The 61,272-nt window shown below is 38.0% G+C and overlaps 1 pseudogene; it reads left to right on the plus strand.

Annotated features, from left to right (window-relative positions):
• The first annotated feature begins 54,882 nt into the window (after positions 1-54,882).
• LOC141498391 (adenylate kinase 4, mitochondrial pseudogene) lies at positions 54,883-55,990 on the plus strand (annotated as a pseudogene).
• The last annotated feature ends 5,282 nt before the right edge of the window (positions 55,991-61,272 follow it).

Genomic DNA, 61,272 nt, shown 5'->3' on the forward strand with positions numbered 1-61,272 from the left:
TGGGGGGGGGGTTGTTTCAAGGCAATGGAGTTAAGTGGCTTGCCCAAGGTCACACAGCTAGGTAAGTATTGGGTGTCTGAGGCCACATTTGAACTCAGGTCCTCCTGATTCCAGGACTGGTGCTCTATCTACTGTGCCACAGCTGCCCTTAATGTCTTAAACTAAGTGCAAATATGGGTTTTCACTTTATCTCTTTATGAGAAATAAATAGGGGGTTTTTTTGTATAAATTTATTTTTCCAGCTACATGCAAAGATAATTTTCATTCTTTTGGGGGGTAAGATTTTGAATTCCACATTTTTCTCCCTCCCCCTTTCCCTTGACAGTGAGTAATCTGCTATAACTTATATACATGTATAGCAACATTAAAAATATTTCCATGTTAGTCATGTCATGAAAGAAAAATCAAAATAAAAGTGAAGAACCATAAGATTGGAAAAAATAAAGTATGAAACAAATTTTAAAAACTGAAAATAGTATGTTTTGTTCTGCATTCAAACTCCAAAGTTGTTTCTCTGGATAAGAGTGGTATTTTCCATCATTAGACTTATAGAATTGTCTCTGATCTTTGTACTACTGATGAGAGCTAAGTCTATCATAGTTGATCATCACACTGTTGCTGTTCATGTCTACTAATATGTATAATGTTCTGTTTCTGCACACTTGTCACTATCGGTTCATATAAATCTTTCCAGGCTTTTCTGAAGTTCAGCTGTTAAGAATTTCTTACAGAACAATAGTACTTCAATGCATTCATATATCATAATTTGTTCAGCCATTCCTCATTTGATGCACATCCCCTCATTTCCCAATTCTTTGCCTCTACAAAAAAGAGCAACTATAATTGTTTTTGTACAAATGAGTGTTTAGTGGTATTGCTGGATCAAAGGGTATATTCCAAATTGCTCTCCAGAATAGTTGGATGAGTTCACAACTGATGTGAAGTTGTTCTTGATAGAATTAGATGGCAACTAATGGGTTGCCTTGGGTTAGAAGGATCCTTCAAAATGTAGTAAAACATACTTTCTTAAGTAGCCAGTTTAGACATCTCTGAGGAATATAATCCTTGGCAACAAAAAGGAGGGCCAGTTTGGAGGGGGGGGGGTGATTTTTACAATTTAATAGGATATGACTCTTGACTTTTCCTCTTGGGCCTTTATCAAAGAATGGCCAGACAGAGTTGGAGAGAAGGAAGGGCAAATTTCTTTTTCCTTCCTCATTGCATTAGCCATTAGCCATGCAGAGACCGGCAATCAAAAAGAGAGCTGACTATAGATTTAAGAGCTGGCAATTAGAAATTAAGCTACAGAGAGGAATAGGCCTGGGGCAAAGTTCTCAAACTTGTGGCATATGGCATTTGTATTGTGGCCCAAGTTAGATAAAAATAATTGGGAAATATCTAGCAAAAGAAAATATAGCAAAACATAGATAGGATTGAATTTTAAAACTAACTCACTATGCAGTCTGTACAGATCCTTATATATAGTTTAATGGGTCTCATTTCCATTTGAATTTGCCATTACTGTCCTAGGAAGCCCTGCTGAGCAATCTGCCCAACACTTAGAGACATAAGTTACCTTGGCCATATAGATATGTGTATATGTGTATATAAGATATACATATTCCTTACATGTCTTCCTCTCTACCAGAGCATATTATGCATGTATCCCCTCTTCCCACTAATTCTGGATTTGTGGAATTGGGGGAGGGGAAGTAAATATGTATTATTATCATTCTTACATTGGCTTAGACCCTTTGCCATGAGCTAATTGGCTCTGCTGTTTAACTTAATAAGCTCACCAATAGGGACTTACTACCTTCAGCGTTAAGGGTGTGGCCCAAAAGACCTTGAACCCAGAATAATAGTGGCTCCAATGGGAACCCAAGCTGAAACATTCATTCAAGTGCCAAATTAAAGAGATTACTTGGGCAGGGAGGGGTGCAAGGGATCTTAAATCGTCTGGTAAGAGAGAATAAGTGATAGAAATACTAGGTCTTAGAACTTAAATAACTAATTGTCCAAAACAGCCCCCTAACCTTGTAGTAGTAGCAAGAGGCAATGTAATAGCTTCTCTGTCAATAAAAATTATAGCTAATAAATATTTTATAAACAGCCTAAAAACTGGTTTTTAATATTTCCCCCCCCCCTTTTCTTGGCATTGTTATCATTGCAAAAGCAGTCAGAGGCCACACAGGAATTACTGCCATCTGTTTCACTGATCATCACAACCAAAGAATGTAGTACCCGATAATGATAAGCCTCCATTTTTGGCTTGTCCAGTCCTCAGTACATATAGACACACAGTGATACCGGGCTGCAATGGTTTATATTCAGCATGGTGATTCACAAAACTGCCTCCAAAATTTAATTTTGTTTCATGAATGAGTAAATTGGGAGGGAAAGCATTTATCTAAGCCCTTATTTTGTGTTTTCTATTAACTCTCAAAGAGTTCACATTCTAAATGGAAGAGACATTACTTATAGGAGCATTGCTTGGCAGGTAAAATGAAAAGTACCTTCAGTCTTTAAGTCAGGATGGTCTGAGCTTAATGACAAAGCTGGGGGTCCTATCTTAAAGCATGTGATAAAGCTTAATCACACATCTCTTAAAGAATGATGACTTAAAGGATATGAACAGGCAGTTTTTGGATGAAAAAATCAAAACTATGCAGTTATAAAAAGTGCTCTAAATTGCAATTGAATAGAAAAATGCAAATTAAAATAACTTTGAGATATCATCTTGCAGTTATCAGATTGAGTAAAATGATAGAAGGGGAAAGGGACAAATGTTGGAAGGAATGTGAAAAAAATTGAGATACCACACTGCTGATGGAACTGTGAACTGACCCAACCATTTTTGAGAACAATGTAGAATTATGCCCAAAGGGTTATAAAACTAAACCCTTTGACCTATTAAGATTTGTTTCCCAAGGTGATTAGGGGAAAAGGGAAAGGACTTATATGTTCTAAAAATATTTATAGCAGTTCTCCTTGAAATGAAAAAAGAACTGGAAATTGAGCAGTGCTATTGTGCTATAAGAAATAAGCGTGATGATTTTAGAAAAACATGGAAAGACTTGAATGAAATAATGAAGAGCAAAACATTGCAGAATTGTGATCGCTGTGTACAATTTTGTATAGTATCATTTTAAGAAGTTTTGACCAAGCCATTTTGACTATTATAACCACTCAAATTAACTACAGAGGGAGATTTTATCCACATCCAGAGAAAGAACTAATAAACAGAAGTATATATAGTATGAGTTTACATATTTGTACAAAGTTTTGTCTTAACTGGGGGGTTAGGGAGTGGAGTGGGAAAAAAAGTTACATGATAAATATTTAAAAGGAAAAGCAAGTTATATATATTTGCATTTTCATATGCAGTTCTCTGTTTTACTTTGTTACAAAGTTTTATTTCTTAAGTTCAGAATAAGATAAATAGGAAAAAACTAAAGAAAAAAATGACAAACCTCTTTCTCAAGGAGTCTAGTGTCTTGATATAAATGCTGCTTCCAAGTACAGTTGATAATGCATTCTATGTCAACATGCACAGCAGGAGAGGGAGTGTCAGCAGGTAGGCTTGTGCTTCTGGATCACAGAATGGGGAGACGGGGGGGGGGGGGAAGGAATTAGGGGGAAATAAGGAAGGTTATAAAGCATCAGAAGCCTGTAAAGGTGGGAAGATGCTTGGTTATAAAGGAGAACCAGAGAAGTCTTAAGTGGAAAAATTACACAGACATACAAGGGAATGGGGGGTCTAGCTAGACAGACCCCTCCAAGATGAAGGCCTTTGGATGATATTTTATAGTTTTGATCATCAGAAGGCAGGATCTGAAACATCACCTCCAGCTTGTCCAGTCAAAGGAAGGGTGTGATCCTCTCAACCCAGAATGGGGGCAACTAGAGATGTGGAGGGGAGGAGGGCTAAAGTGGCCAGTTAGGTGGTGCAGTGGATAGGGCACTAGCCTTGGAGTCAGAAGAGCCTGAGTTCAAATTTGTGGCAAGTCTTAGGCAAGTCACTTTACTCCATTACCTTGCCAAAAAAAAGTGCCAAAGATTTAAAGCATGGAGAGAGTTGGAAGGGCTCTCTTCATGAGCCGGAGAAGGCAAATCTTTGTTCTGTTTACAATTGAAGAGGCTTTTTCAAAGCACCCTTTCCAATCCCTAAATTAATCTAATTAGGAAGCCTTCTTTGATCTTCACCCACCAACTTTAAAGACCTAGAAAAATAATTCATTAAAAGGGCAAGTTTCACTGTTGATAACCCTATAAGTCTCTTGGGGAGGGGAGAGGGAAAAATGAAGGGACAAAAATGTGTAACTCAAAATCTTAAAAAAAAAATCGTTGAATACTATCTTTACATGTAATTGGGGAAAAAAAGTTAAAATTTTTTAAAAATTGTGTTGTTAGGGTTGGATATGCTTGCTTCACTATCCTTGGTTGGGAAAGGCATTCATTATGATAATCTCTAGAGAATTTTGAACTTTTTTTTTACATGTTACCTTTCTTCCAGATTTTTAAATGCAATTGGAAAGATCTGGTTTATTTAAACCTGTAACAAGCTTTTTTTTTTTAAGAAAGATTATTTATTTTGAGTTTTACAATTTTTCCCCTATTCTTGCTTTCACTCACACACACACACACACACACACACAGAAGGCAGTCTGTTAGTCTTACATTGTTACCATGGTACACATTGATCTAAGTTGAATGTGATAAGAGAAAAATCATATCCTTAAGGAAGAAAAATAAAGTATAAGAGATAGCAAAATTACATAATAAGATAACGGGTTTTTTTTCCTAAATTAAAGGTAATAGTCTTTGTTCAAATTCCACAGTTCTTTCTCTGGATACAGATGGTATTCTCCATCGGAGATAGCCCAGAATTGTCCCTGATTGTTGCACTGATGGAATGAGTGAGTCCATCAAGGTTGATCATCACCCCCATGTTGCTGTTAAGGGTGTAGTGTTTTTCTGGTTCTGCTCATCTCACTCAGCATCAGTTCATGTACATCCTTCCAGATTTCCCCGAATTTCCATCCCTCCCAGTTTCTAGTAGAACAGTAGTGTTCCATGACATACATATACCACAGTTTGCTAAGCCATTGCCCAACTGAAGGATATTATTCACTTAATTTCTAATTCGCTGCCACCACAAACAGGGCTGCTATGAATATTTTTGTACAAGTGATGTTTTTACCCTTTTTCATAATCTCTTCAGTGTATAGACCCATTAGTGGTATTGCTGGATAAAAAGGGTATGCACATTTTTTGTGGATGCAATTCCAAATTGCTCTCCAGAAAGGTTGGATGAGTTCACAGCTCCACCAACAATGTATTAGTGTCCCAGATTTCCCACCTCCCTTTCAACATTGATCATTGTCCTTTCTGGTCATATTGGCCAATCTGAGAGGTGTGAGGTGATACCTCAGAAATGCTTTAATTTGCATTTCTCTAATCAGTAATGATTTAGAGCAATTTTTCATATGACTATGGATAACTTTGATTTCCTCATCTGTAAATTGCCATTGCATATCCTTTGACCAATTGTCAGTTGGGGAATGGCTTGTTCTTTTGAAAATTTGACTCACTTCTCTGTATATTTTAGAAATGAGTCCTTTGTCAAAAATACTAGTAAAAATTGTTTCCCAATTTACTACATTTCTTTTGATCTTGGTTACAGTGGTTTTGTCTGTGCAAAAACTTTCTTAATTTAATGCAATCAAAATTATCTAGTTTGTTTTTAATGATGTTCTCCATCTCTTCCTTGGTCATAAACTGCTTCCCTTTCCATAGATGTGACAGGTAAACTACTCATTGATCTTCTAGTTTGCTTATAATATTGTTTTTATGTCTAAATCCTATATCCATTTTGATCTTATCTTGGTATAGGGTAACCAAGCTTTTTGTAAGCTTATTCCCCTCAGTTACTTTAGTGCATAAAGACATACCACTTAAAATTTCCTATCCTTTTCCTTAAGATTTTTACAAATAAATTTTATCATAAATGATCATTGTTCTTGGCTACCATATAACTATACTTAACAAAAATAATGAGTGTCTAGTGAAGCAGTTTCTAGTGTGAACTGGACTGACCTGGCTCCTAACCTGTGGATGGCAGGAACTAAAGAGAAGCAGGTTAGAGACCCAAAGAGTCAAGGACTCAAAAACAGAAGTTTAAGGATATATGTGCCAGAACCTTGCCCCTAGTGGGAAGGCTTGAGGCAGTGGGGGAGGGGCAGGGGGAATCTCAATACTTATACCAGTGGCTGGGCAGTGAGCTGTAGCCCCAGCAATGACGGGATGTGACAAGTTTGACTCCATAGCAGGGATTTTGCTTACTGGGCCTTAGTTCTGGAAAACAGTGAATCCTAATAACTTGATAATAGACTTTTTTTTTTGCTTTCTGGTAGCATTCGCTTATTCAGTTAAACTTCCCAAGAAACAGCATGGTCTGGTAATCAAGGGCTTCAATGTCAGGAAAACTTGAAATTAAATCCAACCTCAGACACTAGCTATGTAATCCTGAGCAAATCTACTTGACTTCTGCCTGTCTCAGTTTCCTCATCTGAAAATCAAGGATAATACCTTCTTCTCAGGGTTATTGTGAGGATACAGTGAGATAATATTTGTAAAGGGTTTTACAAGCCTAAAAGTGCTATATAGGGGCAGCTAGGTGGCACAGTGAGAAAGCGCACAGGCCCTGGTGTCAGGAGTACCTGAGTTCAAATCCGAGTTCAAATCCGACCTCAGACACTTAATAAATACCTAGCTGTGTGGCCTTGGGCAAGCCACTTAACCCCATTTGCCTTGTAAAAACCTTTAAAAAAAGCGCTATATAAATTTTAGCTATTATTATCATCATGTTACATTTTTATTTCACATATTGCCATGGCCAAAGAATTCATCAACATTTCATCATCATGAATATCTCTGTGATAAACAGCAGAGCTTTTGGCACATGATAAGCACTTAATCAACTTTTATTGACTAACTTGACATCATACTTAGAAACTCTCCTTCAGGAAACAGTCTGCTTACTCAAAATCTTTAAGAGAATAGGTAAACTTGCCAGGACTAGTGCTCCTTTGGCATAATATTCCAGTCCCCAGGGTCTCTGGTCTCCACTTGGTGATGAGATATGTCAGAGTAGACTGTTATCTATCACAAAGAGATCCATAGATGCTTGCAAAATAATATGGGGCTTTTCTTAACCTGACTTAGAGCTGGAAGCAGATTTTCATCTTCCATTGTGTGATCTGATCATGGAGGTGACCTAAATTGGAAGAGGCTCAGTGCTGGGAAGTTTAACCACCAGATGATGTTTCGTTTTTATTTTTTTTGTTTACTGATTTATTTGTTTCTTTGATCTTAACAGCCCCTGATGACTATCTCCCAAGGAGGACTAGGTTTGAGATCTATATCAGTGAAGGAAATGCTCAGGAGATTGTCATAGAAGAAATTGCCTGAATCCCTATGAGGCATATCCCCTTGAACTTAAATTCTTCTGAAACTTTATGAAACAATATTCCTTTTTAAAGTAAATATTCTTTGAGATATTTTGTTTTTACATCATCTACATTTCCCTCTCCTTTTCCTCTCCCAGAAAACACTCCTTTATAACAAAAATGTTTTTAAAAAAAACAGTTCTGCAAAACTAACCAATACAATAAAAAAAGTATTATCTGTAGTAATCCACTGTAGTCCTTCCCTTCTTAAATTGTCTTCTCATATCTCTTCATTATAATTTCATTTGTTTTCTTTTGATTCTGTACATTGTTTTCTACCTTCTGCTAATTTTACCTTGTATCATTCTGATGCTTCTAGGTATTATATTTGTCATTTCTAAAATACAATAATATTCCATTATATTTTTGTTTCAAGAATTAATAAGTACTACTAATGAGGATATAGCCTCTACTCTTAATGACATTCCAGGACTAAGAGTGTTACGAGTCTTAAGATATTGCTATTGGTTGGTAGGACAAGAGTTTGTCATCTTCAGTTGCTGGGAAATAGACCTGTGTAGAAAGAAAATAAAGAGTAAGGGAAGCCTAGAAAAAGATGCGGTGATTGGGAACATATCTTCTTATTGATGGGAAAGTTAGGAGGAGGAGGAGGATTAAGGTAGGTGAGGAAAGGAAGAGACAGTGAGTTTGCTTGTGAGCAAATTGGTTTTAAGATGTTTACAGGACAACCAGTTCAGAGATATATTATAGGACTGCAAAGAGTTTAAGAACAGACAAGTCGATTTGAGAATTTCTCTGGAGAAAAAAACATTTTTTAATGTTTCTTTTTAATAATTCATTTTCCCCGATTATATGTAAAAACAATTTTTATTATTTATTTTTTGCAAGGCAATGAGGTTAAGTGACTTGCCCAAGGTCACACAGCTAGGTAATTATTAAGTGTCTGAGGCCGGATTTGAACTCAGGTACTCCTGACTCCAGAGCCAGTGCTCTATCCACTGCACCACCTAGCTGCCCCTGTAAAAACAATTTTTAGCATTTATTGTTAAGTTTTAAATTCCTCCTTCCTTCATCTTTCCCCTTCCTGAGATAGTAAACTAATCTGATATAGGTTGTACAAGTATAATTATGAAAAATGTTGATGTTTCTTGAAAAGTCTAACTGGTCAATCAGCAACTCAATTTGTTCCTCTCAATTTGCATTCCACTACCCCCATTATGAGTCCCAGTATAGGAAAAGGGTTTGGAATGCCGTCTTATTAAACACTGCTAAATATGAATAATTGCTGTCAAATTATTTGTTACCTGCTTATCATGAATGTGATGTTTGACATAGCACCACAAATATTTCTCATTTGATTTTAGATTTTAGAGCTGGAAGGAACTCTAGAGATCTCCAGGCCAGGAGTTCTTGACCTGGGGTTCATCATCTTTATTAAAAAATAACATTTCAAGATAATTGATTTCTTTTTTAATCCTATATATTCTATGCATTTAAAAACATTATTCTGAGGAGAGTATAGGCTTCATCAGACTGCTGGAGGGGTCTGCACCACAAAAAAGCTAATTTCCTTCAAAGACAGGATTTGCTCTAGTTAGTCAGAAGCAATGCATTTTCCTGCTATAATAAAGTGATTATACTTTTTTTTTTAGGTTTTTGCAAGGCAGTAGGGTTAAGTGACTTGGCCAAGGCCACACAGCTAGGTAATTATTAAGTGTCTGAGACTGGATTTGAACCGAGGTACTCCGAGGTACTCCGAGGTACTCCTGACTCAAGGGCCGGTGCTTTATCCACTACACCACCTAGCCGCCCCAAACTTTTTTTTTTTTTTAGATTTTTGCAAGGCAAATGGGGTTAAGTGGCTTGCCCAGGGCCACACAGCTAGGTAATTATTAAGTGTCCCAGGTACTCCTGACTCCAGGGCCAGTGCTTTATCCACTACGCCACCTAGCTGCCCCTATAATAAAGTGGTAAATTTATCCCTTATAATTTCAGAATGTAGCCAATCCTCATTGGATCATGCCAGCTGAGACACATCCAGCCCTGACCTAAGTTACAGTGATAGTTACCAAGAAGATAGTAGTTCCCCTTAGAGTCAGCCCCACCAACAGCTGTCTCCAAATCCTGTCCCTCTCAATTCAGTCCCCCCAAGCATTTATTAAATGTTTATTATGTGCAAGGCATTAGGGGTCTAATGATTTTTTTTTAAAGAATTTGACACTCATGTATCTTTTTTTTTTTTGGAGACTATGCAACAGATTTACAATTAAGCATAATATAAAGTCAAGAGTATTAAGAGTCAAAGGGATCAGAAAATTTGAGGAAGGAAATATTTTCAGCTGAGAGGATCAGGGAATACTTCATGGAAGAATAAGCACCAGAACTGAGCCTTGAGGAGGATTTAAAGGAATGGCTAGTAGTCGACTTTGGCTATATACTGTAGGGTTTATGAAGAGGTTAAGGATAAAATGAGACGTTTACAAAGCTCTCTGAAAATCTTTAAAAATGCCAACTATTATTAATGTCATTAAGGTTGACAGAGCACTTTACAAATATCTTCTTGTATCCTCACTACAATCCTGGCAGATAGGTGCTATTATTATATCCATTTTACAGTTGAGAGAACTGAGACAAAGAGAAGGTGAAGTGATTTGCCCAGGGTCACACTGTGTCTAAGGAAACTCATGACTGGATGGCTCCAAATTCAATCCTCTGGACCTATGCTATATAATAGATGCCCTGGCCTGTGATTTTATTAGTTTAAAGGATTTCCTTCATGGACTCTGACCCTTCTGTGCAAGTATCTTGTTGCCTAAGACACTGAGAGATTGAGATACAGGCCTTACTGAAGGGGAGAAGTGTGAAATAAGGCTTCAAAAGGCCTAAAGTATTCCCAGTTTGAATTTTAGTTTGCTTACTTGCAAAATTAATTTGATGGGATAATTTCTTATTTGTTCTTGATCACCCTCTGAACCCTCCTCCCTTTTCAAGACCCTGGGTCTCAGGAATCACAAAGCATTGTATTTGCATTTTTTAAAAGTTCTTAAAATTTGCAGAAGGGTGAGATTTCAGGTGTCAGTAACTGAGAGTTATGGGTAGGGGCTTGCTAATCAAAATAGATTCAGAATGAGACCTCTGCCTCTTTCAACTCTCTTTTAAGACATCTCTTCCCTTTGTAAAACTTTCTCTTACCACCAACAACCACTACCAAGACTGCATTTCTGCCTCAACTTTTTTTCCCTTGAGGCAGTGGGTTTAACTGACTTGCACAGGATTCCACAACTAGTAAGTGGCATGTGTCTGAGGCAGAATTTGAATTCTTCTGACTCCAAGACTATTGTTCTCTCCACAGCACCACCTAGCTGCCCCTCTTCTTCATTTTCCAAGCTTTCAATACGTATCTTTTTAGTTTCCTTTCTTTGGGAAGTAAGGTCAAATTGAACTTTTGTAGCTCCATGATCGTTCCAAAGCTGTCAGATGTCAAGTCAACATTTATTCATCATCTGCTCTGTACTAGGCCTTGTGTTAGAGATACAAAGAGAGGCACAGCTAAGCTCCAGGCCTACAAAGAAAAATAACACAGACCACCATTTAGTGTTTGCTTCTGATATAGAATAATTATATGACCATAGATGAATCTTTTAAGCTCTCTGTGGTACTCTGAGAATGAATGAGTTATCATTCTGTATGAGTGGGAGATGCTTTCACTAATGAATTTTCATGGGGTTGGAGGCAAAAGATTAGAACTACAGCATTTAGGAAAAGGAATAGTTTAGGAGACAAGGATTTATCCAAAATATAGTTAGAACTTATCAGAGCAACATTGTTTTTCTGGCAAATTCTGATGAATCTCTAGGAGTCTGAGTTATGGTTCTTATATTGTATCCATCAAATCTAGATTCTTAAAAGAAAAGCAAAAACAGTCCCTGCCTTTACTGTGCTTACAATCAAATGAAGGAGAAAACATGCAGATACCTATGTATGACTAAAATACATAGTAGTAAACATTTGTTAAACATCAACTTTGTATCAGTCACTGTGCTACAGGCTAGAGGTTCAAAGATAGAAAAAAAAATGGTCCCTAATCTCAAGGAGCTCCCAATCTAACAGGGGAGACAACCTGCAAAAAACAAGCAAAGTTATCTGTCAACAAACATGTGCCTATTGTGTGCCAAGCACAGTTAGGATGCATTGGAGATCATCAACAGAGGAAAAGCACTAGAATGGCGGGGAGGAAGTGGTTGGAATAGGCTTCCTAGAGAGGTGGGGTGAGGAGGAGGAAACATCAGTGTAAAGCCAGAGAAATCAGAGAAATCATTTGGTCTGGCTCTACTCAGCAACCACAAGCCGAACTTGAAATTCAATAAATCTAGGGCCTTTTTAGGGATGAATTAAATGTTTGATGTTATATATAACAGATGATGTTATAAATATCCAAATGACCCTTGGCAGAAAAAATTCCCCATCCTGCTGTAGAAAGTGAGATTTTAACTGGGCCCTGAAGAAATCAAGAAGTGTAGATGAGAAAGAAGAGCATTTCATGTGTGAGTAACAGCCAGCTGAAATTGGAGTATTTTGTTGAAGGAACATCTAAGAGACGATCACTGGATTTCCAGATGTGTGGTGTATGGGGGTGTATGGGGGGTGAGGGCGGGCAGAGGTTTAGGGTATATTAATACTGGGAAGGGTAAGGACTTTGGAAAACAAAAACTATATTTAATTCTGGCAGTGGTAGGGAATAATTAGAGTTATCATGAGAAATGTTACGATAAAAATGTCCAGTCATACCCAATTCCATGTGACTCCATTTGAGGTCTTCTTGGCAGAGATACTGGAATGACTTGCCATTTCCTTCTCCAGCTCATTTTACTAATGAGGAAACTGAGGCAGAGTAAAGTGACTTGTCCAAGGTCATACTGCTAGTAAATGTCTGAGGACCGATTTCAACTCAGGAAGACAAGTCATGGAAGGGAGAGCTGAAGGGTCAGGAAAGGTTATTTGTAGAAGTAGGATTTTAGTTGAGATTTCAAAGAAGCCTGGAAGCAAGAGACCAGAAGGGAGAATTCCGGGCATGGAGAACTGCCAAAGAAAATGCCTGCACTAAGAAGATGTGGTCTCTGGTATGAGGAACAGCCAGGAGTCAAGGTTCTTTTACAAGTTATGTGACCTGGGGCAAGTAAGCCTTTCAGAGCCTCAGTTTGCTCACTTGTAAAATAGGGATTAAAATGCCCATTTACCTCAGTTTTAAATAGCTTATCCCTCCTGCTCCTTTGTCACAACTATAATTTTGAGTAACAACTCACTGAATAACAATTCATGCCAAAGGCACACAATGCAGCCTAGAGGAATGTAATTGAATCAATAATTATTACTCACATTTATGTAGATTTCCCCAGCTTGTTACTCAAAGGAATTTATATTTTTCAGGCTTTACATTTTTCACAGGATTTTTAACAGCTCTTGTATCACTTGAGGTTCAAAGCAGGTCAGAAGGACAAAAATCAACATTTTTCATTTTATCAAATGAGGTTTGCACAGCCAGCTAGTGGAGGAAAGCCAGGACGAGCTCTCCAAATTCCCAGCCCTCAGTGGAAATCTATATGAATATGGCTTATTTTGATGATAATTCTATTCCTCTAAGGGAGCCTTCATGCTCCTAGAATGAAGTGACAAAAGAAGCAAGTGGTTTTGAAAAGGGTCAAGCCAGATCTCCATATAGACAAAGCACTCAAAAACAAAACAACAACAAAAAAAAGAATGATGCAATTTGCTGCAACTCGGTTGTCTTTCTCAGCTCTACTCGCTTGCCTGGGTGTGGGCTTGAGTTTCTTCCAGAGCACAGATGTGTCATTAGTGGAGCATAAGTAAACAACCCAAGAGGTATTTCTGTAGTGTGAGCACTTGGGGCACATTATAGGGAGGGGTTTGCAGTCCAGGAAGCAAACAGCTTGATGTCTGAGATAAGTGTAGGTGGCATCCTAATTGAACATCTTCAGGTATCTTGTTGAGTTAGGAACTCCTACCATAACCCTGAACCTGTCATGGGAAGGAAACTCATTCCTGGGAGACCTTTTCAAGGGCCAAGGATTTGGGTAGTGGGCCTGACTTTTACTGAATAGAGAAGTACAGCATCTCAGTCTTAAACAGTGATTATATTTGTACTTGTATTCAACTTTACATACATACTGTCTAAATTTTAAATTTTCTTTTTTTATTTTGAAAACAAATGTATCAATGTACAAATGTTATGGGTCAGATTATTACTGAAATTGAGGTTCAAATTAATCCCCAAATCATTATACCAGCTGAGACTGGGACTATTACAAACAACTAAATCATGTTACAAACCTGGGGCAATTGGGGTTACAGTCCTCAAGTGGATCAAGTATGGTACTTTGGGTCCTTTACTTAAGAGGAGTATAAAAGGAGTTTTTAGAAGTTTGGCAAAGTCCAACAAGCCTCTTTGATGGCTACTTTCTAATCTTCTTTCTAGTGTTTCTTATTTGCTTTTATCTTCAAGACTACTGTTTAATCATCTTGCAAACGGCTTCTAATTCAGATTTTAGAATAAGAACTTTTTGAATCCTTGGGTTATGAGTGATCCAGTATATTGGGCTAAAGTCAAGTTACCATTTCTTACATCTCATAACTTCAATGTTCATTTAAAAAAAGTCCACTACTTCATGGAATACCTCCTTTGTATTAACTGGGACCTAGCTATAAGCTAACCTACCTCCCACAACAAAAAATAAAAGAACTTTATATGAAACTGTAAACTTATGTATAGTTTGTTTAACAAAATGAATATTAAATTTGTAAATGTAGTAAACAGTCTGGGTGTAGTGACCCAGAAGTATATAACAGTCTGAGATTAGAGATTTTGAGCTCTAGAATTCCGAGCTGCAATGGACTAAAATGATCAGGTGTCAGCATTAAGTTTGGCATTAAAATGGTGATTGGTCAATTAAGAAAATAAGCCCTGGCCTCTCTGATCTTATTTTTTGGGAGAGTGGGAGTGGAGGGGCAGGCTAACTAGGCTGATAGGTCAAAGGAACAACTTAGATTTCTGCAAAGCATTTGATTGACTCAAGGAGAGTCAACTCATCCAGTTAGAAACCCATCAATACTTCAGAGCATCTGAGCTGATTAGAGTGGACCCAGGGTCATCTAGCTCCTAAGGTTTCAGTTATTATCTATATGTAGATAACTCTCAGACTTAATTACTTAGCCCTAACATCTCTCCTATACTCCAATCTCACATTTCTATTAGACATCTCTAATTGGATTTATTAGACATTTCTGTCTCAGGTCTTAAACTCAATGTGTTCAATATTGAATACATTATCTTCTCTTCCCAGTCCTGAATCCTTTAATCTTTCTAACTTCTTCCTTACAGTTTAGGACACCACTATCTTCCTAGTCATAAAGGCTTAGAAAGTGTCATTCTTAACTCTTTCCTCTCTCTGGGGCAATTCCTCACACACACCCATATCCAGTCAGTTGTCAAATCCTGTCATTTCTGCCTTTATAAACTCTCATATATGTCCCCTTCTCAATTCTGACACTACAGCCACTTCATGGCAGGCTATTATCTCCTCACTGTTGCCTCGTCTCCTAATTTTTTAGATTGGGAAACTCTAAGACTCAAAAGTTAAGTGTTTGGGAGGCAGCATTTGAACCCAGGTCCTTTGACTCCAGATACAACTTTCTTTCCGTTGTTTTATGTTATCTCCCAGATTATGTGGTAGTAGTTAAGTATGCTTAAGTGTACTTGCTTAAATTGAATTTTCAGTGTGAGCTCCAACCTTAGAGAGATAGGTAATAAAATACACTGGCAAAGTCAAATACCAAAAGATAACTGGTTCAAGAATGGGGCAAATTTAAAGTATGAAATTTTCTGTGTATAAAAATAAAATCCTTCATTTGGGTTCAAAAAAATTATCTCTATATAAGTAAAGAATGAGGCTAGCAGTTTCTCTGAAAAAAAAAAAAAAACAACATACCTAGTATGTGCTGGATTAATATTAATAGACTTTTATTCTTTGTGGTGGAGAGTAGATTTGAATTCTGTCCTCCTCTTTCCCCCACTTTTGTAGCCATGAGAAATAAGGAGATAGTATTGTTAACAAAATACAGACACATCTATACCTGTCAGACCTTTACTAAGTGTTGAAAGTTCTCATGATTGAATTGGAAGGAGCCTGGCTATTGACTGAGAAAAAATGAACCATATCCTTCATGGACCTTGGAAGACAAACTTGCTAGCTCTGGTATTAAAGTATGCAAGGAGCAGCTTTATGGCTGTGACTCCTGAACCTTTCTCGCATAGTCATCTGTAACTCAACCAAGAAGCGACATTGTACACAGCTAGGAGCAGATCAGAGAAAAGGGCAGCACAATGCAGGTAATAGAGGCACACACTTTCCAAACACATAAAAACAAAACTCAAGGCAGGCTGCAGCTTCAAGGAGTTAGTCCTCTGGCATGACTGACTATGGATTCAAGAATCAGCAGAGTCATCTCAATGTGAAGGTTCCCTAAAAAGTAAAGATCATTTAGATATGAGGTGCTTTGTCTGCATGTTGTCCCTTGTCTTTCACTACCATTTTGCTCTTACTTATGCCACCCTCTTTCTCATGGAAACTATCAGTGGAAAAGAGTACCCACAAGTTTATGGGAGAAAGGTTTTATTGCTAATTGTTCTTATTGTACTATCTTAGTAAATATCTTTGCTTTGAAATGATTGCGTCTAGTTCACTAAAGTGCAAGCTTCCTGGTAAAGTTGGAGTGTGGTTTGGAATATTCTTAGAACCCCAAGGTAGTAGTTGCCCTCTGGGGGAATCCAATCCATCAGCAAAAGTGGGAATTGGGGGGAGGAGTAATCCCCAGAGTGGTGCAACACTGGGAATATATAAAGTGACAACACTGAAAAATACTGTTGGTTAACATCTATAAAGATAGGGATTTTGCATTAAGTATTGTTTTGTAATGCCTAGAAAGGAAATATAACCCATTGAGCAGTGTATGAATACTTTGTCTTTGGATTTTATGTCTTGGTGGTTGGTTAGACATAAAATCAAGATAGGATAGGAACCTTCAAGGTTTTTATTTCCCTCAGGGTAGAGAATAAAAATCTAATCAGAATTTAAAATCAACCAGAAGTTTGTGATAACCTGTTAGGGATGGATTTTCTGAGTAAGCTCATAGGTGGATGAGCTAACCAGAGGGATTGTAAGGAACTGGAATTCACCAGTATCTTTCCAGTGGCAAATGTACCTTTTTCAAAAAACTAATTTTGAATTCATGTATTATCCTAAGTGGACCTGATAAATTCATGTTGTTTATCAATGTGCTATTTAATGTGTGAAATGAATTTTTATGAAGACTATTTTACTGTTCTTAAAAAAAAAATCAGTTTAGAAGAAATAATACAAAAAATCTTGAACAAATTAGAAACCTCAGGAAAGGGGCCAAATAGAAATCTTAAGAGCTGCATGTGGCTTTAAGGGATGATGAGAGTGTGCTTTTGGGATGCCCAAGAAAGCTTGGGATTAAAAAATAAACCCTAAGAATTTATTTAGTTATTGCTGATTTGCATTCAAACAGCACAATTTAGGTCAGGTTAATGACTGACAATGTTCGCTTTGGGAAAATCTGTATACTCTGCCTCTTGTCTCTCTGTGTGTCTGTCTATTTCTATGTTATCTGTCTCTGCCTTTTCTTTCTAATAGCTGTCTCCAGATTATATTCTGTGCATCCAGCAAAAGCTTCTGAACAGCTTCCTCTGCCCCTCTCTCCACCTCTGCTCTCCAGGGTTTCTGGGCCAATTGTTCCAAATCATTGTAGTGTCTTTACTTCAGCGGATATGGACAGTCAGTTGTGCTGCATGAATAATCCAAGAGGGTTTGGTAGGGAGGCTCCCCAGAGGTCCCCCAGAGACTTTGAGTCAGGGCTTCCAGGGGGTCTTCCTGGATATTGTGTGGTTTGGGGCAGGTTTCATTTCCATACTTTCTTTTTCTCTTTCAGGAACCCAGGTAAGAGGAGTCGTAAGGGAGCTGGGAGAGGGAAACAAGTGAAGGATGAAGTAACCTGCTTCTGTGATGAGATAGTTCACTTGAAACCACCCCAGCAGGGAGTCTATGGCTGTATTAGTCATGAGTAACAGGGACCTTTTTATGGTTACCTTGAGACCACTCCCTTTGGGATTTTTTCTATCACTGGAATGCAGACAGAATGCAAGGTCCAGAAGCATCAGTCTACATTTATTGAGCATTCATTATGTTCCCTGGTTAGGTGCATTAAGGCACACTAAAAAGAATAAAACTGAGTTCTTTCCCCTAAGAATTTTGTAGCCTAATTAACAGAAGCTAAGACACAAACACCTAAAGCTAGCATAGGACAGCACACTCTCCTGGCTCACCTTTGTAGATCTGTGCCATGGGTGTCCTTGCAACATACACATGAAATAGTGAGATCTCAGAGCTCAAGAAACATGCTCAGAAATGTTGTCAGACAACTTAACTGAGAAGTGGCAGAAATGGAAGGAGAATCTTAAAGTCTTCTGATTCCTGTGCTTTTTACCAGAAATCACACGGAAAGATTATCAGGCAGAAGGGGTCTTCAGCGGTGGTCATCTTGATTTAGCTTCAGAATACCTGTGGCTACAAATAGGACTCCTACCTGATCCCAGTGACCAGTGGGAAGACTGGTTTGTTGAGATGTCAGTGTAACATGTGACCCTCCTCACCCTGCCTCAGCCGGTCACTAAAGGGCAACAGTTGGTGGACACTTACTCCTTTTCAGGCTTATTACATGTTATTCCCTTTTACTGTCATGTCACTATCTTTGTTGCCCACTGGCTGCCCTCCGTAACTCTGCTTCTTAAAATGCCCAGTTTCTACCAAGAAACTTCAATATGCAACTCAAACCTCCCTTATGAAGGACATCTTTCTTGATTCCACAGCTACTAGTTCTACCCCTATGCATCTATATTTATTCATATATGCCTATATATTTATATATGTGCACATACATATGTGTACATTGTTTATATAAATATGTAATCTATAAAACATTGGTATATTTATATGTATAATATAAATATATATAGCTAGCATTTATATGGTGCTTCAAGGTTTGTAAAACATTTTATATACATACAATGTTTATGCATGTGTGTGTATGTATGCACACACACACACACACAAAACTTCCTCACAATAATCCTATGAAGTAGATATTACTATGATGCCCATTTTATAGATGAAACTGAGAAATTTTAAGCCCAGGGTCATAGGCTTAGTATTTGGGGCAAAATTTGAACTCAAGTCTTTCTGACTTAAATTCCAGCACTCTATTCTGTATTACCTTTCTACCTCTACTCCAGAGAATGTAAATTCCTTCAGGTTTCATTTTTGTTCCAGCACCTAGCCCCATGCCTGACATATATTAGGTGCTAATAAGTGTTTATTGAGTTTAATTGAAAGAGCCATTTCAAAAATCAAGTAAACAGAACTCAGGCTGTGAGGTCACAGATGGTCCATACATGTAGTCCAGTAAGCAAAACTTAGGAGCCTGAGACATCTGAGGCCTTAATTGGGGTCAGCCTTATCCCACAATCAGCAGCTGTGGGGGTGACTTTTACTGAATTTAGGAGGAAGGGCATTTAACAGATCTGTCAACTTTCTAAAAAATATTTTCCTCACTAAAACTTCACCATTAGAGATTATTAATTCCTTTAGATCTTGAAAGCCTTCACTTGGAAAGACTATGAAAATATAAATGCATCTGGAAGAGAAAATCTTTAATGGAAATGATTGACAGTCAGCTGAAAGTGAGATTGCAAGAATGAGATCTGAAGGAGGCAGGGGTAACTTACCACCAAAGGACACAAAAATTGGGGCTCAAATTTCAGCTCTGCAACTTTCTGCCTTTGTGATCTTGAACTTTATACTTGTCCTTTCTTTTCCAGTTTCCTCATCTATAAAATGAGAGGGTTTTATTAGCTTTAGATAGCATATAAGGTCTCTTCTAGAGAAAAATCTTTGATCTTATATTACCAAATAATTTATTAAGATCCCACCCTTTATTCAGTTAGACCTGAAAGATCTTTGAGTGATTCTTTTAAACCCTTCCAAGTGCTTTGAGCAGAGTCATCTTCAAGCAAAATAGTGACCTTGATAAGAATTTGTTAGTCAGCATCCACTGCCTTCACACTTTTCTGGCTGTTTATGGGTCTGTTCTCCCATTAGTCATTGCTGTAGAATGATTTTTCTTCAAAGATGCTGTGGATACCTCTTTCTTAAATCAGAATCCTCTAAATTCAGAAAGAAGATAGTAAGGGGATAGAATAGGGAGAGAGGATAAAGGAGGGGACTCTTAAGAGTTGGACAAGGTTAAGTAATAGAAGGCTAAAGTAGCGGGTAGAAGTAAAGCAGGGTGAGAGGGATAAGGGTAAATAGGATGAGGACAGTGAGAAAAAAATTAGGAAGGAAGAAAATACCCAAGTAATTGTAACTTTGAATGTGAATGGGACAAATTTACTCATGAAATGGAAATAGTAGATCAAACATTTGAATTCAGCAATATGTTGAAACAAAAATGAGAGATACAAAAAGATAAAGGATAGGAGTAGAATTTTGTATGTAAAAAAGGAATAATGATTTCAGACAAAATTCAAGTTAAAATAGATTTAATCAGAAGTGAAAACTAGAGAAACCACACAGTGTCAGCAATATGATTCACTATTACTTTAGACCATTCAAAATACCTAGACATTATAAAATATCTGAGTCTACACCTGCCAAACAGGTACCATATGAACTAAACATAAAACATTTTTATACAAATAAACTTAAATTAAATACTTGAAGTAATATTTATTGTTCAAGGATAGGTAAAGCCAATATGATTTTCAATGACAATTTTACCTAATATATTTATTCAATGTCATCCCAACTAAATTACTAAAAAAAAAATTTTACCAAGTTAGAAAAAATAATAGCAAAGTTAATTGGAAAGGATAAGAGGTCAGAAACTTCAAAGAAACCAGAAAAAAAATGTAAAGAAAGTAGAGTTAGCAGTAGCAGACCTTAAACTATATTATAAGGTGAAATCATTGTTGAAGTATTAAAAGGCTAATTTTCATTATTTTAAATTAAAATTTTCTTGTATAAATAAAACTTATATAGCCAAGAATTAAAGGAATTCATAAAATTGGGGGAGAAACTTCATAAACAATCTCTCAAATGTAATGTGATTGGGGTGGAATATTTCTGTGGTGTAGGAAATGATGATCTGGTTGATTTAAAAAAAATTAGAAAGAGTAGGATTTATGAAGGAAGATGTTGTTCACCATCAGAGAAATCGACAGGAATAAATAATATAGTCTTACATATATACATATATATACACACTACACACACGAGTATATGTATATATGTATATATTCATATATGTATGTGTGTGTATATATATATATATATATATATATATCCATGCTTAATTGTAGCCGCCTTTGGGGGAGGGAGGGGAAAAATAAAGTCAGAAATGCACAGTAGAGAACAAAAAACACTAAGAAAGCAAAGAAAAGCTGAGTTTTTCAAAGCTTTGAAAGCAATGTGTAATATTTATTAAATGGTTTTCTGAAATGAAAATTTGTTTTTTATTGAATCTTCTGTTATGTTCTGTTGTATACATGGCAATTTTTTTCTTTTCTCATTTTGTATTTAAATTTAAAATAAAAAATTACAATAAAAAGAAAATCAGAGTTTTATTAATCTATGCTTAATTTACACTAAGGTAGTATATCTTCTTACAGTTTAATTATTAAATGCCATCTTTGGATATTTTTTCTTTCTTTTCCTTACCTTCCTTTCTTTCTTCCTTCCTTCCTTGCTTCCTTTCTTCTTCCCATTCTTACTGATACTGGATCTTCCTAACTTACCTAGACTGGAAGTCATGGCCAAATTGGCATGGGAGGTTTGACTAGCTTTCTTTTTTCAACATGGGTCAGTTTGCCCTTCTTAAAACAATCTAGTGACCCTCCACTTCTGGGAACTCATCATTTTTGTACAAAATAGCTCATACATATGATAGGCTTTAGTGTACTATAGCTTAGATCTTTTTTTGATAGACCCAACTGCTGTGTTCTCTCCCAGAATCAGGGATTACAGACATGTCACCTCATCTAGTTTTAGATCATTATTGGTTTATTTGGGGACTATTAGAGTTAATCACTCTTAGGGTGATTCCAAGTACAATAGCAGTCTAACATCAAGAGAGGAACAGACATTTTTAAATAATAATCCTTCATTACACTATCAGGACCAGTTAGAGTTTTTATTCACATTCAACCTACTTTGGATTTCTGGTGGTAGTATTCCTTTAACATTAACATACATCCTTCTTCCACTTCCTCTTAAAAGTCCTATTTTAGAGGCTTATAAGAAAATGAACGGCCTTAGAAGATTCGCTCATTCCTAACAATAAAATGCCAGATTTAGCTCTGTGGTGTCTTAGAAAACATTTTTTTTAGGTTTTTTTGCAAGGCAAATGGGGTTAAGTGGCTTGCCCAAGGCCACACAGCTAAGTAATTGTTAAGTGTCTGAGGTCAAATTTGAACTTAGGTACTCCTGACTGCAGGTGCTTTATCCACTGCACCACCTAGCCACACCCCCCCTTTTTTTTAGGTTTTTCTTAGAAAACATTTTAACCAAGATTCCAAATAGGATCCTAAAAACTTGAGAGCAAGAACAAAGATCTGGAAGGGGGAATTTATCCCAGGACAATGAACTGGCTGGACAATGATATACCCAATTCTTTACTCCCACCTCCATTTTTTTCTTACTGGACACTCATACATGCATGTAATAGAATATAGACATAAGGAGTGGCAAATATGAAGACAACAGAGAAACCTGAGTATACATATGAAGTGACATATAGTGAAGAAAGTAGGGCCAAAAGAATATAATATAAGCCATAATTACAATGTAAATAAAATCAATTTGGAAAGGCTGTTATCTAATGGAAAGTAAGTGTCTTGAGGGCAGGAACCTCACAGGTTCACATATCTCCTCCAGACTTCCTTTTACAGACAAAGAAGCTGAGGACCTGAAGGAGTAGGCAATTTGCCTAAGTCACACATCAGAGATCATTTCCCTTCAAAGTCAACATCCTTTACCACTAGTATCACAACAAATCTTTGTTGTGAGTTCCTTGAGGCCAAGGATTTTTTTCTGCCCTTTTTTTTTTGTATCCCTAAACCTTTATCACAGTGTTTGGCACATTATAAATACACTTATAAATGCTTTTTGACTTAACTCAGACCTTACCCTCAAGGAGCTTACAATCTAAGGGGGAGATAATATGCAAACAGTTATATGCAAGATAAACAGGAACTGATTAAAAGAGGGAAGACACTAAAATTAAGTGAGGATGGGAAGGCTTCCTATAGAACATAGGGTTTTAATTGGGATTTAAAGGAAACCAGGGAGGTCATTTCATAAGAGCTGAGGAGAAAGATCACTCCAGGAAAATTCCTAAAGCCAAGAGATGGAGTTGTTCATGAATAGCCAGGAGGTTGAGTCTGTGGATCTAGGAATATATAATGGGAGTCAAGTATAATAAGACTACAAGGATAGAAGCAGGTTAGGTTATGTAGATCTCCAAATGCCAAACAGAACATTTGCTATTTGCTCCAGAAGGCAATAAGGAGCCACTGAAGTTTATTGAGTAGGGACAGACATGATCAAATATGTCTATGAAATATGAGGCAAGGCTCTCAGCTAAAAGAATGGGGGCCAAGTGAGGAAGTATATAAAAGTTTGGAAAGGATAGGCATAGCCAAGATGGTGGCATGAACGCAGCATTTCCCAGGAACTCCTTCCCCCCAAAACTCCAAAACCCAACAAATTATGACTAGCTAAAATTTAGAGGGGCAGAACCCACAGAAAGACTGAATGATACATTTTCCCAGTCCAAGATAACTTAGAAGTTCCGTGGGAAAGGTGTGTTTCACCTGGGGTTGGGAAAAAAAGCCACAGCTGCAGCGCAGCCCAGCCCAGCCCAGAGATCACCAGCAACAGCTTGAAGGGGCAGGGGGAGAACTCTGCTACACCAGAATGAGTGTGGAGTGAGGAGCACTGGCCGCAGAATCTGCAGCAAGAATAAGGAGAAAGCAGCCTGCACCCCCAGTGATGGTAAGAGAAGTCTGCAGAGATTTCTCTGCTCCCCCTCATGGTAGGACTCTACTGCTAGCCTACACTCAGATCCAGGTTGCAGTTTGGGCTTCCATACTAAGTAGCCAAGTTGGATTCCTCCTTATAGCTCCAGGGCAGAGGGAAGTACAGGGGTACATATCAAAGCACAGGCAAGAGCATAAGACCTTGGAGAAATAAAGGTCCCAGTGGGGTGTCCCCCCAAAAAAACCCAAAGCCTTGGAAGTGCTTCCTTGGGCTGAGGAAATGAATAAACAACAGAAAAAGAAGAATCTGACCATAGAGAATTACTTTAATCCCATGGAAGATCAAAACACATACTCAGATGATGACAAAAATCAAAGCTTCTGTATCTAAAACCTCCAAGAGAAATAGAAAATGGGCTTAGACTATGAATGAGCCCCAAAAAGACTTTGAAAAGCAATTAAAGGAAGTAGAGGAAAAATTGGGAAGAAAAAGGAGAGCAATGCAGAAAAATCATGAACCAAAGCAACAGCTTGGTGGAAGAAATACAAAAAAATACTGAAGAAAATAATATGTTAAAAACCAGTTTAGGCCTAATGGAAAAAACAAAACAAAAAGCAAATGAGAAGAATGCCTTAAAAAGCAGAATTGGCCAGCTGGAAAAGGAGATAAAAAAGCTCTCTGAAGAAAATAATTCCTTCGAATGCAGAATGGAACTAAAGGAAGCTGATGACTTTTCAAGAAGTCAGGAAGAAATAAAACTTCCAAAAAAGCCAAAAATTAGAAGAAAATGTGAAATATCTTATTGGAAAAACAACTGATCTCCAAAACAGATCCAGAAGAAATAATTTAAAAATTATTGGGCTATCTGAAGGCCACAATCAGGAGAACAACCTAGACTTAATTTTTCAAGAAATGATACAGCAAAATTGCCCTGAGATCCTAGAAGCAGAGGGTAAAATAGAAATTGAGGGAATTCACTAATCGCCTCCTCAAAGAGATCCCAAAAGAAAAACTTCCAGGAATAGTCAATTTCCAAAACTCCCAAATCAAAGAGAAAATTCTAAAAGCTTCCAGAAACAAACAGTTTAGCTACCAAGGCTCCATAGTCAGGATTACACAGGATCTGGCAGCATCTACATTAAGGGCTCATAGGGATTGGAATATGATATTCCAGAAGGCAAAAGATCTTGGTTTACAACGGAGAATGAAACTACCCAGCAAAACTGAACATCCTCTTTCAGGGAAAAAGATGGACTTTCAATGAAACGGGAATTTCAAACTTTCCTATGAAACAACCAGAGCTGAACAGAAATTTTGATCTCCAAGTACAGGACTCTAGTGAATCATAGAGGGAGTGGATGAGAAGGACTAACTCTGAGGAACTTAAATAATATTGAAGTGGTTGTATTCCTGCATGGCAAGAAGATATTGACAACTCATATGGACTTTCTCATTTATAAAAGCAGTTAGAAGGAGCATATATAGACAGGACATAGGATGGAGTGGAATATAATGATATAGTAAAAAGATGGAGTCGATGGGTGATAAAAGTACTGGGAGGAAGGGAAAGGAGATGAAGAAGAAGCTAAGAAATTTCACATAAGAGTCAAGAAAAAGCTTTTTTAATGGAGTGGAAAGGGGGGAAGGCAAGGGGGAATGAGTGAGCGAGCCTTCATTCTCAGCCAGAAATGGCTCAGAGAAGAAATAACATACAAACTTAATAGGGTGAGGAAATCTCTTAGCCTAGAGAAAAATGAGAAGAAAGGGATGGGATAAGGGGGTAATGGGGGGAGGGAAGGGGGGAATAGGTGATAGAAGAGAGGGAAGATTGAGGGAGAGGGTACTCAGATGCAACACACTTTTGGACAGGGCCAGGATGAAAGGAGAGAGAGAGAATAGAATGAGAGTGGAGGAAAATACAGCTAGTAATAGCAACTGTGGGAAAGATATTGAAGCAACTTCTCTGGTAGACTTATAAAGAAAGCAACCCACCCCAGAGACAGAACCATTGGAATCTGAACACAGACTGAAGTACATTTTTTTTTCTCTGTCTATTCTTGAGGTTTCTCATCTTCTTGGAGGGGGAGGTTTATGTTTACTCATAACACATTCAGTTTACATCAATGTATAGCATGGAAACAATGTAGAGACTATCAGTCTTCTGTGGAGGGGGGAGGGAAGGGGGGAATTGTAAAATTCAAAACCTTACAAAAATGATAGGTAGATACTGCTATTGTATAGAATTGGAGAACAAATAGGATGTTAATAAAATAAAATCCAAGTCAAAAAAAAAGTTTCGAAAGACTGCTATGGAGAGTGAGATAATGAGTTGATAATTGAAGTAGAGTAGGATTGCTTAATGGTAAGTCATAAACCCAAAGAAACCTCAAGATATCTTGTCAGGTTTTCAAGGTAGGTTGGCACTGTAGATAAAATTCTGGGACTGGAGTCAAGAAGACCTGAGTTCATACTGCCTCCCACACTTACAAAGTCTGTGACCCTGGGCAACTCACTTAACCTTTTTTTTGCCCCAGTTTCCTCAATTGAAAAATGGGAATAATAATAGTATCCTTCCTCCTAGGGCTAGTGTGAGGATCAGATAATATTTATAAATTATACAATTAATATACTAAGTGCCTGAATATGTCATGGGAGTTTTATAAATACTTATTCTTCTACTTCCTCCACTGTACCAGTGGTTCTCAGTGTATTTTGTTTTCTTATTATCCATGTGAAAGGTGATTTTCCAATCACTTCTGTTCTTTATTTTATTTTTTATTTATTTAAGGCAATGGGGTTAAGTGACTTGCCCAAGGTCACACAGCTAGGCAATTATTAAGTGTCTGAGGCTGGATTTGAACTCAGGTCCTCCTGACTCTAGAGCTGTTGCTCTGTCCACTGGACCACCTAGCTGCCCCCCACTTCTTTTCTTAAAGGTCCAGCAAAATGAGTCAAATGTGTGTATGTGTGCTTGTGTATATACACAGAAATGTATATTTTTTAAATGGCATATTTCACCATTCACAGTTCTAATTATAATCTCTATAATTATAAACTCTAATTCTATGATAATTATTAATATTTTATGCAGAAAATTCTATATGAAATTAAAAGTAATTCAGAAAGACTTCATGTTCTTATTTTACCTATAAAATTTCATAAAAATATTTACCTATTTTACAAATTTTGTTGAATATAAATAACTTAATGGAATCCATCATAACCTGGAAGATGTTTAACCTAATATGATAATTAGACAAATTTAATGTTGAACTTCTAATTTGAACAAAGGTTTGCAATATTTGGCTCAACACCAAACACAACCTTTGAATTTGATTCGTTATTGAGTTTTTCCACATTTTGATTTAAAACAAGAATAAAGAGAAAATTCTCACTCATCCAAATATGTGGTGGAAAATGATAAATTTAGCTAGCTTTCTTACAAATAAGAATTCAGTTTGCCTTTGAATTTTGAACCTTTATGTTTTGGAAATAATTTGATGACATGTTGAGAAACTATTAAAATACATTGTGGTATACTCAGAAGTAGTCAAAACTTAGTGTTTAAATACAAAGTTTAATGTAAAGATATAGTAACACCAAAATCATGGTTTGCACGTTCAATTCAGTTTTTTTAATTACTATAGAAACAGTGCTTTAAATAATGCACATATTTGTTATCACAGAGGAAAAATATACAAGATAAGTGGGGAATTAGTTACTGCTTAAAGTGTCATTAAAGAATTTATAGCTTGAACTACTGAGAACATCATCCCAAATTCTGTGTGGTGGAAGCAAAAGGACATGGCATCTGGGTATCATGGTTATTGTAAACAACATAACAACTCATTTATACAACTGTTCATGAGAGAACTCAGATAGCCACCTCTGTGACCATAGACCATCTTTTGGTACTCTACCTTCTTTGTTCTGTCCTTATCTAACATCTAACTAGACCTAGATGTGGTACAGAGATCTGCCACTCTCCTCTGACTCCAAGAATGTCTTATAAATAAGCCCCTTAGAATAAAACCTATTTATGATCACACCGTCGAACACCCTCTTTCTTTGGTATCTCAGTACCTTCTCTTTATGAAGGGATAATCCCTCTAGACAGTCTGCCCCTGATAAGCCCCTAAAAAGTTTAAGAACCACTAAATGGGAATCACTAAGCACTACTATGATGCCTTACATAGCAAATGCTTGCTAGTTGTTAAGGAAATCATTTGAAGGATGATTTGAAGAATTTGAGGGAAAAGTAGAATTTCTTATTGTTAGGGGACAGGTAAGTAGAATAGTCTAATAGAATCCATATGCAACTTTGTCAGGGAATAAAAAAGATTTGGGAAAAAAAAAAGAACTAGGTCAGAGAAGAAAGCCAACTTTGAGAAGGTGGCAAGGGTAACAATATGGACCCCTGTACCTCAAGGAATCTAAATGAACTCTGGGTGCTAGCAGACATTGTGATGAATTGTACAGATCTTCAAAAACAAAAAGTTTCTTATTCTGTCTCAGGAATTGAAAGAGTGGGATGGAGGAGAGGTATTCCAGCTTCATCAGATCACACTGCTACATCTTTGAGTAAGGAAGTTATAATAAATTTTAGTTCTCTGTGATAGATCCAATTGAAAGTCTCAAAACTGGAGTTTTAATTAGCCCTAAATCATCATCTCTGAATATGGAAAGACAGATTCATATGCCTATCTGGCCATTACAGAGTTGCTTTACCCTTTTTCTAGGGTGAATCAATAATAAAATATTTTATTTACTCATCAGCTAGAAAGCCTCAGGGAAGATGGGGGAGGATGCAGAGAAAAAGGGCAAAAAGAGATGGCCATGCAGAAATTTTCATGAGAAATGGGTCCTCAGTTATCCAGAGGGCATAACAATCTCGATATTCCAACAACTAGGCCATTATTTTTCCCCTTTGGCTTTTTTCCCCATTCTCCTACAGGAAACTTTTAAATTCAGTATTTGTGATAATTCATATAGTCAATGAATTGAGTTCTATTTTTGGAGAAAGTACTTGCTGAGTAAATAAATAAAGAGCATCTATAACCAGCTTTGCAGAGGGAATGTTAAGGCTACTAATTCAATTTCCATTTTTAGGCTACTAATTCAAGATTTATTAAATGATTGCTGAGCAGAATACAGTTCTAGAGGCTGAACAAGATAAAACTTTTAGGTGAGATAGAGGATCTGTCCACAGGGAACTTGGAGACTAGCAAATAAATATAACACATGTACAGCATGTACAGATAATTATGTAAGGAGGTCAGGTAGTTTTATGCTAGATGGAATGAAGTATAAAAGGATCACTGGTAGATATGTTGTTGTTGTTTGTCCTTTTTTCTTTTCTTTTTTTTTAAAGTTTTTTGCAAGGCAAACGGGGTTAAGTGGCTTACCCAAGGCCACACAGCTAGGTAATTTTAAGTGTCTGAGGCCAGATTTGAACTCAGGTACTCCTGACTCAAGGGCTGGTGCTCTATCCACTGCACCACCTAGCTGCCCTTTGTCCTTTGTTCTTGAAGAGGACCATGCCATGATGTGCAAGTGGATTGGATTTAAGTGAGGGAGTACTATTCAAAGTCATCAGCTTCACTTTCTCCTCCACAGCCTCAGTCAGGCTATTACCTGGGAAAAACCTAGACCAAGATCCCCCACTGAATCCAAGACAATCTCCAGTCCTCCTGACTCATAGCTAGCTATTGAATCCGGAAGGCTCAGGAGGAGAATGTGAGACTGGTGACTGCACAGTCCCCTCTCTCCTCACTTAAGTCCAATTCACTTGTATGTCATGGCATCACCTCTCTAATGTCATGGTCTTCATCCAGAACGAAAGGCAAATAACAACAAACCACAAGATATTTTGCCAGGTTTTGGCAATTAAAATTTACATTCTTTTTGGCAGAGCACACATAAATAAAAGTGTGATACCCTATGTGGACAGAAAGAGAGAGGAGAGCAGATGAGGGGTGAGGGAGAAGAAGGGGGAGGGGAGGGGAGGAGAGGGAGAGTAGAGGAAAGAAGAGGGGAAGAGGGGAGGGGAATTGCCATTAGTAGGGCAACTCTGCTTGCTCCTTTTCACATACAATAAAAGCAGGATGTGAAGCAAAGTGGAAAGTGATACCCAATTGTTCCTCATAGCATTATTTTTTCCCTTGCTCTTAGCTTCATTTGCATGCCAATTAAAAGTGTTCTTAGGAAAAATGAAGTCTCATTCTAGACCTATAAAGGTCTTTTTTGGAAGGTGGGAGGGAGGAAAAACTGGTTCATGAAATGGGTTTTATGGATACAGAGTCACAATCTCATAATTAGGGATTAGCAATTCAAAGGAATTTTCTAAGATCAAATTGCTTAGTTGTCTGAGACCCAGGACATTGATTCTGTGCCAGGAAAAATATAATCACAAGAATAAACTTAAACTTAGTTCTATGTCTAGCTAGGTGTGGTGGCTCATAGCCTTCCATTATGCACTGAGAGAGCTTCATTAAGTCCCTACCAGTCTTTCTAAACATTATATCCTTAGCACATAGTAACAGGAAGCAATAACAGATGATAGCAGATAGCAGACTAGCATCAAGAACAACAGACATAATCAGAAATGAGAGAGTTGGGAGACCATGCTCATCGCTAAAGGTATCAATAGCCCTGCAGTACCACAAGTTATGAGTTGTCCCAGTCAAGTGTACACCTCACATACCCATGTCTCTATGTGGGTACCCTTGCCCCACAGACTCATTGTATTTGTGTCCTCAGGCATATTCCCTGATCATATTCTTTATATGTATGTGTCTTCTGTGTTCCTTTATCATATATGTTATATATGCATTTCTTTAACTGATTATGATCTCTTGTCATTCCCCAATTTCCTATGTTTTATAACCCCTAGCCATATTTTTCATCCTCACCATGACCTCTGATGCCATTCTCTCTCTCCCTAGTTCTTCCCTAGGCCATCACCCTTGTACTAGCTAGACTTACCTCCCTTTCTCAGCTTGATCCTTTGTGACCTAGATCAGTTCTGTACTGTATTCCCCTCTCTAGTTCTGTGTCACTTTATCCTATTGCTGATCACACCCTGCCAAGCCCTAGCCTTAGATTATGCTCACTATCCTATCCATAGGTTACTAAATGAAGATAAAAAAAAGTACAAAACCAAGATGTATGGGTGGGTGCACTGCAAATTTCTGTTATATAATCTCAGTTGGGCTCAAGATGGGCAAGCCTATCTTGTTACATTTCCTTGACTAATTTTTTTCTTCTACTTAACACAGTGTAATTTTAATATACATGTACATGTACATATACATATATTTCTTATTTTTAATTTTTATTTCCAGTTTCAAATTCTCTCTCTCCCTCCTTAGCCCCCTTGCTCCATCCACTGAAAAGGCAAGAAATAATGGACATTTCATCAGTGCAATAATCAGCAATTAGAGTATCTGTGATGGAGAATACAACCTGTATTCAACAGAAGAATTGTGGAGTTTAAACAAAGACCAAAGACCTTTAATTTAAAATTTTTTTTCTTATGTATTATATAGGTTTGCTGTCTCTTATATTTTATTTTTCCCTTAGGGATATGATTTTTCTCTCAACACATCCAATTTTAATCAATGTATAGCATGGAAACAACATAAAGACTATCAGACTGCCTTCTGTGGAGGGGGGTTGGGGAGGGAAGCAAGACAGAGAAAATTGTAAAATTTTAAAAATTTAAAAAGAAAAAAGAAAAGATAAGAAAAACAATTCCCATTTATACAAATGAAGACATACAAAACAAATTTCCACGTTGTGGGAGAAAAACCAAGAAAACTAAAGGGAAAAAATTATGAGTTCATCATTTAACTGGAGGTGGATAACATTTTTTATCATGAGTCCATTGGAATTGTCATGGATCATTGTAATTATCAGAGATGCTAAGTCTTTCACAGTTGATTATCATTGCAATATTGTTATTACTATGTACATTGTTCTGGTTCTGTTCATTACACTTTGCACCAGTTTTTATAAGTTTCCCCAGGTTTTTCTGAAACCATCCTTGTTGTCATTTCTTCTGTCACAATGTTCAGCCATTCCCCAATTAATAAGCATCTGCGAGTTTCTGATTCTTTGCCACTATAAAAAGAACTGCTATTTTTTTACATATGAGTTCCTTTCCTCTTTCTTTGATTTCCTTTACCCTATAGATCTAGTAGTGGTGTTACTGCCTCAAAGGATATACAAAGAACAGACTGAGGCTCCAAGAGGTTGATTTACCAAAAGTGATACTACTGCAATCCTAATCATTGGTATTTATGTGGTAATTTAAACTTCCGAAAGCACTTTGCATACATTAACTTCCCCACAAACCTGTGAAGTAGTTCTCATTATCTCAACTATTAGTTTAAGTAAGCCATTTCCCATTTCACCTATAAAACTAAGGAAAAGGAGGAATTCTCTAGAGCAAGTAATTAAGTGATTTTGAGAAACTCCCCTCTGCATGTCTTCCAAGTGAGGTCTTTCATGATCCTAGCACTAAAAACAGCTAAAATATCTTGAACCTTTAATTACAATGGGCAGTTTTTTCAAATTTTTTCAACAAGCTATTGAATGAATGTCTGGGGCCTTGAAATGCTTTGCAATCCTTTCCATTTCCCTTAATTCAACTCATCTCTATCCTGTGGCAAGAAGGTAAAATTTCCATTTTGAAGATGAAAAAAGTAAGGCCAAGAGCACAGCAATCAGCCAGTGAGTCAGTGGAAGAGCCAGCTATGGAATCCAGATGCCTCTGGATACCAAACCGCCACCTGGGTTCTTCCTGAACTCATTAACATTCTAGTGAATCAACATTTCAGTTCAAAGTCTTTGGTATTTGTCCAGCCAAAACTATCAGGTTCTTTGGCCCAGGGCAAATGATATAATTTTAGGGGGGGTAAATTCTGGTATAGTCGTGGTTCCCATGGTTTTTAACAAAGGGACACATATAGGGGTAGGAAAGAGTTTACCTAGGCTGAAAATGATCAGCATTCCCTGTGCTATCCTTATCCTTTCAATCTTAGTCCTCTTATGAAAGAATTGTGGTTTTTTTTTTCCTCTGAGCACCTTTATAAACTTGATCAGGTTGTCTTTGATATGACTCTATATGCATGGGGCTATTTCACTCATACTTTGTTTTGTCAATAATATCAGAGGTGGGTGGGGGTGGAGTCAAGATGACAGCATGAAGGCAGCATTTCTCTGAAACTCCTTCCCCAAAAAACTGCAAAAGCTGGCAAATTATGACTCTAGCCAAAATTTAGAGGGGCAGAACCCATGGAAAGAGTGAGTGATACATTTTCCCAGTCCAAGATAACTTAGAAGTTCCATGGGAAAGGTGTGTTTCAATGGACCGGGGTTGGGGAAAAAGTCACAGCTGCAGCACAGCATAGTCCAAGGATCACCAGGAACAGCTTGAAGGGACAATGAGAGAACTCTGCTGCACCAGAGTCTGGGAGCACCAGCCACAGAACAGCCATGTGGTAAGAACCTGCAGTGGGAATCAGGGAAGCCAACCTGCACCCCAGAGCACAGGGGTAGGGGAGACTGCAGAAATCTCTCTGCTCTCCCTGGGGCAGGACTCTGCTGTTTGCCCACACTCAGATCCAGGTTGCAGTTTGGGTTTCCATATTAAGATAGCTGAACAGTAATCTTCCTCACAGCTCCAGGGCAGAGGGAATCACCTGTGGTCATCTACATATCAAAGCACAGGCAAGAGAGTATTAGACCTTGGAGGAATAAAGGTCCCAGTGGAGTGTCCCAAAAAAAACCGCAAAGCCTGGGAAATATGGTATAAATTAGTCTTAGGCTGAGGAAATAAACAAACAAAAGAAAAAAGAAGACTATGACCATAGAAAATTACTTTGGAGGGGGGCTGAGCCAACATGGTGGCATGAAGGGAGCATCTCCTGGGAACTCTTTCCCCCCAAAACACCAAAAGTCAACAAATTATTACTCTAGCCAAAATTTAGAAAGGCGGAACCCACAGAAAGAGTGAGTGATACATTTTCCCAGTCCAAGATAACTTAGAAGTTCTGCAGGAAAGGTGGCTTTCACCAAGACCAAGAGTTGGAAAAAGACCCAGTCGCAGCACAGCCCCAGAATGGCTTGAAGGAATGAGGAGAGAATTCTGCTACAACAGAATGAGTGTGGAATGAGGGGAAAATGGCCACAGAATCTGCAGCAAGAACCTGGAGAGGGCAGTCTGCAGCCCCAGAGCACAGCTCACAGATAGTAGGAGGGTCAGGGAAGAGTGCAGAGGTTTTTCTGCTCTCCCTCAGGGTGGGACTCTGCTGTTTGCCCACACTGGGATCCGGGTTGCAGTTTGGGCTTCCATGCTAGGTAGCCAAGAGGGACTCCTCCTTGCAGCTCCAGGGTAGAGGGAAGTGTGGTGGTCATCTACATATCAAAGCACAGGACTCTGTTGTTTGCCCACAGGTCTCAGTGGGATGCCCCCCCCCAAAAAAAAAAAACCAAAGCCTTGGAAATGCTGTTAATTACCCTTGGCCTGAGGAAATTAGTAAACAACAGAAAAAAGAAGAATCTGACCATAGAGAATTGCTTTAGTCCCATGGAAGATAAAAACACATACTCAGATGATGACAGAATCGAAGTTTCTGTATCCAAAACATCCAAGAGAAATAGAAAAATTGGCTCAGACTATGGATGAGTTCAAGAAAGACTTTGAAAAGCAATTAAAAGAGGTGGAGGAAAAATTGGGAGGAGAAATGAGAGCAATGCAGAAAAATCATGAAAACAAAATCAACAGTTTGGTGAAATAAATGCAAAAAAATACTGAAGAAAATAATATGTTAAAAACTAGTTTAGGCCTAATGGAAAAAGCAAAGCAAAGGGCAAATGAGGAGAAGAATACCTTAAAAAGCAGAATTGGCCAGATGGAAAAGGAGATTAAAAAAAAACTCTCTGAAGAAAATAACACCTTCAAATGCAGAATGGAACTAAAGGAAGCTGATGACTTTGCAAGAAATCAGGAAGAAATAAAACTCTTCCAAAAAAGCCAAAAATTAGAAGAAAATGTGAAATATCTTATTGGAAAAACAACTGCCCTCCAAAACGGATCCAATAGAAATAATTTTAAAATTATTTGGCTATCTGAAAGGCATGATCAGGAGAACAGCCTAGACTTCGTTTTTCAAGAAATGATACAACAAAATTGCCCTGAGATCCTAGAAGCAGAGGGTAAAATAGAAATTGAGGGAATTCACTGATCACTTCCTCAAAGAGATCCCAAAAGAAAAACTTCCAGGAATGTTATAGCCAATTTCCAAAACTCCCAAATCAGAAAAAATCCTAAAAGCTGCCAGAAACAAACAGTTCAACTACTGAAGCTCCCTAGTCAGGATCACTCAGGATCTGGCAGCATCTACATTAAGGGCTCATAGGGATTGCAATATGATATTCCAGAAGGCAAAAGATCTTGGTTTACTACCAAGAATCAACTACCTAGCAAAATGAACATCCTCTTTCAGGGGAAAAGATGGACTATCAATGAAATACAGGCCTTTCAAACTTTCCTATTGAAAAAACTAGACCTGAACAGAAATTTTGATCTCCAAGTACAGTACTCTGGTGACCCATAGAGGGGGTGGATGAGAAGGACTAACTATGAGGAACTTAATGATATTGAACTCTTTGTATTCCTGCATGGGAAGAAGATACTGATAATGCCTATGAACTTCTTCATTTATAAGAGCTGTTAGAAAGAATAGATATAGACAGGACACAGGAAGGAGTGGAATGTAATGATATAATATAGTAAAAAGATGGAGTCATGCAAAGTACTGGGAGGAGAGGAAAGGAGATGGAGAAGAAGCTAAGAAATTTCACATAAGAGTCAAGAAAAAGTTTTTTTTCAATAGAGTGGAAAGGGGGAAGGCAAGGGAGAATGAGTGAGCCTTCATTCTCATCAGAAATGGCTCAGAGAGGAAATAACATACACACTTAATAGAGTAAAGAAATTTATCTTACCCTAGAGAAAAATGAGAAGAAATGGATGAGATAAGGGGGAACGGGGGGAGGGAAAGGGGGGAATAGGTGATAGAAGAGAGGGAAGATTGAGGGAGAGGGTACTCAGATTCAACACACTTTTGGACAGGGACAGGATGAAAGGAGAGAGATAATAGAATAAATGAGAGTGGAGAGGAATAGAGTGGAGGTAAAGCTAGTAATAGCAACTGTAGGAAAAATATTGAAGCAACTTCTTTGGTGGACTTATGATAAAGAATGCAACTCACCCCAGAGACAGAGCCATTGGAATTTGAACACAAAATAAAATACATCTCTCTCTCTCTCTCTCTCTCTCTCTCTCTCTCTGAGGTTTTCATCTTCTTGGGGGGAGAAAGGGGGGTTATGTTTACTCTTATAACAAGATTATGTAATAATAGTAATAATAAATTAAAATTGACTTGCAAAAAAATTTTTAAAAGCCATTCCCCAATTGACAAATGGTCAAAGGATATGCAAAGGCAATTTACAGATGAGGAGATCAAAGCAATCCATAGCCATATGAAAAATTGCTCTAAATCATTAATTATTAGAGAAAGGCAAGTTAAAGCTTCTCTGAGGTACCACCTCACACCTCTCAGACTGGCCAATATGACCAGAAAGGATAATGAGCATTGTTGGAAGGGATGTGGGAAATCTGGGGTACTATTACACTGTTGGTGGAGCTGTGAACTCATCCAACATTTCTGGAGGAGAAATTTGGAACTACACCCAAAGGACAACAAAAATGTGCATACCCTTTAATCCAGCAATACCACTACTGGGTCTGTACCCTGAAGAGATGATGAAAAAGGGTAAAAAGATCACTTATACAAAAATATTCATAGCAGTCCTGTTTGTGGTGGCAAAGAATTGGAAATCAATTAACTGTCTTTCAATTGTGGAATAGCTTAGCAAACTGTGGTATATGTATGTCATGGAACACTATTGTTCTATTAGAAACCAAGAGGGATGGGAATTCAGGGAAGCCTGGAGGGATATGCATGAACTGATGCTGAGTGAGATGAGCAAAACCAGAAAAAACATTGTAGGGGATGGAGCCAAGATGGCAAGAGGAGAGGACCATCTCTTAGGTGCTCTTGAACAAAACTTATAAGCTAAAGCCTCTAACTACATTTTCAAGAGACAGAGCCCACAGAGGGATCCAGTGAGGCAGTTCTCCAACCCAAGGTAACCTGGGAAAGAGCGGAAAGGCTTGGCTCCACAGGGTTGGAGGGGTGGCCCACCAGAGCAAGGAACTTCAGCCTCCTGGAGGCAGCCCCAGGGCACTGGGAACCATGGCTCACAGCAGCGAGGGCAGTTTCCTGATCTACACCCCAGGGAGCATCAGGCACAACTTGGGGGACCAGCAGGGGTACTTCTGCCAGAGCTAGCACATGAAGCCCATCCCTCAGGGCACACAGCAAGCAGCATGACCATGGCAGCCCAGATCTAGGAACCAGAAGCAGAAGCCCAGTAAGCAGGAGCCCCCAGGGCATGAGTGCTGAGCCTAGGGAGGGGAGTGGAGAGAGATTACGAAGCTCTGTCCTCTATCCCTGGAAGAGGACTCTGGGGTTCTGACTACATTCAGATCCTGATCACAGTCTAGGCCCCCCCATAGAACAGCAGTGTTCCCCCACCTCAGTCCCATGGCAGAGGGGTGCTCTTGTGGTCATTCACAGACCAGGAGAGAAGACAGAACCTCATACACGGAGATCCTTTTGAGAGGTGTGTCCCAATAATACTCAAAAGCTTAGGAAGCACCCCAAAACCAGGCACAGGCTGGAAAGATGAGTAAGCAGAGAAAAAAGAGGAACACTTTGCCTGTGATCCCAAGAAAGATCAAAACACTCAGTCTGAAGATGAGGAAGTACAAGCTCCTGTATCTAAAGACTCCAAGAAAAACAGAAATTGGGCTCAGGCTATGACAGAGCTCAAAAACGACTTTGAAAAGCAAGTGAGGGAGATAGAAGAAAAATTGGGAAAAGAAATGAGAGAGATGCAGGGAAAACATGAAAATGAAGTCAGCAGCTTAATCAAGGAAACCAAAAAAAATGCTGAAGAAAATAACGTCAAAAATCAGCATAGGTCAAATGGATAAAACAGTTCCAAAAGTTATTGAGGAGAAGAATGCTTTAAAAAGCAGAATTGGCCAGATGGAAAAAGAGATAAGAAAGCTCTCTGAGGAAAACAAATCCTTCAGACAAAGAATAGAACTCAGGCATATTGCTGATTTTATGAGAAATCAGGACTCAATACTTCAAAACCAAAAGAATGAAAAATTAGAAGAAAATGTGAAACATCTCATTGAAAAAACAACAGATATGGAAAACAGATTTAGGAAAGATCATTTAAAAATTATTGGAATACCTGAAAGTCATGACCAGGAAAAGGGCCTTGACATCATTTGCTTTTTTTTTAGGTGTTTTTTTTTTTGCAAGGCAAATGGGGTTAAGTAGCTTGCCGAAGGCCACACAGCCAGGTAATTATTAAGTGTCTGAGGCTGGATTTGAACTCAGGTACTCCTGACTCCAGGGCCAGTGCTCTATCCACTGCGCCACTTAGCTGCCCCTTGACATCATTTTCAAAGAATTATTACAGGAAAATTGCCCTGATATCCTAGAAGCAGAGGGCAAAATAGAAATTGAGAGAATCCACCGATCTCGAGAAAGAGATCCAAACAAAACAATCCCCAGAAATATTATAGCCAAGTTCCAGACCTCCCAAGTCAAAGAGAAAATATTACAAGCAGCCAGAAGGACACAACTCAAATATTGTGGAACTGCAGTCAGGATCGCACAGGACTTAGCAGCAACTACATTAAAAGCTCATAGGGCTTGGAATATAATATTCCAGAAGGCAGAAGAGCTTAGAATGCAACCAAGAATCAACTACCCAGCAAGGCTGAATGTCCTCTTCCAGGGAAAAAGATGGACTTTCAATGAACCAGGGGAATTTCAAATGTTCCTGTTGGAATGGCCAGAGCTGAACAGAAGGTTTGATCTTCAAATACAGGACTCAGGTGAAGCATAGAGAGTGGAGAAGAAGGGGAAAATATGAGGGACTTAATGATGATGAACTACATGTATTCCTGTATTGAAAAATGATACTGAGAATACTCATATGAACCTTCTCATTTAATAGAGCAGGTAGAAGGAGCTTTTATAGATGAAGCACAGGAGAAAACTGAATTTGAAGAAATATTGTGGTGTAAAAATAGAGTCAATAGATAAAAGGGAAATGTGATGGGAGAAAGAAAAAGGAGAGGAGGAATAGGCTAAGATAATTCATATAATAAGATTTTTCTTTATTACAATGAGCTATTGCAATGGTATGGAAGGGGTGAAGGTGAGGGGGAATGAGGGAACCTTTGCTCTCATCAGAGATGGCTAGGAGAGGAAACAGCAAATATACTCAATGGGGTATAGACATCTGGAGTAAGAAGGAGGGGGCAGGGGGAAGGGGTGGAGATGTGAATAAAGGAGGAGAGGATGGACCATGGGGGGAGAGTGGTCAGATATAACACATTTTCTTATTTACTTCTTGCAAGGGGATGGGAATGAATGGCCTGTCTGGGACCATATGGCCAGGTGGATACTGGGCCTAAGGGGTGGTAGGGGGGCTTAGGACCTCTTGGCTCCAGGCCTGGGGATCTGTCTGCTATGCCACTCAGCTACCCTACAGCAGAGACAGAGTGAAAGGAGAGAGAAAATATAGTTCATGGTAGGAGAGAAGTATGAATGGAGGGAAATGCGATCAGCAATGGCAATGGTGGAAAAATATGGAAGTAACCTTTGTGGACTTATCATGGACTTATCATAAAGAATGTGATCCACCCACCACCCGCGACAAAGCTGGTGGTGTTGGAACACAGAATGAAGTACGTTTTTTTTATTTTTATTATTTTTTGGTGGGGGAGGTTGCAGGGCAAATGGGGCTGGGTGGCCTTCCTGGGCCCACACAGCTGGGTGATTGTTGGGTATCTGAGGCTGGATTTGGACCTGGGTTCTCCTGGCTCAAGGGCTAGTGATCTGTCTGCCACCCGGGGCACCCCTACTATTATTATTATTATTATTATTATTATTATTATTACTATTTTATTTTATGTTGGGGGGGTTGTAGGGCAGTGGGGTTGGGGTGGCTTGAACAGTGTCATGCAGCTGGGTGATTGTTGGTTGTCTAGGGCTAGATTTGAGCTTGGATGCTCCTGGCTCCAGGGTCAGTGCTCCATCCACTGCGCCACCTGGCCATACCTACAATTATTATTGTTATTATTATTTTTTATTTTAATTTTAATTGTTTTCTCTCCCCTTTATCACTCATGCAGGTCTATATTTTTGAAGGGGAGGGGGTATTATGTTTACTCTTTAACAAGAATAGTTTAGTAATGTATAAAAAAACATTATTTGTACAAAATAAGAGTAAATAAATAATTTAAAAATAAAGCATCAAAAAAAGGATGAAAATAACTAAAAAATTAAAAATTAAAAAAAAAATTGTACACCCTAACAGCAACCTGGGGGTGATGATCGACCTTGATGGACTTGCTCATTCCATCAGTGCAACAATCAGGGACAATTTTGGATTGTCTGCAATGGAGAATACCATATGTATCCAGAGAAAGAACTGTGAAGTGTGAACAAAGACCAAGGACTATTACCTTTAATTTAGAAAAAAAAACTGATATCTTATTGTCAGATCTTGCTATCTCTTATACTTTATGTTTCTTTCTTAAGGATATGATTTCTTTCTCATCACATTCAATTCAGATCAATGCATATCATGGAAACAATGTAAAGACTGAAAAATTGCCTTCGGGGGGGGTGGGGGGAAGGAAATAAGATTAGGGGAAAAATTATAAAACTCAAAATAAATAAAAGCTTTATAAAAAAAAAGAAAGAAAATTACTTTGGTCCTATGGAAGATTCAAAAGATGACAAATTCGAAGCTTCTATATCCAAAGACTCTAAGAAAAAAAGAAAATGGATAAGTTAAAAAAAAAGACTTTGAAAAGCAATTAAGGGAGGAGGAGTGGGGAGGCTAGATTTCGTGGATAGAGCACTGGCCTGGAGTCGTAATTACCTAGTTGTGTGGCCTTGGGCAAGCCACTTAACCCCATTTGCCTTGCAAAACCCTAAAAAAATAAATAAATAAAAAGGGGAGGTGCCGGAAAAATTGGGAGGAAAAATGAGAGCGATGCAGAAAAATCATGCAAACCAAATCAGTAGCTTGGTGAAAGAAATACAAAAAAAATAGAAAATAATTTGTTAAAAACCAGTTTAGGCCAAATGGAAAAAAGCAAAACAAAAGGAGAATGCTCTAAAAAGCAGAATTGGCCAGATGGACAGGGAGAGAGAAAAAAGCTCTCTGAAGAAAATAACTCCTTTAAATGAAGAATGGAACTAAAGGAAACTGATGACTTTGCAAGAAATCAGGAAGAAATAAAACTCTTCCAAAAAAAGCCAAAAATTAGAAGAAAATGTGAAATATCTCACTGGAAAAACAACCAACCTTGAAAACAGATCCAGAAGAGAAAATTTAAAAATTATTGGGTTATCTGAAAGTGATGACCAGGAAAAGACCCTAGACTTGATTCTTCAAGAAATAATACAGCAAAATTGTCCTGAGATCCTAGAAGCAGAGGGTAAAATAGAAATTGAGGGAATTCACAAGTCACCTGTTCAAAGAGATCCCTAAAGAAAAACTTCCAGGAATATTATAGCCAATTTCCAAAACTCCCAAGTCAAAGAGAAAATAACTGAAAGCTTCCAGAAACAAACAGTTCAACTACCATGGCTCTATAATCAGGATTACACAGGATCTGGCAGCATCTACATTAAGGGCTCATAGGGATGGGAATATGATATTCCAGAAGACAAAAGATCTTGGTTTACAACCAAGAATCAACTACCCAGCAAAACCGAACGTCTTTCAAGGGAAAATATGGACTTTCAATGAAACAGGGGTCTTTCAAACTTTCCTACTGAAACAACCAGAGTTGAACAGAAAGTTTGATCTTCAAATACAGGACTCTGGTGAACCATAGAGGGGGTGGATAAGAAGAGTAAATTATAAGGGATTTAATGATGTTGAACTGTCTGTATTCCTGTGTGGGAATAAGATACTGATAACTCATATGAACTTTCTCATTTATAAGTGCTGTTAGAAGGAGCCTATATAGACAAGGCACAGGAAGGAGTGGAATATAATGGTATAATATAGTAAAAAGATGGAGTGAATAGGTGATAAAGGAAAGTACTGGGAAGGGAAAGGAGAGGAAGAAGGAGCTAAGATATTTCACATAAGAGTCAAGAAAAAGCTTTTTTTCAATGGAGTGGAACAGGGGAAGTCAAGGGGGAATGAGTGAGCCTTCATTTGCATCAGAAATGGCTCAGAGAGGAAATAACATACAAACTTAATTGGGTATAGAAATCTATCTTAATCTAAAGAAGAATGAAAAGAAAGGGATGGGATAAGGGAGAATGGGGGGAGGGGGGATGTGGGAATAGATGATAGAAGAGAGGAAAGATTGAGGGAGAGGTTACTCAGATACAACACATTTTTGGACAGGGACAGGGTGAAAGGAAAAAGAGAATAGAATAAATGAGAGTGGGAAGAGAATAGAATAAATGAAAGTGGAAGGAAATACAGCTAGTAATAGCAACTGTGTGAAAAATATTGAAGCAACATCTCTGGTGGACATGATAAAGCAACTCACCCCAGAAACAGAGCCATTGGAATCTGAACACAGACTTAAGTACATTTTTTTTCTCTCTCTCACTGTTCTTGAGGTTTCTCATCTTCTGGGGGGGGGTAATGTTTACTCTTATAACAAGATTATTGTAGTAACATAAAATAAATAAACCAAAAATAAATAAATAAATAAATGTGGGAGTAAATTAAAAAAAAAGAATATCAGAGGTGGATTTTGCCTGGTCATCTGTCAGAATCTTAAAATCTAAATGTTAGAAAGGGTCTTGGACTATCTAATGTAGTTTGTTTTCTTCCATTCTCCTGGGGAAAAAATCCACTCCCTAGCCTGGAAGGATTTGCATTAACTGATGTTGAGTGACATAAGCAGAACTAGAAGAACAGTACACCCTGACAGCAACATGGGGGTGATGATCAACCTTAATGGACTTGCTCATTCCATCAGTGCAACAATCAGGCACAATTTGGGGGGTATCTGTGATGGACAATGCAATCTGTATCCAGAGAAAGAATTGTGGAGTTTGAGCAAAAACCAAAGACTATTACCTTTAATTTTTTTTTTAGTTTTTTCAAGGCAACAGGGTCAAGTGGCTTGCCCAAGGTCACACACCTAGGTAATTATTAAGTGCCTGAGGCCCGATTTGAACTCAGGTACTCCTGACTCCAGGGCCAGTGCTCTATTCACTGTGCCACCTAGCTGCCCCAAGTACCTTTAATTTTTTTTAAAGTTATCATATATAATTTTGCTATCTCTTATACTTTATTTTTCTGACTTAAGGATATAATTTCTGTCTCATCACATTCAACTTAGATCAATGTATACCATGGAAACAATGCAAAGACTAACACTGCCTTTTGTGAGGAGTGGAGGGAGGGAAAAGAAATTAGAGGAGAAATTGTAAAATTCAAAATAAATAAATAAACAAATAATTTTTTTTTAAAAGTCAGACACACTTGAAATAATTGAACAACAATAACAGGACTGTGGTGATGGTAAATGTTTAACAAGGCTCTTGGTTGGGGGTATGGATGATGCATGTATGCCTACATATTCTTTTAAGTTTTGTCTGCATTATTAGAACTTAAGTATAGAAAATCAATACAACAATAAATTAAGCCACTATTAGCAATGGAAAAAAAAAATCTATTCCCTTTTCCCAATCTGCAGGGGTTAGACTTGGCTCTCCCTGGACACCTCTAATCTGAATTGTCCATTTCACAAATCATATATACATATATATGTATAGATAGATAGAGAGATAGATATAGACAGAGAGGGAGAGATCTTGGGGTATAAAAGTCTCAGCACACAGTTATTTCCACAAATGAGAAAAAATCTGAATAAAAAATGCCTAATCATGTAGAAGACAAAAGCATCTAGAATTTTTTAAAAGATACACAGGAAGGAAACTGGCAATTCTATTATCAAAGTGGCCAGTCTTCACTGGCAGAGGGAGTTTCTTCCCCTGCGAATTTCCTATACCAACGAAATCATAGGCCCAGATATTCCTGGCCTCCTTTAGTCACCTATTTTGTTAGCATTTAATGGCAGGAAATTCCCTCTACCATTCAATCTGAATTTCTTATACTGCATCCTTTTGAGGTCTTCAGCTTTCTAACCAGAAATGACATTAGACATCACAGAATCTAAGAGTTGGAAAGGACCAAAGAGTCTTTTAATCTAGCCTTCCTTATATTTGACTAAAAAGTCCTTCTATGATTTGTTATTGTTGTTTAGTCTTTTTCAGTTATGTCTGACATTTCATGACTCCATTTGGGATTTTCTTGGCAAAGATAAAGATACTGGAGTGGTTTGCCATTTCCTTCTCAGGCTCATTTTACAGATGAGGAAACTGAGGCAGGATTAAGTGACTTGCCCAGAGTCACACAGTAAGTGTCTGTGTCTGGATTTGAACTCAGGAAGATGAGTCTTTCTGATTTGAGTTCCATCATTATCTACTGTATCACCTTCTATAATATTCTTGACAGACAATCTTTATATAAATTCCCTGATAAGGGGAATCTAGCATAGCCTAAGGTGTTCCATTCTAATTTTGAATAACCCAGATTGTGAAAGAGGAAAGTGTGAAATGGATAGAGGACAGGACCTGGAGTTAGGGACAACTGGGTTCAAAACTTAGCTGTGACACACAGGAACTGTTGGCTAAGGATGTGTCACAACCTCTCAATATACCAGACAACTCTCTTAAACAAAGTACAGAGGTGTTACTCTGGGAAAAGCTCCACTGAAATCTCATTACACTCATGAAATCATAGAACTCGATTTTTTAAAATGCTAGAAAAAGTTTATTTAGCTTCAAGTCTAAATCTGTTTCTCTGTAACTCGTATTGCTCCTAGGTCTCCCTATGAGGTAAATGAAAATGAGTTGAATTCTTATTTTGAACTCATTATAGACATGCAAATGTTATTATATTGAGTTCAATTTGCCAGCCTTTCAAATGCTTGAAGATAACTAACAACCCCCTGTCAAGTCTCTTCTTTTCCAAGCCAAGTGACCCTAGCTTCTTCATTGAATAATAATGTAGCTTGTTCTCCAAGTCCCTCACCATCCTGGAAACATTTTTATGGACTTCAACTTTATTCCTAAAGCATGTCACATAGAACAAACCATATCACTCCAATATGTTCTAAGACAAAGTATTCTAGAACTGTTATCTCCACTGGGCCATGGTTCATCTGTAGAGTGTGTGACTTGAATTCAGAATGACTTCAGGAAGACCTATTCTAAATTTGATCCAAGATTCTTACTGATTGTATGAGTCTTGGACCTTGACTTATCTCTGTTTCAGTTTCTTCATTTGAGGAAAGAGAAAGAAGAAAAAAAGGGAGGGAGGGAGGGAGGAAGGAAGGAAGGAAGGAAGGAAGGAAGGAAAGAAAGAAAGAAAGAAAGAAAGAAAGAAAGAAAGAAGGAAAGAAAGAAAGAAAGAAAGGAAAAAGATAGTATTATAAAAATTATTTTGAGGATTCAATAAGATGATGTATATAAAGTACTTTGTAAATCTTATAGAACTACACAATATAAGCATCAGTTGTTTTATGATATAATTCTAATCCCTCATTTTATGGTGATTTGACCAAGGTTCTACAGGTAAAAAGCAGAACCAGGATTTGAATACAAGATTTCAGACTCCAAATCAAGTACTATTTCAACTCAAAGGAAATTGCCTCCTCTTACTATAGTTTCTAAAGATATACTCACTATTCTAAAAGCCCTTTCCCATATTCACTATGGACAAGGGACTCTTTGTCTGGGATAGAAACCCTTCTGCTTGAGTTTGGGAAGGTTGGAGTTGATCTTATATAATCTTATAATTTTTTGCTACTCTATTTCCTTCTAAAATAAAGATATAACGAGTGAATGTCCATCAATTGGGGAATGGCTGAACAAATTATGGTACATGTATGTTATGGAATACTATTGTTCTATTAGAAACCAAGAGGGATGGGATTTCAGAGAAGCCTGGAAAGACTTGCATGAACTAATGCTGGATGAAATGAGCAAAACCAGAAGAACACTGTACACCCTAACAGCAACATGGGGATGATGATCAACCTTAAAGTACTTGCTCATTCCATCAATGCAATAATCAGGGACAATTTTAGAGTACCAGCAATGGAGAATACCATCTCTATTCAGAGAAAGAACTATAGAGTTTAAACAAAGACCAAAGACTATTACCTTCATTTTTTAAAAAAAAGTGTCTTATGTACTACACAATTTTGCTAGCTCTAATATTTTATTTTCTCCTCAAGGATATGATTTCTCTCTCAACACAATCAATTTCAATCAATGAATCTTTTTTTAACTTCTTACATAACTTTTCCCTTAATTCCTTTTGATACCTGTATTTTAATTTTTCATATAGTTATCTTCTTTATTCTCCCCTCTTTTTATATCACTTTATTAACTAGCTATAATAAGCACTTGAAGGAGGTTTTTTGTATTAGCTGTCAAAAAACAACTTCCAGAATGTTAGAGCATCTCATTTTATAGATGAAGAAACTGAGCACTAGTGAGAAGAGGTGACTTCCTTTCAGACAAGTACTTGAGGAACCACAGAGCTTTGAATACTTAGTTTACTCAGGCTTCCTTATTCCTAAGCCTAGATTTCTTTCATTATACCACACTAACTCCCTGGTTTATTGAATGAAATTTAGGTTCCCTGCTTCAAAGTTTAAAAGTAGGTGAGTTGAACATTTTATATAACAAATTCTAAGGAACTATTGAAACTATATGGGAAAAATCACCAAGATATACTGACTCCTGGGCATATATCTCAAAGATGTCAAAGACAGAAAAAAATAATCCATATACATACCAAAACATTCACGAAGGCACTTTTTGTGATAGTAAAAACCTGAAAACCATGGTTGCCCATCACATGGGAATAATCTTTTTTTTTAGGGTTTTTTTTTTGCAAGGCAAAACAGGGTTAAGTGGCTTACCCAAGGCCACAGGGCTAGGTAATTATTAAGTGTCTGGGACCGGATTCGAACCCAGGTACTCCTGACTCCAGGGCAGGTGCTTTATCCACTGTGCCACCTAGCCACCCCATGGGAATAATCTTAAAGACACTTACAATTAGTAGGCATGACCTGGATGTAGATCAGGCAAAGGAAGCTGAGAAGCAGTGATGAGATTGGAGGGAAACTGGTAAGAGCATCATCTAAAAACATCTGTAGAGAAGAGAGGATCAAGTATCAAGAAGATACTATCAACATTTTTAAAGGCTTCAGGTAAATTAAGAAGGATGATAATTGAGAAAAGACTATTAGATTTCAGAATTAAGAGATTATTGATTAAGTGGGGGGGGGGAGATCTTTTGGAAAGGGTAGTTCTAGTTGAATGAGGAAGTCAGAGGCCAGAATTTGTAAAAGTGGAGGAATTGATTCCATGTAGCCTTTTCAAGAATTTTTAACTTAAAAAGGAGCAAAAGCATGGGTTGAGAGCTAATGGGGGTGGACAGATCAAGTGAGAATTCTTTGAGAATGGGGAGGACATGAATGTTTATAAGTAGTAACCAATAGGGGTGGCTAGGTGGCATAATGGATAAAGCACAAGCCCTGGAGTCAGGAGTACCTGGGTTCGAATCCGGCCTCAGACACTTAATAATTTCCTAGCCGTGTGGCCTTGGGCAAGCCACTTAACCCCATCTGCCTTACAAAAACCTGAAAAAAAATTAACCAATAGAAGAAATGAAATTAATTAGATAATGAGGATGGTATAGAGGGGACAATCTCCTGGAGAAGATGGGATAGACTGAGATCCCTTATACATATAGAAGGCTTCACTTTGGTAAAGAGAAGAGCTACCTCTTCATGTGGGGCAGGGATGAAGGAGAGAATGGTGGAAGGTGTCTACGTGATGTGAGATGAGGGGGGGAGGTAGAAAAGAAAACTTTTGGTGAATGTACTCAATTTTTTCATTAAAATATGAGGTTAGGTTCTCAATAAGGGTCCTACCCTCTTCTGTATACTCCACCTTACCAATGCTTTTTTTCAAATTATGGGGACCAGATCTAAAATACTTTAATACTGATGTAGACAGAGTTTGGTGGGACTATTATTCTTCTATTCTTGAAAACTATATATCTTATTAATAGAGTTGAAGGGTTGCATTAGTTTTTTTTTTTTGCATTGCTGATTCACATTGACCTGGCAGTCCACTGAAATCCCAAGATTGTTTTTCAGAAGAACTGTTGCTTAACCATATCTCCCTCATCAAATATGCTTGCAGTGTTGCTTTTTCACAACCAAGTACAATACTTTTTAAAATTTTATTTTTTTCCAACTTTTTTCCCAACCACATGCAAAGATAGTTTTCAACATTCTTTTTTGGCAAGATTTGAGTTCCACATTTTTCTGTCTCCTTCCCTTCCCTCACCCCTCCCCTTTGACAGTGAGTAATCTGATAGCTATACGTGTATAACTGTATACATGTAAAACAAGACTTTAATAAAACTAATAGTTGCATTTATATTAGACTTACTATGTGCCATATCTATACTATGTATAAAGCTGATGAACATATCATCTAAGTATTTTATGAAAATAATGGTGATGATAGCTAACATTTAAATAGGATCGACTTTGTGCCAAGTGCTTTATGATTACTTCCTCATTTGATCCTCACATCAACCCTGGGAGATGGATGCTATTTTTATAATTTTATAAATGAGGAAACTGAGGCAGAGATTAAATAACTTTCCCAGGGCCACAGACCTTGTAAGTGTCTAAAGTCAGATACAAACTCAAACTAACTTTATAGTTTTCTTTTTAGAATCTCAACTTATTATATTCAACTAAATGCTCTAAACTACCAAGATCCTCCTGGAACATGACTGTCATACATCATGTTAGTTATTCTTCCCATTTTAATGACCTCCACAAAACTGATGAGCATATGCTTTCTAAGTCATTGGTAAAATGATAAAACAACATGGAGCCATACATGTCCCTTGAGCATTTCATTTCAATGTTGGCATTGAGCTATTAATACTCTTGGAATTCAGTCATCCAAACAATTATGAATCGATCAAATTGAATCATCATCTAATCCATATAGTTATATCTTTTCCACGAGACTAGTATGAGCCATTTATTTAAAAAAATATTGCTATAATTTAGATAAATTATATTCACAAAATTAAACCCATCTACTAGTTTAACTATCCTGGCAAGAAATGAAATGATAATTGTCTGGTATGATTTGTTTTTGTTGAATTCATGATAATTCTCTGTAATCACACCTTTCAACATGTTTGCCAACCATCTCTTTAATAATTCATTCTAGAATTTCCCCAGAAATCTAAGTAAATTTTTTTTTGCCTCTATATATGTAATGGAACATTGTCTCATAAGAAAAATAATTAATGGATTGCTAAATCTAATTTTTTTTAGGCTTCTTAACTTTTTGAATTCTCTGTGACATTTGTTACCACAGATAATGTTCTCCTTCTTGAGACTCTCTCTCCTTTCTAGGCTTTTTGTAACACAAGATTCTTCTTCTTCTTCTCTGATCTGTCCAATTCCTCAAGCTCCTTTGCCAGTTCTTCATCCTTGTCACACCCATTAATTTGGATATGTCCCAAGGCCCCACCCTGAGTCCTATTCTCTCCCAGTTATACTCTCTCACTTAGCTATCAGTGCTCATAGTATCATTCAAGTATCATCTCCATATAGATGATTCTCAAATTTATTATATGCAGCCTTTCCTTCTTTCTGATACTACTGCCTCTTTGACATTATGAACAGTATGCCCCATAGTTTTATTTCAAACTCAGTATAACTCATTATCTTTCTTTCCAAATCATTCCTTCTTTTCAGTTTCTTTTTAGTGTAAAGGATACCATGCTCTTCAAGTCACCCAGGCTCACTAATGGATGTTATCCTTTACTCCTCATTCTCACTCTCTATATATGCAATCTACTCCTAAGTCTTGACATTTTTTTAATCTTTACAAAATCTTTCATATATGTTCCCTTCTTTCTCATATAGTTTTTACAGTAGTTCAGGCTCTTATAATCTCTCATCCTCACTTCTTAAGTAGCCTTCTAGTTAGTCCTACTATTCTAATCTATCTTCTATTTCAATACCAAAGTGTCTATTTCTGACTCCCATCTTCATGCTTCCTCAACAATTCTCCCCATTGCCTGGAAAATTCTACTTCTAAATTTTCCTGCCTTCTTTCAAGACTCAGCTCAAATTCCACTTTCTTTGGGAGGTCTTTTCCACTCCTAGCTGACAAGTGCCTTTCCCTCTCAGAAAATCTTTCTACACTCTCTTTATCTTATGTACTCAGTAATTTGCATGTGGTTTTCCTCATTAGAATGAAAACTCCTAAAAGACAGGAACTGTTTTGACTTTTTGAATCTCAGTAGTTTGTTGTTTGGGGGGGGCACTTAATAAATGCTTCTTCAAATGATGACTGACTGGTGATTTCATGAACTTATTAAAAATGAAGTGATCAAACCCAAAACAATATACATAATGACTAAAATAATGTAAACTGAAAATTACACTGAAAGTCACCGGAAACTGATTGATTATCATTTCTAGCTTTGATCTGGAAAAATAGTGGATGAAATATATTTTCCTCCTCTCATTAGAGAGATGGGGGGAACTACAGGTATGATTTGGTGCATATATATATACTATTTTGATGGTATATAGATATATATATATATATATATATATATATATATCATCAAAAATAGTTGCTGTATGGATTGCTTTCACATGAATTTCACATTTCACATTTCACATGAATTTTCTTTTTTTTGATTTGTTAGGTCAGATTTCAATGTAAGAGGAAGGGAGAAGAATGATTTGGGCATGACTGAGAAGCTGAATTGATATAAAAACAAAAGGTATCAATAACTCTTTTTAAATAAAGAAAATTAAAGTAGAATATAAATAGAATATAAATCATTGTTAACTGCATGAAATCTGTGTTTCAATAGGTTTTTTTCCTGGGTCAGTAGTTCTCACTACAAAAACCACTGCTCATTCTTGTTGCAGTCCATGATATTTAAACTAGTCTTACTTTGGAGATTAACGAGCTGTATGATTTCAGGGACTTTTCCTACTCTGCATCTTATTCATTTGTAAAGTAAAAGGACTAAATTAACCCAAAGGATCCTTCCCACTACAACATTTGAGATTCTTTGTAAAATGTAGCAATGCATAGATAACTCCAATTGTTTTTTCCCTTGAAGATTGGTTTAATTTTTTTTTTATCTAACATGCACAGCTATTTTACTGAACTAATAAAAAAAGGAAAAGTACAAATGACAACCAGATGAGGTTAAAAAACTGAACCCCTTAAATGAACTAATATAGTTCTATATTCAGTTGTCACAACAAACAGGGAATCTCTCATCAGATTCAGCATGCTGTGATTATCTGATAAAACTTCCAGCCTTGGTTCTTACAGAATCATTACCCTGGGGCCTTCAAGAATGCAAAGTTTTCAAATAATTTGCTCTCCCCTTCATTTCCTATGCTTGTACATCCTTCCATTTCAGTTCAGACCTAGAACTCCTTCCTCATTAATAACCCCTGCCCCTGGGGATTCATCATGCCCTGACATTTGGCACCTTCTTCCACCTAGCTGCCACCTTTGCTTTCCAGCTTTCTTTTAGATATTATCTTCTCTCATTAAATTGGGATCACCTTGAGGGCAGGGAATGTCTTTTGCCTCTCTTCCCTTCCCTAGTCTTAATTTTTAATATTTAAAAAAAAATTTTTTAGGGGGCCGCTAGGTGACACAGAGCAGCAACCCTGGAGTCAGGAGTACTTGAGTTCAAATCTGGCCTTAGACACTTAATCATTACCTAGCTGTGTGGCCTTGGGCAAGTCACTTAACCCCATTTGCCTTGCAAAAACCTTAAATTTTTTTTAATTTAAGGCAATGGGGCTAAATGACTTGCCCAAGGTCACACAGCTAGGCAATTATTAAGTGTCCAAGTTCAGATTTGAACTGAGGTATTCCTGATTCCAGGGCCCATGCTCTACCCACTGTGCCACCTTGCTGCCCCCTTTCCCTAGTCTTTAACACAGTGTCTGGCATAAAGTAGACACTTCTATTTATTGACTGACTGACAAGTTGACTGACTGGTTGGAAAAAGGAGTAAGTTCCAAAGTCTTCAAGGTATGGAGAAAACTATTCCATAATGCTGATAGTAATAAGAAATTTCATGCAAAACATTAGGTCTTGCCACCTATCTCACTCTTTGCTCCCATCTGGCTTAGCCCTGTGCTCAGATCGTTGATATAATAACTGACACCCAGTTCCATAGCTCTCTTCTTCCATCTCTCCTTCAGATCATGACTACACATATGTCTGATTTCCAAAACACTAACACCTCCCTTTTCTATTTCCTCCTTCATTTGCTCCCCAATGCCATAAATTCTACCATGGAGTTAATTCCTTTGACTTAAGTCTTGGTCTTTTTTAAAAATTCAAGTGTTCCCCTACCCCACCCCAAGGGAGTAACACTTTTAGCCTTTTTTAAATGTCTTTTAACTATATTTTTATTGATGCATTAGAATTGAGCATCATATTAATTGCTGAATACAACCCTCCCCACCCACCCAAAGGTCTTTCTCTTGTAATAAGATTTTAAAAAGAAAAAGTTCAATAAAATTAATCAACACATTAACTATGTCAGACAATAAATATATGCAAGATTCCACACCTGTAATTTGTCACCTCTACATTGAAATGGGGAAAGTACATTTTCTCAACTTTTTTCAAGGGCCCAGTTTGACCATTATGATTTTTTAGTATTCCATTTAGTTTTTTGGTTCATTGTGTTTGCATAGTTATATAGTCTTTGGGTATATTATTTTCCTGGTTCTGCTTTTTTAACTTTGTATCAGTTTGTAAGCCTTCCCAATATTCTCTGAATTGTTCCTATTCAACATTTCTTACACTACAGTTAATGTTTTTTTTAGCCATTCATTTTGACTTTCTTCAACATTTTACATTCTACATCCTACATTCTACATTCCCCAGTCAATGAACAGCTAGGTAGTATAGTGAATAGAACATTGGCCATGGAGACAATGTTTGTGCTCACTTTGTTGTGACAACAAACAGGGATCTGTCATCAGATGAATCCCAGATAATTCCAAAAGAACCATGAGGCAAAGTGCTATTTACCTCCATAGAAGAACTGGTGAACTTTAAGTACAGATTAAAGCATTCTTTTTTTACTCTTTTTCTTGCTTTTTTTTTAACATGGAAAATTATGGAATTATGCTTTGTTTGACCTTACATGTATAATTGATATCATATTGCTTGTCTTCTCAGTGAATGAGAGGGAAGGAGAAAAATAGGAACTCAAAATTTTTAAAAATGAATGTTAAAAGTAACAAATAAATAAATAAAAGGGAAAAATGCCTAACATTTATTAAATATTTTCTAAGTGTTAGGAGGGGGCAGAGCCAAGATGATGGCAGGAGAACAGCCTTTCCTAGGAGTTTTCTACAAAATATTTTAAAAACTTTAAAATTATGCCTGTAACTAAATGTTCAAGAGACATAACCCACAAAAAGATCCAGTGAGGCAATTCTCCAGCCCAAGGTAACCTGGAAAATTGTGGAAAGGCTCTGTTCTGCAAGGTTGGAGGGGGCAGCAGCATGCTGGAGCAAAGGAGTTCTAGCCTTCTGGGAACAGCCCCAGGGCACCTGGGTCCCTGAAAGCCTGACCTACCAAACCAGGGTGCACCGAGCATAACTTGAAAGATCAGCAGGGAAACCTCTGCCAGAGTGAGCACAAAGTCCAGACCAGCTTGGCCCTCCTCAGAGCAGCTGCAGCCTCCACATGGCCTAGATCCCTGAAAAAAGGAAGCAGGACCACAGAGCCACCCAAGAAGCAGCTGCTTCCAGAGCACTCACCCTATGGAAGGTAAGAGAGTGGGGGGAGACTGTTGAGGTCTCTCCTCTGTCCCTGGGACAGGATTCTGGGGCTTTGGTCCATATTCAGACCCTATACTGTCATAGAGCAGGGACCTCCCTTACAATCCCAGGGCAGAGGGGTGTGCTTGTGGTCACACACAGGCAGGAGAGCAGTCAGAGCCTCCCCAAGAATTTGAAGGAACTGCAGTCCTTGCAGGGGTGTCCCCATAATACTCAAAAGCTCAGGAAATACCACCAAACCAGGACACAGGCTGGGGAAATGAGTAAATAGAAAAAAAAAAAAAGGAACCTGACCATAGACAATTACTTTGGTCCCCTGAAGGATCAAAACTCACACTCAGAAGATGACAAAGTTTCAGCTTTTGCATCTAAAGACTCCAAGAAATATAGAAGTTAGGCTTAGGCTATGACAGAGCTCAAAAGAGATTCTGAAAATCAAGTAAGGAAGGTGGAGGAAAAATTGGGAAGAGAAATGAGGGAGATGCAGAAAAAACACAAAAACCAAGTCAGCAGCTTAGTCAAGGAGATCCAAAAAAAAAATGCTGAAGAAAACAACATGTTGGGTCAAATGGATAAAACAATCCAAAAAAAGTTAAGGAGGAGAAGAATGTCTTAAAAAGCAGAATTAACCAGATGGAAAAGGAGATAAGAAAACTCTCTGAGGAAAACAAATCCTTCAAATGTAGAATAGAGCTAAAGGAAGACAATCACTTTGCGAGGAATCAAGACACAATAATTCACTACCAAAAGAATGAAAAACTAGAAGAAACTGTAAAATATCTCATTGAAAAAGCAACTGGAGCAGCTAGGTGGTACAGTGGGTAGAGCACTGGCCCAGGAGTCAGGAGTACCTGAGTTCAAATCCGGTCTCAGACACTTAATAATTACATAGCTGTGTGGCCTTGGGCAAGTCACTTAACCCCATTTGCCTTGTAAAAAAAAAAGAAAAAACAACTGATCTGGAAAAACAGATCTAGGATAGATTATTAAAAAAATTATTGAAAGTCGTGATCGGCAGGCCGGGGGGAGGCGCGGGCAGCGAATCGGGCCCCGTGCCATGGCTTCGCAGGTCCTGCGGGCCGTGGTGCTGGGCCACCCGGGCCCGGGCAAGGGCACGCTGTGCCAGCGGGCAGCGCAGAGCTTCGGGTTGCAGCACCTCTCCAGCGGCCGCAGGAGAACATCTGCACCGACACGGAATTGGGCATCCTGGCCAAGCAGTACATCCAGCAAGGTCTATTGATTCCTGATCATGGTGATCACACGGCTCTTGATGACCGAACTGGAGTCCAGACGGGTCCAGCCCTGGTTGCTCGATGACTTTCCTGGGACGTTAACGCAGGCCGAAGCCCTGGACAAAATCTGTCAGCCAGACCTAGTGATCAGCTTGAACATTCCATTTGAAAGGCTCAAAGACCACCTCAGTCGGCGATGGATTCATCCTCCAAGTGGGAGGGTCTACAACATGGAGTTCAACCCCCCTCAAGTACAGGGAATCGATGATGTCACTGGCGAGCCGTTAATCCAGCAAGAGGACGATAAACCTGAGGCTGTGGCTGCCAAGCTGAGGCAGTACAAGGAGGTGGCAAAGCCTGTTATAGAATTATACAAGACCCGAGGTATCCTTCACTTTTTCTCTGGGATGGAGACTAACAAAATCTGGCCATATGTTTATTCATCGTTTTCCAACAAGATGGCATCTATTGGAGTGAAAGAAGCTTGACAGGCCTATAGTATGGAAGAACAAGGAGGATGTGGTTGTTCATTAAATTGTGTGTGTGTGTAGTATTGGTGCTGTGTTCCAATTAGAAGTTAATCAAGATCACTTGAAGCGCCTCTCTCAGTGATCCCAGGGAGGGCATGTCAAAATGAATCTATATAGAGAGGTGGCCAAAAAATAGGGCCCTCTTCCATTTAAGAAGTAAGTCTCAAAGGGTTTTAAAGAAAAAGATTCCACATTTCTATGAACCCCTTAAATGAGAGCAGGCTGTCTAGGTAGCAAGTCCTGGATGACTTTTCTATCCTATAACTCATTTGGAATGGGCCTGTATTCCATCATGGCATCCTCTAAGAGGTAGTGATGGGTAGTGGTGGTGGGATGGTGCCCCAGAGGGCCACCAGGCCAAAGTCTGTGGCCTGGAGGCCTCAAGGAACTGTGATCTCATCGTAATCCCTGAACCTCTGCTCTATCTTCACCCTGTAACCAAGGTCAGCTATTCCCATTGGGTCTGTCAGATGTCCTCTGGGATTCTGGTTGATGTCCTTCCTTTTGGGTGTGAATGCTATCTCATCCTCCAGTTCCAGAAGAGCTTTTCATTCCCTCTGAGAAAAAAGGCATCAGGACGACTTCTGCTGCTGCTACTCAGCTCCCTGCCTCTCCCAAGATACCCATAGCTAATGTTGGAGATAACCATCCCTTCTTGACATCCTCTTAGAATGAAATGAATAGAATCTATTCAAGTCCCAGACCCTGAGTTGTACATGGGAACCCTAAGTCCCAGATTTGTTTCCTTTTTTTGTGGAAGGCTAGGCCTCTCAATGTCTCACACAGAGTACTCACACACCTCAAATGCTAAAGACCACATCTCAGATAGTAAAGCAGTGAAAAAAAAATGGCAGGGACTTCACTAGAGGTAGTGTCGTATAGTGGATAGAGCCCTGATCTTAGAGTTGGGAAGATTCAAGTTCAAATTTTCCTGCGGGTAGCCGCTTCCTAACTGTGTGACCCTGACCAAGTTGCTCCATCTCTGTCTGCCAGTTTCCTCATCTATAAAATGAAGAGACTGAATGGAATGACCTCTAATCCCTCTTCCAGCTCCTAAGTTTTGGATCCCACTTGAGTAAATAGATGATTTAGTTTTTATTCAAAATAAAGCACATTAGAGAGATGCTGCTAAAAATTAGTGCTGTAGACTAGGAGATAGAGAGATCTATAGCATATTGTAAAGATGTTGGACAAGAGCCTGTACCCATGTGGAGGAAGCCGCTGCATTAGACATGTTAAGATGGAGTAAAATAGCTTTAATACTACAGGGTAGAGGGTGTCCATATGGTGATAAAAAAAGGATCCCAAAGGTTTGGCCCCCTATCCCTATTTTTCCTCTGGGAAACCTAGAAAATGACATTTATTCCTGCTGCCTTACACCTCATAAGTATCCTCTTCCCATGACTGGGAGGAAAGGGGTTCTTTTCCCCAAGGAGATTCTCTGTAAACCTTTCTGGAAAGGACCTCTTATGGAACCCTGCACCCTGAAAAGGGATTGATTTCAATGCTTTGGTGAATGGAGCTGAAATGCATTATTTCCTTAGTGAAGCTTTCCTTGACATCTCAGCAACACCCTTTTTGCTTGGTGTCTTAGCATTGGTGAACTGGATATGCTATACATTAAAAGAAAAGCTTCTTGCCAAAAAAAAAAGAGTCATGATCATGATTTTTAAAGAATTTCTTCAGGAAAATTGCCTTGATATTCTAGAAGCAGAGGGCAAAATAAAAATTGAGAGAATCTACTGATGTCCTCCTGAAAGAGATCCAAAAAAATAACCCCCAAGAATATTATAGCCAGAACCTCCAAGTCAAGAAAATATTACAAGCAGCCAGAAGAAAACAATTCAAATATCATGGAACTACAGTCAAAATCACAGAGGACTTAGCAGCATCCACATTAATGTCTCGTAGGGCTCAAAATATAATATTCTGAAAAGCAAAAGAGCTTGGAATACAACCGAGAATCAACTACTCAGCAAAATTGAACATCCTTTTCCAAGGAAAAGATGGACTTTCAATAAAGCAGGAGAATTTCAAATGTTCCTATTGAAACAGCCAGAGCTAAACAGAAAGTCTGATCTTCAAATACAGAACTCAGGTGAAGAACAGAGAGGATGGACGAGAAGGGTAAATTATAAGGGATTTATTCCTGCATGGTAAGATGATACTGATAATACCCATATGAACCTTCTCATTTATTAGAATAGTTAGAAGGAACGTATGTAGACAAGGCACAGGAGAGAGCTGAATGTGAAGGTATGATATTTTGTAAAAATGGAGCTGATGGGTGAAAGGGAAATGTACTAGGAGAAAGAGAAAGGAGAGGTAGAATAGGCTAAGATATTTCATGTAAAAGAGTCAAGAAATAGCTTTTGCAATGGTATGGAAGGGGGGGAAGGTGAGAGGGAATGAAGGAGCCTTCATTCTCATTGGAAATGACTCAGAGAGGAAACAGCCTATATACTCAATAGAGTATAGAAATCTAGAAGAAAAGGAGAGAAAGGGGACAGGAGGAGGGGCAGGAGGAGGGGAGGGAGGATGTGGGTGATAGAGGAGAGGGTAGATCAGGGAAGAGGATAGTCAGATACAACACATTTTCTTTTTAACTTTTTGCAAGGCGGTAGGATTGGATGGCCCATCTGGGACCAAGGGGCTGGGTGGTTGCTGGGTCTCTGGGGTGGGATTTAGTAAGCTTGAAGCCTCTTGGCCCCAGGGCTGGTGCTCAAGCTACTGCACCATCCAGCTGCCTCACAGCACATTTTTGAAGAGGGACAGAGTGAAAAGAGAGAAAAAATATAATAAATGGTAGTGGGGAGGGATGGATGCAGGGAATTATAATCAGCAACATCAACTGTCGAAAAATATGGAAGTAACTTCTCTGATGGACTTATGATAAAGAATGCAATCCACCCCAGACAGAGTTTATCAGAACACAGACTGAAGCTATTTTTTTCTTTTTCTTTGACTTTATTCCTCATGAATTGTTTTTTTATTTTTGTGGGGGAGAGGAGGGATTATGTTTACTCTTACAACAAGAATATTTTAGTAATGTGTAAATAAATAATAAATAAATAATTACTAAGTATTAGATACTATGCTAAGTGTTAGAAATACAAAATTAAGCAGAAATAATCATAGTCTCTGCTCTCAGGATTTTATGTTCTAACAAGGGAAGACCACACAAAAGGAAGCTGAAAAGGGTGAGGGGGTAAAGAAAACCGCTGTGGGGGCATGGTAAGAGAGTTCTGAGTGTGCAAGCCTGGAGATGATTGCTTGGGAGCCCTCCTTAAAAGGTGGTTCAGTGAGGACCCATCTAATGAGAGGAGAAACTGGGAGTTGGAGGAAGGATAATCCTTAGGGTGAATTCCATAACTCTGGAATGAGGCTTCACAATGAAGAACTAGAAATCAATATCATCAGTTTAGAACTAGAGAAAGAATTTGAGGTTTTCAAGTCCAAAAGTCTTTATTTTATATGTAGCCAGGACTTCCAGTCTTTTTTTAATATTTTAATTTTTTTCAAATAACATGTTTCAACATTGACTTTTTTTTGTTAAATTTTAAGTTCTACAATTTTCTGCCTCCCTTCTTTTTCTCCCTTCTCCCCATGACAGCAAATAATCTGATATAGGTTATATATGTATAATCATGTTTAACATTTTTCCATATTAGTCATTTTGTGAAAGAAGAATCAGAACAAAGAGTAAAAACATGGGAAAGAAAAAAATTAAAACAAATTTTTAAAAATGAAAATAATATACTTAAATCTACATTCAGATGCCAGAGTTTTTCTCTAGATGTGGGTGGCATTTCCCATCACAAGTCTTTTAGAATTGTCTTTGCTCATTGAACTTCTGAGAAAAGGGAGTTTGGGACTTGCACTTTTACTCTCTAATCTGCCTTACCCCATCATGAAACTTAAATGATAGATTTGCAATCACCAGAGCAGGGTGTACCACCCAACTACAACTCACCTCTCTGTCTCTTTCATGGTCCTATTTATAACCTAGGCATAGGGATGATATATGCCTAGGACCCTTCTCTCTAATTCTCTAGTCTCCACTGTTGTTCTTTTCACATATATTCACTGCAATAATGTTAACTCTTAAACCTAAAACATTTACTTAACAATGAGACAAAAGTAAGAATAATCATAACATTTATTCAGTAGAAGGTAAAACCAGGAATAATACAGTGATTCAAGGCAAGAGCAGGAATAATTATAATACAGAAGTTCACCTATATACCATTTACTTCCTTGCCAATGCATACAATGTTCCTAGGGGAGAGTGGGCATACATATAGACAAACTTAGCAGAAAGGCACATGAGTAAGGAAATCCATGTGCCTAGGTTCACTCACATCAAGACACTATAAATCTTGATGTCCTTGATCCTTTCAGGAACAATCTTCATCACCCACACCACCCAAAGCCCTTTCTCTGATAGATATTTCCTTCCAGCTCTCATCAGTATACTAATGGGCTAAGCTACTTCTCTTCTATTCTTTCAAAATTAAATTTTATTTTATTTTATCTTCTACTTTTGAATTGATAAGTAATGGCAAGTTCTTTTTGTTCATGGTCATGCTTAGCATGGCACTGAGAAAAAGTATTTTGCTCTTTCAATAGTAAACAGTTCCCTTAAATGAAACCTGCCTACTTCCTCATATCTGCAATATACAGGGGATTTTTCTTTGCCAGTAAGTTACAATCTCTTCTCATAATAAAGCACAACTCACAGCAAAACACATACTAAATCTATCTTTTTACTTCTGTTCTCTCTCTCTCTCTCTCTCTCTCTCTCTCTCTCTCTCTCTCTCTCTCTCTTTCTCAAACCAGAGACACCTTAGGTGTGCATAGTAACCTTGAAAAACTTACCTTCTCAGGCAACAAATAGCACTAGAGAACAATAAATAAGCTTGGATAATTCTTCACAAAACATAGGATTTAATGTTCATGCAATAGATTCCCTTAGTTACTCCAGTCTTTCCCTAGCCAATCAGCTAAGTTATGTCCTTCTTCCAATAAGCAAGTTCCCAGACAAGCAACTGATGGGGAAACTGAGATCCAAGGTGGTTAATTTAAGTACCTTGGTCAAACTCATAGTTAGAGTCAAAGATTGAACTAAAACTCAAAACTTCTGATTGCAATTCCTAATCACTTTTGTATAAAGTAACCTCTCCTTCCTTGTAATTCTACTAGAACTCATTGCCTAGTTCCTTGATTTAGGCTTATTATTTATCTACTTTGTAGGACTGTAATAGAATCCTATAATTGTATGGGATCTTAAAGATTCTCTCTAGGTAATTGTGGCAGAACTGGAATTCAAAACCAGGTCTTCTGGCTATAAATTCAGTGCTCTTTCCCCTATATACTCCCTTATTTTTTTAATCTTCAAATGGGAGAATCAACATACAAATAAAGGTCATCTGAAACAGGAAGGCATGATCAGTTGGGGTAGGATAGGACTCTTGAAAAAGTTGGGACTTTAGTTGAATCTCAAAGGCTGATGGGGAAGCCAAGAGGCAGTGAGTAAGGGACAGCATTTCTGGCCAAGGTAAAGAGATGGGAGATACAATGTCATGTTCAAGGAATAACAAGTGGGCCATTGTGGTTGTGTTGCAGAGTGTGTGTGAAAGGAAGGAAAATGTAAGAAGACTGGAAAGATTA

Source organism: Macrotis lagotis, chromosome X, assembly GCF_037893015.1.
Source record: "Macrotis lagotis isolate mMagLag1 chromosome X, bilby.v1.9.chrom.fasta, whole genome shotgun sequence".
Taxonomy (NCBI): domain Eukaryota; kingdom Metazoa; phylum Chordata; class Mammalia; order Peramelemorphia; family Peramelidae; genus Macrotis; species Macrotis lagotis.